This window comes from Corvus cornix, chromosome 2, assembly GCF_000738735.6.
Source record: "Corvus cornix cornix isolate S_Up_H32 chromosome 2, ASM73873v5, whole genome shotgun sequence".
Taxonomy (NCBI): domain Eukaryota; kingdom Metazoa; phylum Chordata; class Aves; order Passeriformes; family Corvidae; genus Corvus; species Corvus cornix.
This window is the reverse complement of record NC_046333.1, coordinates 150,840,598-150,892,452: the sequence shown is the minus strand read 5'-3', so window position 1 is coordinate 150,892,452 and position 51,855 is coordinate 150,840,598. Positions and strand designations below refer to the sequence as shown.

The following is a 51,855-nucleotide window of genomic DNA, read 5'->3' as shown; positions in this document are numbered from 1 at the left end:
CAAGCAGGCCGACAGAGCCCGGGGAGGAAAAAAGGAACCTGAAAGTCACAGGTAAGGGGCTCAAAGTGGGACATGTTACAGCAGAAGCTGTTTCAGAAAAGGAGAACATGCAGAGAAAAAAACCCAGGCAATTATTCTTTACAGCACACAAAGAGGATGCAAGTCAGTGCTAAAATCATCATTTTTCAGTATTGCATTACACAGGAAAAAGAACAAGGTACAGAGGCCAGAGTATCAATATAGTGTTTAATATTCTTAAATTGATACAAAAGCTAAAAAAGTAAAATTTCTGTTACCATAATACGATAAAAACTTTTATCAGCAGAAATATTGCACAGAGTCATAAAATTTCTAGTCATAATATTTTCCAGTTGTTTATACCCTTCGTTTTAGCCCTACACTGGCTTATATTTATTAAGAAAAGTAGCAGCCCATTTTGTCCTTCTATTTACAGTCTTTTAGACACTGCTTTCCACTCTGCACTGATGCAGATAAAACCATTCTGCATAGATTTATTGTTTTACTTGTAGATAAATGTGACCAGTGGAAAAACCACTATGCATCAGGCACCAATCAGGGAATGCTGCTCTGGAGACTCCTCCAGGCTGCAGCCCCTGATGCTCGCTCCAGAGACTGAGGAGGAGTTTCAGGACTGTACAGAACTTAAAAATGGAGCAGGTTCTACCCAAAATAACAGCAGTTCCTCTGATTGCAGAAACAGGAACTGAAGGGAGATGGGGCAGAGGTTGGTCTGCACAGGGGGTGAGAGGTGCTTCCAAAAGCAAGAATAATATATACAGGAATTAAATAAATTAATGCTTCAGATAAAAAAATCATCAATTTCACAAACTGTTCAAAATGCCAAGTATTGTGCATTGTTTTCAAAGAAAAAATAAATTTAAAACCTAAAACATTCATTTAAAATACCTTGTTTCAGCTGGAGGAGCTTTCAGTGCCATCGGGGAGAGCCTGTCTGTGCCTGCATTTTAAACAAAACGGCCCCAGAAATCCCACCCAGGGTAAGGGACACTGCTACAGCTCCGAGCTCAGAAAGATGATCACAGTGACAACTCCATAAGTCCAAGTGCACTTGTTTTTTTCCTTTTAGTGTCCTCTTCCACCTATTACAGGCTGTAAAGACATTATCAAATCCTATTTTTAAGCAACCTTGCACTGCTAAGAGAGAGCTCCCATGGAATTATTGAGCCAGCTCTGGCATTCCAACACGACCTGCCCCAGGCAGCCAGGTAACCCCAACCCTCCACACCACCTCGTGTCCAGTTTGAAGACAGTGACCTGTCTTCTCCCATTTCTGTTCCTTTACCAAATGTACAGGAGCAGGACAAGGTGTGTGGGAGATTTGCTTTGATTTCCATTTTCTACAACATAGGGATGGAAACCAAATAAATACAAGACAATAACACTGGCAGGTGGTTGAAATAGATGCAAAATGCTGAAGTAAACACAGCCCAAAGTCTTTGCCTTTCCCCAGAGGAGGCAGACACACTCAGAATAGCTTGGCTATCCGGCCTTCCAAATGGCAATCTTCCCTTCTTCCTTCCCAGAGCCGCTGAGGACGTACCTGTCCTCCGCTGAGCACAGCGCCTTCACCACATCGGCGTGGCCAACCAGCTCCTTCTCCACACTCTTGCTCTCAGCACTGATCACATAGATCTTCCCTCTGCTCTTGCCCTGCAGCCACCCACTGCTGCCAACCCACAGCTGGGGGAACAAAACAAACCCACAGTCATTTTCACTATCAGTCCAGGACACAGTTGAGGAGGTTTATATGGCACATTGGTACAGTCTCACGCTTGACTGGAAAAGGGAAACACTGAAAATTTCCTCTTCAGTATAAATAAGGGGCTTGGCTACTATTGCTCCTGGCCTCCTCCAGGCCTCCTCAGCTGCTGTGGCGTGAGCTGAGGGCACCTGGTGGGTGTCTCTGCTCCCCTCTGGTTCCCTCAGTTCAGGAAACCCCCTGTGCCCCATGCTGGAATGTTCAGCTGCAGATCATGCCAGCACTGGGGCTGCTCTCCCTTATCCCTGTGAGAAGCACAGTGTGCTCTTGCAGTGCAAGAGCAGAGAAAATCCAGGGAAGAGCAACTAGAACTGCAAAGAGGAAGAAACAGCTGTCATATGAGCAAAGATCAGAGAATGGTTTGGGTTGAAAGGGACTTTAAAGATGTCATTTCAACCCCCTGCCATGGTCAGGGACAGCTTCCACTATCCCAGGTTGCTCAGAGCTCCATCCAGCCTGGCCTTGAATGGGATGGTGCAGCCACAGCTTCTCTGGGCAATCTGTGCCAGGGCCTCACCACCCTCACATGGAAGATGGAAAAGCCAAGACTCCTTAGGTTGGAGAGAAGGCAGCTAAGGAGCCTTTACAAAAGGTTTACAAACTAACAGAAGTGCAGATAAGCTGAATGTAGAACCACTGTTCTACCCTGAAATTAAGGAAGTCAGGGACACGTGGGAACCAGTAATAGTTCCGTTTCACTGAGAAGAAAGTACTTCTCTGTACAGGGCTGGCAGTGAAATTCATGAACCTGCTGCTCTCCAGGGAACTGTGGCACCAGCAAGATCAGAGCCACAGAGACTGGGTCAAAAAACAGGTAATAAAAGACATAGACCGAGGTACCAGACAGAACACATCCTATTTCAGATAGACACAGTATGCAGCTGGGTTTCTCTTCGGTTTCTTAAAGAAAAACAATGGTTTGTTTTTAATTAAAGCCTGTGACTGACAGCCCTATCAATGTTGTTGTCAGCCTTTATCAGGCTGCAAGCTCACTCTCCGTAACTCATTGCTGTGTAAAGGGAACAGGAGTGTGAGTGGTGGTTGGAGGGGCAGGGCCTGGTTGGAGCCTGTCACTAGTGGTGTCCCCAAAGGGTCAGTACTGGGCTCAGTATTGTTTAACTTATTCATAAATTACTTAAAGAAGTGAAGAGAAAGGAACAAAGTTCTTCTGTAGAATAAAAGAGAGCTTAATGCCTTGGGGGTTCCAAACAATCCTCTCACTCCCTTGAAACAGAGGTTATTAAATGTATCAATCTCTGCCTTGGGGAAGAATATCTTAAAATGATTTCCCATTTTAGTACGAAAGTCTAACCAGAAGCTGAATACAGAGAAAACTTCCCTATTCCACTAAAAAAAATTTTTTGAAGAAGGAAGGAGGGAAAATCTGAGAAAAAGATTCCGAAAGTTGCTTTCCCAGTAGATATACATTAGCTATTTATTTGCAAAGTAACCTTGAATGGGCCCCTGTGGTAGCGCAACTCCAATCATTTGCACAGCTACTGATACGACATAAAAGCAGGTACACAGAGGCCAACAGTGACATGGACACAAGATGCCAAGGTAGGAATCCACTGCCTCCTTTGGTCTGTCCTGAATTAGGAATGTGGTAACTAATCAAGGAAAAGGTCATCTACAAAAACAGGCCAATTAATTGGCATTTGTTGGTTGTCTGGTAACCATTTTTCAAGGCTTAGTCTGAGGAGTCCTGAGATAAAATATCAAAGGACCTAAACTTTCAGTTTCTGCAGTTCCCTGGAAATGTCAATAGCTAATAAATGTCACCACACATTTAATTACTGATGAGAGTTTTGGCTTGCCATGCATTTTGGGGTACACCTGTAACAGCCATTTGTGTTGGGCAGTCTTTAGCTTCTCTGATTTCGAAGAGGAATCAACATTCCAAACCAGTATTTATGCACACACCAAGTGAGGAAGCAATGAGAGCCCATGACAGCTGCAAACAAACAAAACTTCAGTAAAGAAATCCACACGAGGCAAAATAAGCCCAAATGTCTCTCACCTGATTTTTAACTCTTATCATACAAGTAATCTCAGAGCAATCCTGAAGATGAATCTTTTGAGGTGTACTTGAAAGGTCTTTGGTGTTCCAAATGTACAGGTCGCTACTCCTTGAGGAAGACGCCCACACTTCATCTCTCTAAAGCACAGAAAGATACATTTGAGCACTGCTGACAGAAAATGTATCACAATAACCAGGGCTTGAAGGAGGCACAGGGCCCTGCCTCCTTCAAACTCTATCGAACAGAGTAAGTGCAATACCTCGGGCAAGAGCTGGAATCCAAGAAAAGAGGAACACACATCCTTCAGGTGGTGCTCGATTTTCATCTGTGGTCGAAACTCGTGAGTTGACACTACAAGAATGCAACTTCTGGTACCTTCAAATATTAAAAATACAGAGTTAGTAACAGAGGTGCCCACTTCTTCCATCTCTACAAAATATGGAGGAAAAAAGCAAAATAAAATGGAACATCCAATAACTGTCTTGCTTCTTTATGTGAAGATGATTTTTGAAATTATTATTATTTGAGGAAGGGACTTACAGCACCATAGTTGACCATTATGAAGCTTTATAGAGGTGAGATTTTGGCAGGGCAGCTGAAAGACACGGTTCACTTTCAGAGTACTGATGTTCCAAGCAATCACTGTTCCATCTAAACTGCTGGAATAGGCTTCACTGTTGGCACAGATTAAAAAATAAAGAAGTATAGTGTGCATTCATGTTCAGAAAAGAGAACACACACAGAAGATACTTACTTGCAAAATAACCAATTTTACAGTAAGCCAAATTCATGTTCATTTTTTAATTATCTTCAAGATTATCCTTTACAAACTCTGTATCACTGGAAACACTCCAGGCTAACTCAGACCTCTCCGTGAACGAGAGCACAAATTACATCATGCATGAGGAGTAGAGCACAAAACATTCCCTATAATTCTTCTGAACAACATTTCCTGACGGATTTTCCCTTGAGTTAGAAAAAAAACCTCAAATTGTTTTTCTTTGTTACTGCACCTGAGAAAACAAATTATACTATCCCTTTTCTTTTTACCTTTAACATTTGTTGTCTTAGAATGAGAAAACCTTTTTCAGAAGGTTCCAACAACACTTAAACAAATTCTTCCTGAAACCCAGTTACACCTGGTGCACCACTGGCAGACCTATTGACCTTGGAGTTGCCTTTCCCATGGGAAGACAGCAGGTTAAGACATTCAGCCAACACTCTTCCCAGTGCTACCAGAAGATCAAAAGCATTTTGCCTGAACAGAACAATAAATGTATTATTTCTTTTACAAACAGGCAGGAAAAATCCAGAAGCTTGCTGTAAACATTTAGTCGACGACGTGCTCAAAGCGAAAGTGAAGCAGCCTTTAAGCTTCATCTGTATCAGCTCTTCACGGGGTGCTGCCAATTCCTGGCTGTTCTCATCCTCATCCAAAAGAGCATTCCTTTATCCTCTTTGTTCCAAACTACACAGTGCTCTTTACTTAAAAAGCAAATTCTTAGTTGACCATACACAATATGGGAGCTACAAAAATGGGCTAAATGAAGATTTTATTAGCAGGATAAACCCTTCCATTTAAAACAATAAATTCTTTCAACATGTAGGAAAATCAAATTAGATATACCTGGGTGTTCCATTCGTCTTCTCCACAATGATGTCTGTAACATCAGAGCGATGATCATTCAGTTGCTTATTACAAGACATACTGTGGGTGTTGATTATATAAATAATGGAGTCCTGAGAACCAATCCACACTTGACTCTGTTCCACCATGACCATGCAAGTCTGGGGAGAAAAAGCTGGGTTAAATAAAGCCTAGAAGAAAAATCACTCTTTAATGTAACATGGAAAATGCTGTATTCAGAAGCTACAGTTTGCTGGTGATCATTGTAGGAGACAAGACTTGGCTCTCCAGTGTTCTGTCCTTTGCTCTGCTCCATAAAAAATGAGAGGACAGATCTCTTTGCAGCAAATAGGATTAATACTTTACCTTAGGGACTGACTAAAGGTGTGCTTCCTGGCCCAAACAAAGTAAAAGTTACAGAGGGCATCAGGGGGAACCACAGAAGTTAGTGTGCTCCTTTCCTCTGGATTGGAAACCAACCTAACTGTCCAATATATCCACACTTCCAACTTCAGCTAAAAGTAGTGTTTAAGAAAATACTGTCTCCTCTACTGTCTCTGGAATGTCCTTCCCCTTAATCAAACATTCTTCATTTATCTCCCTCCAGAGTCCCATCAGTTGCCAACTTTTTTTGTCTTCTTTTAGGTCAATATCTGACTCTCCTGGAATTCCATCTTTCCTCCACCCAGCTCTTCACCATCAGCTTTACGCCTCCCTTTCTGAGTCTCTCCCACACTCATCCACAGTGATGTATCTTATCTTGCACAGAAGTGACATGTCCAAACCCTTTTCCTGTGTGTTCTCTCTACTGTGTGTTTTTCACTCAGGTTCAGATTCCCCTTTCACAGAGAGAGTGACTCTTTCAGGTGGTCTTTGACAAGCAACTCTCACCTGCTGGTTGAGACACTTTCTTTTAGAGCTCTATCTCTCTTTCAATAGCATCTACCTGGTTTCCTTACACCTTTTCCCAATCTCCAGTTCTTCAGCATGGATGAATTTTCATCTATTCGTAGGATTCCCCTCCTCATCTTCTCTTTGGGTTAATTATCTTCTATTCTATTCTTTCTCCTCAATTGTTTCAACCCTGCTTTCCTGCCCCAAGAACCCATCAGGCCCTCCCAAATCCAATCCATCATTTTTCACCAGTTGACTTGTTTTATTATTAATCCATTTAGCCTCCTTTCCCCTTTTCTCAAAAATCTCCATTTTTTCAGGTTAACTGAAGCCCAAACAACTCAACAACTTTTAAGGAATGATGTGATTCAGGGTCAGACTACAGCAACAAAAGCACCCAGCTGAAGCAGGAACTGTGATCCTGTGCCACTCTTACCAGTTTAGAGCGGCCCATTTTGAAGCAGTGTTGTTGGATAGACCAGGTGGAGGCATCAAAGACCACTACCTTCCCCTCATTTAAAGCACACCAGAGTTTTGGATGAGCATTATCCAGTCTTTCTGAAGGGTCAAGATGCCCTTGAAATAAAGCAGAGAAGATGAGAGAGGTGAAAGAAAACAAATTACTTTTGGAGACCTATGGGAAAGCCATTATTAGGCAGAGCAGGTTTGTAATGAAATACATCTGTGTTCTGGAATTTACATCACCAGTTACTTACTGACACAGTTCTCACAATGAATTTGTGCTCATTCTAATCTGTTTGTTGAGTTCACCCAATGATTTCATCTTAAACTCCAAAGAGAGCAGAGATAATCTCTTCCATTGATGACTAAGAGCTGAGCTCACTGGGATTGCAGGAAGGCTTTTAAGCCCTATGAAATACAACTAATAAATCCACTCACTCTTGTCTACTCCATTAGAGCCTCTTTTAAAAGCATACTATGAATAAAGAAAAGCACCACTGAATCCAACACACTCCACACTACTCCTTGCACTGGGGTTCAACCAAACACCCCAACAGGACTACTGAAAAATAAAAATATAACAATGAATATTGATCAATGGGGGAGCATCATCCATCCACCCACCCCACTCAGTAAGTGAGCCAGAAATCTTAATGAGAAATCAGCCCATTAACACAGAATTGAAGTCTGTGATAAGGCACAAATGTAGAGGAAGGCAAAATAAGACTGTGGAACACTATGCCTTGGAGTATCTTAATATGCAACATTACTGTTCTTTTTTAATGATTTTTCTGGTTTAATATTCAACACACAACCAATCCATGTCAGAATGTGAACACATCAGGCAGGCATAATAATACCAGGTGTTACAAGACAATGTGCTTTATAGGCTAATTAAAGCTGGGCTAACCTGAAGAGAGCAATACATCACCTTACCTGGTGTGTAAAGCAAGACATCTATTGCCTGTGGAAACGTCTCACCAGCTGAGGGGTTGATCTTGTGCTTTAGTGTCTCTGCAGTTGTTTTGGGGACCATCATAGGCACTAAAATAGATTTTTAGAAGGTTAGGAAGTGCACATTTAAGCCTGAAATAGAACTACAATACTAATGAGATACCAATTCTACACCATTCATTCGCATTTCTCACTTTTCTTTCCCTCTAGCTTTAGCTGAGGGCCCAAACACCATTTGCATGAATTCTGGTAGCAGAGACATCCACCACCCAAGGAGTCTAAAAAGCAAGACAAAAACACAGCATCCAAGATGGAGACAGAAGCAAAAACCAAAACCAAACCAAACAAAAAAAAGGGGGGGGGAAAAAGGGAGGAAAAAAAAGAAAAGACAAACCCTAAACTTTCTATTTACTATTAAATAAACTACATTTGTGAAAGTGCAATCAGGCTAATGTCTTTTTGTATTTCTACACATAACCAGTTTGAAAAACAGAATATATACTGAAAGAGCAGAAAGAGATGATGCAAACACCAGCAGGCTTTGTAGCATTGCTGTGACTGACCTTCATTTTTCATCCTGTCAAAATAAGACAGTTTAGAGGCTGCATAGATGCTTTTGGAGGACTGCAGGGCACCAACCACAGCATCCATCAGGAGAACATTTGTCAGTGCTTGCTGGATATACTGAGGATCCTAAAGACAGAAGTCTTACTGTAGTTTATCTATTGCTCATTATTCTTACAAGACACCATGTTCAAAATTACAACATGTGTCATGCTTAGCACAAGCACCAGCCAGTTGCTGCCCTGCAGCATAATTCCTGCCACCTGCTGTCAGACCCCACTCCCACATCCATGTTCCAAGCCAGGTCTTGGAGCAGGAAGCCAGAAGCCAGTGTTATTTCATTACAGGAATACTTCAGATCTAGCACAACCTTGATACAGGATGTGCAAACAAAACCATATGTAAAGATACAGCAGGCACAGGGTGGATACCCATTTCCAAGCTGGATCTTTCTTCACGGGAGAGAAGCACCATGAAATTCTAAGATTAGTGCATGAATTATTTAGAACAGAGATAGAAAGCACTTTCTTCATACTTATTTGGTTACAAATTCCCGATTTATACCTTGTGATCATATGCCATTTTCTTTCCAGCCCACATTTCTTTCACTATCAGGTACCAGAGATCACACTCAGTTTTAAGGTTGGCTTCAAAGACTTCTTTTTTAGATAATGTTTTAATCCTCAGAGTAGGTATTCTCAAAAGAAGGAAAGCTACAGCTGTGCTCTTAACATCCTGGAAAGTTACAGGAAAGAGAAAATGAGGAGAATGTATCAAAATGACAGATAAGGTTCAGCACTCAGCCCACAGGGCAGCTTTCTCTAATTACAGCTAATTATTTCAGTTGTCCATACACACCATTAAGGAGAGCTGGATTCATGGAAATAAGTTTAAACATCATCATACAGCCTTGGCTCCACAGTGGGTAGAGGCTGACCCACTGATACCTCAGTCACATGAGCACATTTAATGCTCATGTTACTAAACTTCTCTACTCCATATCCTATGTGCTGCACTCTGCACATTTCTCTGAGGTTATAACCTCTTGATTTTCAGTCACGAAATTTTTGGTCCAAACCCCCAGAATTTTACCTAATCACTCATATAGTGACTTCAGCAGTGTTTCCTACTCTCCTTACTGAAACTTTACCTTGAGAGCCAGCTTATTCTGGAGAATGGAACACAACCTATATCCACAGGCATGCCAGAGGACAGAAGTTGATGCTCACCTCTATATCCCTGAAAGCAGCAATCGGGACATAGCCAGGATGGCCTCCTTCAGTCAACAGGAACAAGCGCTTCTGGGTCAGAGCTATTTTCCCTACACCATAGTTGGTCTTAACTGAGCAGGATAACTTGTAGACACATTCATTTTTATCTAGATGCTCAATTACTGCTGGTGGCAGATTCACCTCTTGAGCTTCTGCTTCAGTTTCCTTCCAGTAGTTGTAGAAATCTCTGAATGTTTCAGGATCAATTTGTTTCTGCTGTCCTAAAAATATTTTAAAGCCCCTTTAATGGGAGAAAGTATTACACAAATTTGCACAGGAAGATGGGTTTAAAAAGCTAGTAACTGTCAAACTGTGCCTCTTTATTGTGCACACAAGTATAGACATTCTAGGCACATGTTCCCATCCAAAGGTTATTTCAGGCACTATCCTGAAATACCCACCCCCAAGGTACAACCACCCCTCACTGAGTAAGATGTGTGACAAAAGTCACTTCAGCTCCATCTAAACATAAAGGAATAGTACAAAAGTGAGCTAAGAATGAGGAAAAGTCAGAGAAGACTCCATATAAATTCTGGGATCAGTCAAGAGGCTGAACCTGTCTTCTCCCCCATAGGATCACCTACTGGGTAAGAACCATACTCTAGGCACACTGATTCATTATCTCAAGCTGGCTCTTATTGGGGATTAGAGCTTGTCCATATATTGATGTGAATTAATATATTGCTTTAAACATATCTTTTGCAGTCAGATACTACAACCAGCAATTCTCAAATTTTAACCTCTGACAATTTTACTAATAAACAGTGTTCTTCTTTAAGCTGTTAATGTGAGTCCTGCAAGGGTGGTGGCAGTGGGCAAAGGACACCCAGGAGGGGTCTCTCTGTTTGGCAGGTGACCCTGGACAAGTCAGTGGAGCCTCCCTCCATTCAGCAGCTGCACAGTGAAGGGTCCCCACAATGGAACACTGACAGACTGGTCAGGCACAAGGGGCTCAGCTTTCCCAGGGCACTGACAGACCAATCAACACTAAGGGATTGAGTAAATCTCCCTTTTTCATGTGACAGTGCTAAATAATAAACAAAAAGGAAAACAAACGTCTTACACTCACCTACTGTCAGTGCATCAAATAACCGGTGGATAGTGTCTATATCCCTGACAATCCCAGACTCCTGAATTCTCTTCACAAAATCATCCAGCTGCATGTGTGTTTTTGGCAATTCGAAATTTTTTACGTGGTCATCTACTTTTAGAACTTCTCTTTGTTTTTCCATCACTCGACTTATCAGCCTCTTGAGCTCAGGTTTGCGGTCTGCCTGCAAGCGCTCCGAGCGAGGCAGGGTCTCCACTATTTTTCTTACAAGATCAGTAGGGAAAATTCTTAAGTCTGTTTTTTCTAGGTTCTGAAAGTCAGAAAGTGCATTTAGTAGTTTTCCTTGCATCAAGCTAACAAGGCCCCGGAGGTAGAAGTACCTTGCCAGCATCGCAGAGTTCTCAGGGGGTAAGGTACTGATAGCTTTGCTGAGGTGGTTGAAGAAGTCTGTGTAGTAGGAGTGAACACACTGGAACATCAGAGGAAAGTGAATTTCAGGGATTTTGAATGTGGTGATGGATTTGGAGGGCATTCTCACAGCTAGAAACAAACACCAAGAGAGTACATTGATCAGGGAAAGGAGTAAAAGTCTAAGTATCTTCACAACCAGCAATACTACAAACAACAAACAGAATCCCCATCACAGCAACAAGCAATTACAAGAAACAAGAAGGATTACATCCATGCTAGGGACACACATACATTTCTATGCCCATTGTCTTTATTATCAGAATATTCCCTAATCAGATAATATCAATTCTGGAAAAGGAAAAAAAAAAAAAGAAAAAAATCCCTCATGTAATTATTTCTAAACAGTGGTAAGCTTAAGCCTGTGTTAACAATCACTCTTTTGTGGTCCAGCAAAACTTACAGCAGGCTACAGACTGACTTCACAAGCAAGGGGAAGCACAGACAGGCCCCAGCTCAAAGCGACTCAGCCCATCATTTCCTCCCAGCAACTGACACTGTTTCTGTGACAACTGCTCAGTGATGTCACCCCAAAAGACAACAGAAGAGTATTTGTCCATCACAATCTTCCCTTACCAACACTTGTTTCTACTTTTCGAAGTGAGGAGTTCCTGATGGGGCCCTCTGGCAGTTTGATGTCCTGCAGGTTGGGCATGCTGATCACCATGCGCCGGCTGGCCTTGCGCTCTGCACTGACTCGCTTGGAAGCCATTTTCTCTATCATCAGCCTTCTGGGGGTGAGAAACATCAAATCAAACCTGAGAAAAATAAAAATAACACATAACTAGTTTCAGAAATCCGTACACATACACTATAAATAACTGCTTGTTTTTATTTTTTTTTGTATAATAGTATTACATCTACAATTTCAACAGCCATGTGTTCATGTAGCCCTTTTACAATAATCTTAATTGAGTTAAGAATTAATCATAATCTTGTTTATAGATGGCCTGATCTCATACTAATAGAGTCAAAAGGACTTTTATCACTGATACTAACAGAAGATTCAAAACCAGGATAAGAAATGAGAAAACTCTACCTGTCCTCTTCAGACTGGGTACTCAAGTCAAGCTGAGCAAAAGCATCCATCTTTCTGTTCAGACGAGCTTTAAGGAAAGAGTGAAACATGTAGGTCTCCAAAACCTGTGAGACACAAAGGGGTTAACGGTGGATGATTTATAAATTTACATTAGTATGTTTTCCTCATTTTTATTATCTTTACATATGCATAACTGAGACCTTCCAATTTAGCAATCACAAAAATAAAAAGATTGAAAGCGTCAACAGAAAACTAATTAAGATTCCATTCACCTTCTGGACTTTGATGATATTTGCTTAGTAGGAAACAGTAATCTCAGACTGCCCCCCAAGAGGTGAAACCAAACAAAAATGAGAAATACTGAGCAACAGAGCTACAAGTTTAGTATTATCTTTCCTACTTAAACCAAATGCTGATAATGCTGTCTATGGTTTGGAATAAGAATTTTGGGGCCCTCTAAATTAACATTATGTCATCATACTGAAAAGACAAGTGAATCTTCTCTTCTTCTGGTAACCCACAAAACTGCTCCCTGATCAGGTAATTATTGTAGTGTCATCCAGAAATAACTTCTAAAAGGTCAAATTGCTCCTTTTAGGATAGAGGACACCACAAAAACTGCCAGGTGTGAACTAAAAAGAGGGAAAGCCACCATCTCTCATCACTGCGCAGTAAAACAAGGTGGAATCTGGGATTTGAGGCAATACAACATGTCTGTTATATAAATGTTCAAATGCCTCTAACTAATGCACTTGCAATGTACTATGTGAAACAGCATCTCCAAAAGCATTAGGATTCCCAATTTCCAGTATTCCTCCAGTAGGTGGCATATTTTGCTAGCAATTTTATGTCCAGGAGATTCCAAATTTCAGTCCTTTCTAATGGATGTTTTTGAGTTTTCTTAATATAATTCCAGACACCACTAGTAACTGCTCCATATTGTGTTATTTTTCAAGATTCATCTGAAAGCAAACCTGCCACTTTGCTCTTCCTGGTATTTAAGTGAGTCAGCTGCTCAAAGTTCTTCTTAAATACATACAACTGAGTTTTAAACTACTATTAAATTTCAATTCATAAAATTGCCACCATTTAATTTATAGCATTAGAAACTGCTACTGAAAATATTTTCATTCTTTCTGTTCATCTGAAATCCTGGTCAGAAGATTTCCAATCAATTTCTCTCCTGCAGACATATTAATAGGTTCCTTTTAGTCTGTTTGTTTTTAAGAATGTGTGCATATATTGGAAGCTTTATCCAACAAACACTATTTCTCATATAGGATTCATTACTTTGTTGCCTTTAAATTGCCAGGTATTGGCATTAATCCTAAAATACAGATTTATTAATAACAGAATCACAGCACTGAATTTACCTTTTTGTAGAATAGCTGGTCACCGATTGCCCTTGTTTTCAGAAATTCTTCACTGTTAAACACTCTGTGTTCATAATTTAGGTGGTCTTTTACCTCCCTGGAGACAAAAATAAATAAATAGGTAAATCTGCTTGGAGATTTGTAAGCAAGTTGTATTTTTGCAATAGCAGAAGCCCACTGGAACTACTAGAAACATGCTGCAGCATCAGAAAATGGAATAGCAATGTGCTGCAGTATCAGAAGGCAAATTCAGTTTTAATGAACAAGTCTGAGTTACTGAATCATAGAAAAAGAATTCAAATTCTTAGAAGTAATGTGGGCTATCTGCTGACAAACTCACATACACTCTGTGAGATTTAGTAAACCATGAAAGAGAATCTGTGTAAATCATGCCTTAGGCTCCAATCCTGGAATTAAATTTACATACACAGTTCCTGAGTCACACACAATCCATTGGAGCACAAAAGACAAGTGCATTTATCACGGGCAATTTGAAAGATGTGACCTGAGCTCACACTGTCCCATCACATTGCATCTGTAACAGGCACACGAAGAACAGGACTCAATTTATTATTACATCTTATTAATAGTTTATGCAACCATATGGGGTCAGGAAAAATTACAATCAATAAAAGGACATAGTTCTACATAATTCCATATAATTTAGCACTGTTTGCTTTAAACCTGGAACCTCCATGCAGACAAAATCACTACAATGCTTTGCTGAAAACAGAACAACTGGCAGCATAACTGCATCAGAGTTACTTTCCTTCACTCCTGGATGCTGGCAGACTTAGAAGATAGAAGAAACAAGGCTGAAAAAAAGAACAGAGAAAGTTTGAAGGTGTCATAGGTTAGCAAGCATAGCCCCAGAAGGGATGTCCTTGCTAAGGGGTGCTCACAGTTTCCTCTGGGACCTGACAGAACCTATCAGCTGGCCAGTTTGAATATGGACAATTCTTTAAGCCACTTAAAGTTGTGATCACCTCTGTGATCCACACTTAAGAATAGACAAACTCCCCCCCAAGCTCTCTCTCGTTTCTGGTGCTGGGACAGGTGGCTGCGGGCCCCGTGTGGGGGCCAGCGGGCCCGGCCAGGCCCTGCTTGGGCCAGGCCGGGCCAGGCCACGGCCATCCTGGAGCCATGGACCTGTTCCAGCCGTGGAACCCCCCCCACTGCCTTGCCATGGGCAGCCGGAGCAGCTCGGCTCTCCCCCCTCTCCACTGCGATAAGAAACATTCAACATTCCAGCTGCAAAGCTGCAAGGCCGAGGTGAGATTAACCCTTTTATTGCTGTGAAGAGCTGAAACCCTGAGGGAAGAGAGAGCAGAGATGCTTAAAGCTGAAATTCTGCTGTGAAGCTATGATATATCAGAGTATCCTGTTGTAATTTCATGAAGATATGGGGGGTGGAGTGTTCAGCTCGTGAGCAAAAGCACCTGCGCTGAGATAGGCAGATGCTGACGCAGCTGTAATTTCATGAGAAGTTTGGACAGGGAGAGATGAACCAGATGAGGACTTTTGCTCCAAACGGGAAAGGAGAAAACCTCAGTCCCTAGAGATGCTCCCAGAGATAGTCCTAACGATGAAGATGATGAAGACCCTTTGCTCCCAGGGAAGGAGAAGGGCCTCTGGTTTTGTTTCTGAACGGCTCAACCTTAAAACTGTACCCCAAAAAAACTCCAAGAGTGGACCCTCGAAAGCAGTTGCGGGAAAAGCTGCAAGTCGGGGGAAGGGACTCGCATCGTGAGCAGAGAGACTCCTCTTCCTAAATGGACTGAACAATATTTGGAAGTGGGCGGCTGTCTCGTTGTGATAATGGTTTCATAGCACGAACAAGAAGAGACTTCTCTTCCTAAATGGACTGAACAAGGTTATTACGGAAGTGGTAAACAGACTGAACATCTTAAGGGTTGTCTTTTTACATTGTTAGTGGGAGAAGGGAGGAAGGTGGGGGGAGGAGAAGAGTTCTGAAGGTGGTATAATTTTTTTTCTTCTTTTAGGTCTGTTAATAAACTTCTTTATATTCTTTCAAGTTTGGTGCCTGCTTTACGTTTCTCCTAATTCTTATCTCACAGAAGATACACAGTAATGAGTATTTTGGACCAAACCACTACACTAAATTGGTGTTTCTGCCCGGTTACAAACCCAACCCGCTACAGAAGGGAAAGAGAAAGAAAGCAAGAGAAGAATCAACCCCTTTGTGACACACATTATCTCTTAGAGAGCAAAGCATCTGTTCATTTTTTTTGCAGCATTTAGTGCATTAAAGAGTTCAAGCTGTTATGAGCAAAAATACATTTCTCCTCATCTTTGTCTGCAATTATTGTTGCCAAACACTGAAATCCACAAAATCCCACTCTGGAAATAAATGCATTTCAGTTTCCATAACTAGCTATCTGTAAAGGCTGTTCTATTCCCCACACCCAGCAGCTACTCTCCTTGGAGGGTCCAGGCACTTGTAGGAACACTCCTTAAGATGATCCAATAACAGACACCTGACATCTGGACTCTGTATATTAACCCAGCACCTTCTGACTGAAAGTGCCAAGGAGAATTCCCATGAGCAATTCAGTAGCTGATCCAAAGAGAGGAACCACCTCCAGCAAGAGGCCACATCAGCATTAAAATGCCAGTCCCAAACACACCCAATACCCCACATTTCTTACCAAAGAATTACAGAATACCCCGAGTAGGAAGGGACCTACAAGGATCATTGAGTCCAGCTCCTGGCCCAGCTGTCCCTTCTTGTGCCAGCACTTTGTCCTTGAGTTTCAACAGCTCCTGTCCCTGCTTCATTCTCAGGTGGTTGCACTCTCCAGGTATCTCATCCATTCTCAGCCCAAACACTCCCAGGTGTTCTGAGCTCTTGTTCCTGCTTTCAGCTCTTCTACCCTGTCCTGGTTTAAATTCAGGTTCCTCTAACAAGAGTGACCAAAATTTGACTGATATCCCTGCTGGGCCCTAAGCTTTTCCAAGGACTGCACTTCTCTTCCTGAAATCTTCATACAAAAGACAAGGTCAAAATTTTGTCAAAGTTTTATCTAAGATGTTCTAGCAATGTATATGTACATCAAAACATCAATGACTCATATTCCAGCAGGCTACAGGATCTCCTTCTCATAATCCCTAACAAAACCTAATCTCTACAAAATATCTATAAAGTAAGACGAAATGAGAATATTTTCACAGATGCTTAAAGTACTTAACCAGTACCACATGCTCTTGTAATAGAAAATACTACATCCACTTACCTGAAGATATTAACAATTAACTGCAACATGGTTTGCTGCACATCCATGTTCAGTTTCTGTTGCCAAGCCCTTCTGCGGGTTTGGAGCTCACCAAGGTCTGTGCTGGCCCGAAGATGGCAGAGCTCCAGATCAAAGTGCAGCTGCAGACCCTCCACTCTACACACAAAAGAAAACTATTAACTTACATCCTAACATCAACAATTTTTTTTCATACTTTTAAAAAAAATAAAAGTCATTTAGGCCTGTGCATCTTACAGCTGAAGAAGTGCAAGATTGATTTACAAGTGCTGACAAGCTAACAAGATTTCAGGGAGCCCCACTCAATTAAATCACAGTGCACTCAGTCTTCCTTGTAAAGTTCAGACTATAACCGTATCAATAATAAAAAAGAAACAAGCATTCCAGTTGTTACAGAATTATTTGGTGATTATGACTGCTTAATACTAATTAGTATTAATTAGTATTAATTAATACTAATAACTGAAATTTTCAATTTGCCCTTTTAAAATACAGTGGGGTTTATATGAATGAAATAATATAATAATAATAATAATGAATAATACAAAATAAAAAACTTGGAGCATCATGCATGATTTATGCACTAAGATAAACACATCTTCAAGATCTTGTCACCTTTTTATGAAAGTTTCTGCTGCTTGTGCTGGAACATCTGGAATCTCAAGCTCCTCTTCAACCATTTTTGAATGTGTAATATCTCCATTATCTATATTAATTAGAATTAAATCTTCACCTTCCTTTTAACAAAAGAAAATAGAATGACTGTACATATATTTACATTGTAAAAATATTTACTTCTCATTTACATACTCCTCAGACAATTAATTTCATCAAGGAGGTAAACCAGAAAAGGATTGAAATTTTTTCCACAAGTAGAGAATTGTATGGATAACTAAACAATTACATTCAAAACAAATAAATACAATTGCCTTAATAGATGCTAATCTCAATACATAAACACTTAGTAATCTAATATGCTCTAATATGGAAGGGGACAAATGCACTGCAAGTAAAAATCAAGAGTGGTAATGGTGTAAAACATACCGTGCTCACTTCACCAAAATGATCAATATGACATCCCATGAGAAAAGATGTTGGAGCCATCACAAAATCCAGCATTTGCCGAGACAGAATAGGCACAAAAGTGTGCTGCCACTGCAGAGGATGAAGGTACAACATAAAGCATTCAGCAACAAGTGTCAGGAGAGCCCAGTCAGAAGAGAAGAAAACGATTCTCTGCTCAGTCAAAATGCAAGTCATAATCTGGAAAACAAACCCAGAATGTTAAGTATTTGTAATGAGGTATCTAGAACACACTAGAAATGCAAGTATTTCATCTGCATGTGAGACTCAGCTTCATGAGCTCTCATTTTTAGTAGCTACCTTACAGATTTATAAAATTAAATAATGTCCATTTCAAGATGCTCCAGCTACACAGGACCATTTAGGATTTGAGGTACTTTTATTCATAACATGCACATGTGGGCAAAGCCCAAAAAAAATAAGGCAGTACTGCCAACTCTCAGGACTGAGGAGGTTTCTTGGAGGAAGTGGCTCAGATGCTACTGGTGACCTTAAATAACCTAATTTAACTTCACAGGTGGCCTTTGAGCAGGCAACTGAATTAGGTAACCTCCAAAGGACACTCCAGCCAATATTATTGTGAGATTCTGTGAAGCATTGAAAAAATTCAAACAGCCTTTTGGATTTCTTGTCTTTCTACACCATTTACACTTTATTTGTATGAGAGTGCCAACTGTCACCAATCCTTCCTTCTGTCCCCTTCTTAAACGTGAAAAAAACTCTTATAAATCTTGTAGTGAATGTAGTTTCATGTAGTGAAAATTCAAAATAAAATATGTCAATTGGCTTGGATATTTACATTTTAAAATACATTCTTAAGAAATTTAGCACCTATTTCTAAACCACAGGAGGAAGAAATGCAATATGCCTTAATCTAATTGGGTCTATAAATAACAAAATATCTTAAGAATAAGTATATTTTATTGTGCCAGATCTCTAACATTCAGAACTAATACTATTCTGAATTGTTGGTCTTTTAAAGTTTTTTTAGTAAATAAACATCTTGATTTTTTCCTAAACTACAAATTACCAGTACTTTCAATCCCTAAAACATTTTAAAGTATGAGTTAGTTTTACCTGCAGCACCTTCTCTGGCTTGAAACACAGCAATGGAAGATGGAGATCCAAGTCAATAATTGGACTGTCTGGATCCTCTCGTGAAGGAATTATTATTTGAAGAGGTTTCATATTAAATACCTGTAATAACAGATGGTTTCTGTTTACTCCTTAATGAAAATGTTATCACATGACATTTAATTCAGGATTTTAGTTCCAACTACAAAATATTAATTTAAATTGAGAGCAAGAAGACAGGTGTTTGCATACTGCAGAACAGTAAAATTAAAAGAGAAGGAAATATTAAAAGACATAATAACTAGTTTGAAAAATTAATATGGACTTGTTTCCTCTCATTCTCATAGGGTGATTGGCTGGCAAATTTTTTTTAAAAACATCTTTTAACAGAATTAAACTTGCTTTGTTATAAGCATAACAAAATAATTGAATTAAATATGTAGATACAACTGGGAAACTAAATCGATTGAAAAAATTCATATAGGAAATAGAAAAAATACCAACGAAGTAAGTGAGCATGGGTTGTCATGCTAAGAAAATAAAACAAGCCAAAAGGAACGAGGTCTCTCAGCATTTCAGATACTTCAGCTCAAATCTCTGGGGGTCAGATCCTGCATGTGCTGCATATTTCAGCACTCACAGCTGGTTTAGCCAATCACCCAGTTGTTTTCCAGCTATGCTATTTTTCCTCCACTCCTAACCCCACATCCCAGAGTCAAGGAAAGCAGCTAAGGAGAAGTCCATGGCTGAAACTCTGCTTCCCTGGAAGCCACTGCAGTAGATAACAACAGAGTGTGTGCTGAAATCACTGACCCAGCTCACATCTGGCTTGACTTGGGAAGGGTCAGAATGGAACAAATATACAGCACTAAATACAAATGTTGATGTGAGTTTCCCCTCTCAGTTTGGTCTTATCCAGGCAGCAGCCAACTGAACATTTCATCCACATCACACTGTTCTGCTGCTCCCAGACCTGCCCAGGCATCATCTCAGACCATAAATAATTGGCATGAGCCAAATCCTTCCCAGAGGAGTACTGAAAACTAAAGAACATGACTGGCTAGCACTCCAGCCTGAATGCTGGCCACACTGTTATTTTCGCCACTAACAATGCATAACCTTATTTTCAAAGCACAGGTAGTGACATCAGTCCCACACCACCAAGTACAATCTCTGACCTGACACTCATGAATGTCACCCAGTTTACTGAACACAGCATTTTAGTATCTTAAAAGAAATAATGTAAAAGTGATTATAGAATTCAGGAGGAGTAATTACCAAGTGGAGTGGTCCTGGTGGCGGGCTGGGGATTAAAAACAGCTTTGCTGCAAATTCTTTTATGTACTCCTCGACATCTAAATCCCTGAAAGGTCGTAGCTGCACTAGTAAGCTGTAATTAAATGATAGGAAATTACTTATCAATAGTAACATGCAAACACAGAAAACTCTTTCTGCTGATAATCTTGAAAAAATTATTAGGAGTAATGAAGCTATTATTTCAGCTAATTAATTTCTAATTTATTAGATGCTTCAGCAGCTTCATTAAATTTTAATGATGCTGCTGCGTCAGAAGCAGAGTTTTTCGTACTCCCATGTATAAAACACTACTGCATTATATCCGAGGAGACAGCACAGTGGTTTGATGGCCAAAGGAAACCACGTGTGAGGCGAGATGGTGAGATGTAGCTACAGTGTCTTATAGAGACTGCTTGAGGAACCAAACCCACAGCTGCAACACAGTGCCTTGGCGTTCCTCCCATCCCAAGCATCAGACACCAGCTCTGAGATGGAAAACAGCACCAGAGGAAAAGAGGGGTTGCAGACCTGGGTTTGACTGCAGAGGAATGTGAAGCAAGAACCATATTTAGCATAAGGCTTAGGCCTGTATGGACACTGCCCTTTGCTGTCATTCCTGCCCACACAAAAATAAGAACATTTGTGCAAACCTGACATATGTTTTTGGCTTAAAACTTATTACCCTAACAAAGGTCACGTGGTTTTTATTATACTCCAAATAAATTACTGAACATTTAAACATACACACCACAGAATTTCTGAAATGCAACAATTACCAAGTTAGATATTTGTGGTCACAAAGGGCATCTTGTTCAACAGAAGATTCTCCTGCACATTTATAGCAAAGCCCCCAAATCTTTACAAATTCAGAAATCTAGGCCAGCAAATCTATATATACAGAAACTAGGAACTGAATATGGTTTTCTTCTCCCTGAGGGTTTTACTTCAGTTTGCAGCTTTACTGGTTTCCTGCAGAAGATTACTCGCTGTTCAGGAAGAAAGCAACTGAATAGGTCAAGAGATACATAAGAATTCAGGACACCGTATTTGTGTATAGCATTTAGATTCCAGAAAAAAACATATTCTGTCATATATCACTGCACTTTTTAATGAGGTATTTAAATTCACTATACTCCCATATGAAGAAAGACCTGGGCTGTTATAAGTATACTCACAAAAAGTCCATCAGCTCTTCAGGGGCTCAAAGAAAGGAGAATTTAAGAATTATCAAAGTAAACCAGACAGTAGAACCATCAATTTAAACAAATACCCTGTCACACTTAGTAATGCCTCAGATTTGGCCTAACAGATTAAGCAGACCTATCTTTTTTTTTTCTTTGAGACAATACACTCTTATCATGACATCCAGTAAATGTCACAACAGAAACAACGTGACTGAGAAAGCAGCAGATGTAAAGAGAGGACAGTAAGAGCTCCCTAATCAGGACATGGTGCCCATTAATGCAGCCTAACAGCAGCTGACAGCTCTGCACTGCAAATGTCTGCAGAAATAAATGAAGTAATCTCTGAAATACTCAAGTGGAGAGCTAAGGAGTTTATGAACCTTTCATTACTGCTATTAACTGTCCACAGACAGGTGTTTCAGAGAGCAAGAGCAGCTCAGAATAGGCCCTTTGTACTGCCTCAGTGCTGGGAGCTATTTGCACACTCCCACCTTTTCCCAAGGCAGCTGAAAGGACGAATGCATAGGTTGGAAGATTTACTGTTTGAATGGAGCGTATTCATCCATCCAACACAGAAGTTCATCCAGGAGATTACTGCCAGGAATATTTCACTTTTCATGCAGTCTAACAGACTGAGGTAATACTACATGTGCAAAGTGCCAAAACCTCTCAAGTTAAAACTGAACCCTTTCAAAAAATGTAGAGTAATTCAACAGCCACCGTGCTGTGGAACAGTTTAGGTGCACACCTGCCTGCTTTGGAGAGAGGCAAGACATACTCCACACAAAATGTTCTGGATTCGGAAGCACTGTGTGCCAGCAATACGGAAATTAGTTATAAAATTAATGACATGGAACACAAAGACCTTCATTACTATGCTGACAATTTGCAAATCCCCTTGCAGTTCAAAGCATCTACATGGATTTATGGCTTGATGCTGCCTGTGCATCTCAGCTTGGTTGTTTTCAGTTGTGATTTCTACTCTGCCACTTGAAAAAGTTTAGGAACCTGGATTTTATCTAGGAATACTTATGAAAAAAAATACCTTTGATGATTGCTCTGACTGAAAACCAGTACCACCTCACCTACAGACAATTCTGCACACTTAGGTACTGAAGAAAATAATCTATGCACAGAATTCTGGAGAAAAAGGAAACCTTCTGCTGCAAAAAAACCCATCCTGAATGGAAGCAGAGCCCCTTTAGATGCTACTTCAACATCAGGTCTTCAGGAACAACAGCATTCTTGCACTAGTTCTCACAATGAAAGGGCTACACACTAGAAATAGGTGGTTTGAGGTCCACTAACAAGTGCTTTCAAATCTCCTGACTGGAAAATAATTAATCAGTTGAAGCATCCTGCAAAACACATCTGCTGCATACCAAGGATACAAGTGTACTGTTGAAGGTGTTATTATTTGTTATGTATAAGAGGCACTGCTACTTGAGTACATCCAAACAATGAAAACACTTAATTAGCTGTTTAACTCATTGGTCACCTGATTACACACAGTAACTCCCTTTCTGGTTTATAGAAATACAATGTCAATGCTTTGTAATGTCACAAAGTCAGAACATCTCCAGCTGTATGGGGCACTACATTTAAAATATATCATAGAGGTCTTGGCTGTAATTGTTTATGTTGCATTCAGAACAGCCACACACCCCAGCAGCTGTTTCATGCCACATGGAAACATTTCAGTAGTACAACCTAAATAAGGAAAACCGGTACCTCTCCACCCCTTCCCTTCCCTCCACCCTAGTGTACTCTGGCACAGTGAAATAGTTTTCCTAAAAAAAACCAAGACACAAAAACCAGAAGGGCAGACATTCTGAAACAATCCATTAAATAGTATCAAGATAAAGGAAATTAAAAAAAAAAAAACAGAGTAAAATTTAATGGAAACGTGATCAGTTGAGTTTCCAGTACAGTGGGAAATGCAAACACCAAATTCAGCTCTGTCACTGGCATTCCCCTCCTCTCCTTCCAGTCACACACACTCCCATCTCACAGATGCAGCAGCAAAAAGGAGAAGAGCTGTGCAGCTGTGTGAAAAATTCCCCTGTTAAAGCACCAGGACAACATACAAGACTAACATGGAAGGTTATTGTCCTGCTGAACTTCCCTATAAATATTCACATGTTTACAAATCACTTTAAGCTCAGATGGTAGGGTACTGATCAATCTAAACTCCTCTCAGAAACCAGTACAGACTCAAAAGAGAAAAGTCACATGTGGTAGTTGGCTTTGGACATTAATGCTTTAAACAGGTGCTAAACCCTACTATATATGATCAAGGCAGAGGTGTTTAATTATAATGTTTAAATAATTATAAAGTTTAAAATACCCACCCAGAGGCAGAAGCAGCTCTAGAGGGTTAACTCTACCTGGTTACTGTCTCCTCTAAACAGATACGAGAACTAGAAACACTTTTGCAACATCTGGAATTTTCCATGGTTGTTCTGAAGATTTTCCCACTTCTCCCTCAGCAGGCTCTTTTAAAATCCATTTGCCAATTGACTGCTTCTCCCAGCTCAGAGATGTCTCACTTCAGAGAAGAAATTACTTATGAATACTCTACATAAACCACTGATGAGTACTGTAACTGTCAAGCTGAATCCATATTATTTCTCACTCAGTGGAAAGCTGGTGTGAGGTGAGCCCTCTCACAGGCTGAGTTCACAGTATAAAAGAAGCAGGAATCCCACTATAAAGGCTTGATAGAAACAGTAGCCAGAGCTGTAGTCACAGCTGGAAGAGTTCCATATGCAGATTAGCATTGACTTGAGATTTGAGATTTATAAAAGGCAGCAATGAATCAGTTCCTGCAATACCAAGGGCTGATGTAATTGACTGAAATATAAGAAGCGGGGGTGGGAGTGGTCTGGGCAAGAAAAGAGAAAGGAAAATAAACATTTGCTTTTTATTTCACTGAACATTTTGATTTCACACTGACCTGTGCACAGTGAGTTTCCATCATGTTGAAGTCCCTTGTCCACATTAAACCCCTTTACTAATGCTTTAAAAATGACAGAGCAGAGGTACATGCCCTTAAGGGCTGCTAGAGTGATTCATTTCTGATCTCACAGCCTTTTTGAGCCAACGTCTCAAATGCCCAAGTGGAAGGCACTGCTTTGCTCCTCCAGGGCTCTCCTCATGTAAACCAGGGAAAGCCAGTCAGTGCTCCAAGATGATCCAAATCCACAGCATGGGGAAAAAGAGCTGCATGGGCTGGGGAAATCAATGCTCAAGTCTCATTTGGTCTGGAGCCAGGTTGGGAGTTGGTGATGCACCTCAGTTGGTATCCAGAGAGTGCTCCCTTGCTCATCTGCTCGAGACACGAGCACCAGCAGAACAAAGGGGAAGAGTCAAGCTCCAACCTAAAACACCAAAATCTTTCAACTTATGTACAAGAAGCAAATACCTGCAACTGGCTTCAAATTTGACTCTAGAAAGCTTGACTGAAATTTAGTGAAGAAAACCTCTTCTACCTTTGGACCACAGGTCTGCAAGTGAAGACACACAGTAATGTCCAATCTACACAGACAGGTTCCCTGATATGAAGAAATTTAAATTCATAAAAGATGCAAATAGATCCTAACAATTTAACAATAAAGTAACCTCAAAATAAGTGAAATTACTTAATTACAACATATATCCACGTTCACTTACCTTTTCAATCATCCACACTGCAGACTGATTGTCTCTAACCAGTGTATCCTAAGAATTTCTCTGCTAGTTCTACAACAGCCAAGCAACAACTGTACTTCCTCAAGTGACTTGGATTATTTCCCTGAAGTGTCATTAACTGCTTATTAATACATATATATTCATGTTCTTATGACATTTATTTGGTGCATTATAAAAACCTCTTTGTGCTTTGAAAGTGATTTTTCTAAGAGTGGCAAAATTACAGTTAACCACCTTCCAAAACAACCAATAATATCTGTGAAAAATCTGTTCCCTACACATCAGCAAAAACCCCAAAGAAAATGAAGACAACATCATAACTAATTCCCTTGGTATTCAGAATTTGCACTTACTGTCTGGGCAACATTGACATAGCATTTCTTCTTTTCCTCTCCTGCACACCTCACACTACCTTAACATAAAACTAACCACTGTTTCACCCCCATGCAGCTCTCCTGACCACATCAAGCAAATTCAGGTGTTAAAAACCTGCAGTCATTTCCAGCAGAAACACACAGGGGAGCAAATCTTACCAAGAGAGACAATCCTTGAGGGCATTAAAATATGGGTATCTGGATATAACACAAACAGCAAAGGGTACAAAACAGACAGGCACCTTCCCAGTCTGCGCAGACTCCCAATGGCCCCACCCATTCGAGGAGCTGGAACCATCCTGCAAGGAAACTGCATATTAATGTCTTTATATTAATCACGAATTTATGGCTGATATTTTCTTGAGAACCTTAGAGATGTGATACCCAATTCCCCCTAAATTTCAAAGGGATTTGGATGTCTATCTCCCTTTAGGTCTTCAGAAAAATGTCAGCCTGTAAGACTTAAACAATATGTATTAAAAAGAATTTCAGCACAAAATGTATCTAGAAAGAACATGTTTCATTGTTTGGAAAGAACAATCTTTACCAAAAAAAATCCAAGGGATAAAATCTGCTCCTAAATATCTAAATCTCCTAAATGAAATCCCTAACAATTTTTCCTAATGCAATGTGTTCCAAAGTACTTAATTTAAAATGGCAATATAAAAGTATGATTTGTCCTGTACTACTTCTAACATAGAAACACACCTGTTAACTAATTTCATAAATTAAATCTCACAGTATTTTCAAAGTGCTTTGTTTTTATACATTTTAATATGTTCTAATAGACGAATGAGTTAAATAACATACTTGCATAGACCGGTAGTACTGTGCAACAACACCATATGTTCTGTTACCACAGACGTCAGTGAAGACCAGGAAATGGATGTGGTCTTCTTTTGATTCAGAACTTATATAAAGTCCTCCTGAAATGAACGCAGCAACAATATTTTTAATTACATATTTAACTACTGCTGTGTGAAAGGCAATTCATGACAAATACTGCACATTGCCACTTCATTTCAAGAGAAATGTTTCATTTTAAGGGATTAAAATGTAATACACAGTCCACTTGAACTAAAGGTTGTTACAGAGGCTATAAGATGCACATTACTGAAGAAGCAAAAATGGAATTATTCTGCATTTTCAGAGACAAAATACAGTAAATGGGTTTAATTCACTTTTTTTCCCCCAAGATATTAAAAAGGTCTGCAATAATGACACACATATTAAAATTTCTCCCATTAAACCCGGAGGAAATATTCACTACTTCAGATATATCAAAATGCCAAATGAAAAGCAAGAGAGTACTCAGCCATTTTGGGGGGAAAAATAATTTTTCAAGTGTATCCATGTGTGCACTTCACTCAAACCAAGATCTACCAACAAGGACTAAAAAATAAGGGCTGTAGTATAGGTCAACAAATATATACATTAAAACAGTTCTCAACAATAAGTGTGAACTCTCATGTACCTGGGAAGCAGAGCTGTGGCAAAGCAATAAGATCAATGTCCTTTGGAATTGTCACATCTTCTGTGTCAGGTGCTTTCTGCTCCCCGTTGAGGCTCTTGGCATTTTCAATCTTGGGTCTCTCTTTTTTCTTTCGGAAGGACCGGCGTTTGCTTTTATTCAAGTTATTGCCAGCATTAATCACTTGAAGATCATCTCTGCTGATAAATGGAGGCACAAATACAGAAAGAACTTCTGGATCAAGGGGTGGAAGACTTTTGAGTCTTCTTTGAGTGCCCTATAGAAAAACAACAACAAACAAAACAAACACTAAGTTGACACTCATCCTGATACGTGTTTTTTTTAATAATTTTTAACTCTGTTTTTTCTCTCCCCCTAAAATTGTGGGTTTAGAATACATTTTTTCTTCTTCCTAAATAATTCATTTCTCCTTCTTTTTTTTTTTTTTTTTTTTTGTTTTATGCATGTTAATGCAAGGAGAATGAGAATTTTTAGCAGGCAAGGAATCCTTCATCATTAAAAATGCACCATATCAATATTACGCCTTTGCCAAAAGAAAATAGCAAGTATCAAATACCATATTTCCTCCTTTTCACTGTTAAGATACACTTAAGCTATACTTAAAATAAACACTGGGAATAGGAGAAACCAGGCAACAAATAAATTAAAAGAAAGAAAAACAGCTGAGCCTCTTAGATAAGTCTTCATTCAACTTCAGGAAGAACTTCCTTTTAACTCAGAATAACATGTACCAAGAAAAACCCCAAACAACAAACACAGACTTTCACAAGACAACACTCAACTTTATAAGGCAATTAACAAAGCACAATTAAAAACTACAATCACTGTTACAATAAATACAACTTTAAGACACTGTAAAGCATGAAGCCGTGAGAATTCCTCCATATACCGATGACTAAGTGGAACAGGCATCCCAAGAGCACATATGAAATTACAACATTTTTCGCAGGCAGCTTTGCAAAGTACAACTGGCCTGAAAGCCCTCACTGCCCTGCAATGAAAACCTGCGGAGGAAGTGATCAGAGAGATTTCCTTGAACTTGGGAGCACTTTTTGTATTCTTGACCATATAGTCGAGCCAAGTAGCTGCATTTCCAATTACTTCATCGCAATTTTAATTCTTCCTGCAAGGTTAAAAAAACAAATAAAAGCTTTGTTTAACCAACGGATATTTGGAAACAGGAAAGGCGAGCCCCACTGTGGTAAAAAGTTGTTTCGTTTTCAACTTTTTGCAAACAGCTTCAAAGTCAGATGAGGTGAAGTATACATGCTGCTTTTATCACCAGACATGATGCAAGATGCTCCTTGAGAACCAGTGCTGGCCTCACCCATCATTTCCCTATTGTTTTTTAAACAGCTACAACATAGAAAACTCTGAAGACAATCTTCCACTGTCCGAATTTTGAGACAGAAGTCTCAGCACTTACGTCCCAGAAGGAAGTCCACAAATAGGTTTTTTTTCCACATTTGAGCATCATAGGAAAAATGGGAAGGAATGCTTCATGATATATTAATTATGGTATCTTAAATTCCATAAACTGCACCATATTTATAATAGGGTACTCTAAAGAAACTACTTCACTAAAAATAAGAAGCAAAAAACCACTTTTAATGAACAAAGAGCCTGAACTAGAAATAAATTGGAGTGGAAAAGAAAAGGTCAGGTAAGTATCCACTGGGATAGTCAAAAGACAGCAATGACTTTAAAAAGCACATCATGGATTGGGGTACTGAGTGCCACATCCTCCCCATGCTAAGAACTTTCAAGTGTCATTTCCTTAGTTGGCAGCTGACAAAGGCAGTGAAGAAAGTGGAAACACAGATAAATTCACCATGATCACCCTCAAACTAACATGCAGCTAAGCATTTCAGGAGGAAATTAAGAATTAAGGCTCAGCCCTGAGGCTGTTACGCAAGAAAAACACAGATGTAGTCCAACAGCAGCCAACTCAACTCAGCAGATTTGTCCCACTGAGCTTTTCATACAGAGTTGCTTTGACAGGGCAATCCCTGACTTACACTAAGGCATCTCTGTGCTCTGAAGTGCTGGATGGCAGCCAGCAATTTAACGGCCTCACAACCTAACAGCTCCTGAAATGGCAGATCCTTGATGTCTTGAACTACATGAGAAGCATTAAACACCATTTTTTCCCCACAGAACAGCACTGTCAGCACTGTCGCTGACCCACTGACTCAGTCCCCAGCATTCGAGTCAGCTCATATTAATGTCTTGGCCAAAGTCACATCTTCTTACTCCTTGAGTTCAGGGATAGTGAATAGGCAGCAACAGAACAAACAATATTCACTTGTTTCTGCTATTCTTTGAATACTTTATCTTTTCTGCTGCTACTGTTACTTCTTCACTTTGAAATACTTCTCTTTTGTAGCTTTTTACTACCAAATGTCCTTGCATCATACATATTTTCTTACAAACAGAAGTGGGGGACTTTATTCCATCCCCATTTGCTGAGAGTGTTCCTGTAACAGCGGTGCTGTAAAGGACACCGATGCAAGACAGACTTTTACAATGACTGCATTATTCAAACACAAAGAGCAGTGTGTTGAAACCACAAATCAGAGCATGACCTCAGTCGTCTGGTGTTTCCTTGACCTCATTCTCCTCTTCCCATCACTGAAGAAGTTAATTTCACTTTGAATGTCATGAAAGAACTGGCTTCTTTAACAAATAATCAGGCAGGGAAAGTATGAAGCCTCAGAAAAATTAGATTGGGCAGGACAATTAGGTTGCAGTAATAGGACAAGAGGGAATGGTTTTAAACCAACAGAGGGCAGGTTTAGACTAGATATTAGAAGAAATTCTTTATTGTGAGGGTGGTGAGGCACTGGAACAGGCTGCCCAGAGAAGCTGTGGATGCTCCATCTCTGGAAATGTCCAGAGTCAGGCTGAATGGAGCTCTGAGCAACCTGGTGTAGTGGAAGATGTCCCTGCCCCACAGCGAGGATGTTGGAACTGTGTGATCTTTAAGGTCTCTTCCAACCTAAACAACTGTAGGATGATCTCTGGAGATTCTTGTACAACTCTTTGCTCAAAGCAATTATAAGGTTGATGTTAGGTCTGGCTGCATTGGGTTTCACTCAGTCAAGTTTCAGAAGTCCCTTAGGAAGGAGATTCTTCCGCCCTTATGCCCCAGCCCTCAGATAGCTCAGCTTCTTCTGGACTCACTCTTGTTTGCCAGCAGTTGTCCAGTAGAAAGGTACCCAAATGTGGGACAGTATCCCAGATGGGAACTCAAGGGTGTTGAGTAATAACAACAATAGTAGTAATCCCTTCCCTTCGCCTGTGAGCCACAGTCCTGATGATGCAGGCCATTACACAGTTACTTTTCAATCATACAGTGGCTTGGGTTGGGAGGGACTTTAAATTATCATCTCATTTGAATCCTCCTGCCACAGGCAGGGCATCTTCCACTAGACCAAGCTGCCCAAAGCCCCACCCAATTTGACCTTGAACACTTCCAGGGATGGTGCATCCACAACTTCCCTGAGCAACCTGCGTCAGTGCCTCACCACACTCACAGTAAAATTCTCCCTAATATCTAATCTAACCCTGCCCTCTGTCAGTTGAAGCCATTCCCCCCTGTTCTATCACTCCATGCCCTTGTCAGAAGTCCCCCTCCAGCTTTCTTGGAGCCCCTTCAGGTACTGAACAGGTGACCCCAGAGCTTTCTCTTCTTCAAGCTGAACAGCCTCAAGTCTCTCAGCCTTTCCTCATACTCATCTGCTCATCTAATAGTCTTTGTGGCCCTCCTCTGGACCCAATCCCAAGAGGTCCATGTCTTTCTTGTGCTTAGGACCCCAGAGTTGGATGCAGCACTCCAGGTACAGCAGAGGGGTCAAATCCCCTCCCTCAGCTGCTGCCCACACTGCTTTGGAGGCAGCCCAGGACATGGCTGGCTTTCTGGGCTGCAAGTGCACATGGCTAGGGCATGTCCCACCTCCCATCCACCAGCACCCCCAAGTCCTTCTTGGCAGGGCTGCTCTTGATCCCCTCATCACCCAATCTGTACAAAGAGTAGGCACTGCCCTGACTCAGGTGTAGCACCTTGCACTCAGCTTTGCTGATTGTCCCAAGGTTCCCACGGATTCACTTTTCGAGCTTGTCCAGGTGCTTTTCACTGCAACAAGCACACACTGATAACTGATGCTCAATCTGATCACACATAATTTCTTTCAGCCAAGGAGGCATAACAGAAGCAGAAAAAATTGTTTTGGTGGTTATGTCTGCATCAGCAGGGCCAGCAAGCACGAGACAAGCTCTGTACCACTAACTGTGGTGGGTAGATACAGAACCCGAGGATGGAACCTGTAGGAAGATCTGAGACATGTCACGGACAGCTTGCATACACTTGACAAATCAAAACTCAGCTTTATAGATACAGATAACGTAGGGAAAAGAAGCATCACTACTGTACATTTCATTCTTACAAAATACATGCTTCCAGTGCTAAAAAAGAAATCTCTAGCTGAAAATAGCAGCCTTTGATCTTTTCAAATTGAAATCTCAGTGACAATTTTCTTGGCAATAAGGATAAGCAATGGATGACAGCCCAGAAACTTCTGTTTCATGAGCTTCAGTGGGAAACTGTATGTTTTTTCCTGGAGTCCCCATGAACAACAGGTCAGTCATATAAAAATTTTCTTACTTTGTGGGTGGGTTATATCACAGTCCCATTGACCTCATTTGCTTTATCACTCCATGTGATAGAATGCACCAACGCACTGTAAAGACCAAGATTTGAAGCACTATCAGGATTTTTACCCACTGTTTCATCTGTAAATACCATCAGAGATACACTACTTTCCATTGGAATGGTATCTTCTGTCGATAAAGTCTTTTCTTTCTACAGCCACTAAAATTAGCCATAAAACATATTCCATTCTCCTCATGTAGATGTAAATCTCTAAACTTGCCCTAAGACAGTGACTGAAATTCCTGTGGTGCAACAGCTTGCAGGGACTTTACTGAAGTTCATATTCACAAAAGAAGGGACTACTTTTTTTTCTGATACCTTTTTGTATCTTGAGCAAAGAAACAATTCAGAACCTGCAGTGTGATCGGAATATCAGAATGGCTTCTGCTTTCTGTAGCCAATTTCTTATTTGTTGTTCCACAGGGTTTTTTTCAGAAAGCAGTGAGATCAAACTAAGCAAACTGGAATGAATAAGAAATTCCCCTTCCTTTGGGTTCACTTCTCATGCTTCTGATAAAACACCATGCACATACTGATTTCAAAAGTCTGGTGCTAACATTTAGGAACTATTTTCCCATTCTGAAGGTACACATGAATGAGATCCTGGAATGTGAACCTGCGCTTGGCTGTTATCACTTAAGAAGCTGACATCAGCAAAAGCTGTCTCCTGAGCGAGTGAACAAGCAAGAAGCCCAACAAAGACTTCTTTATCTAATGCTATTAGAGCACTATCAAATTCAAGTTCAAGCAAAGCAATTGAGATCCCTGGGAGCTGTTTGGCTTTTTTTGCACGTGCTGGCACCACAGCTCTTCCCATTGCGGGGCACCTCGTAGGTATGGAACAAACCCGTCAGCACACTTGAACCAAGCAGAACCGGGAGGAGGGCTATAATTGTGAGCCCACATGTGAATAAATACAAACAAATTATAAATCATATATTAAAAGCAGTAACCAACCCATCGGCTCCCGCCGTATCCAAGTGGTTCAGATTATGCCAAACTCAGTGCACTTGAGCACAGGGATTTAGATCTCGTGTTTTCCTGAGGATACAGATTGCTTTTCTCTCCACAGGACGTGGAGTAACACCCAGAAAGAACACGCATCCTTAAGCGTTTTGCTGTTCCTATTTATATAAACCTACAGTGAGTTCTCCATCTAAACTCAGACCTTTGGAAAAGTGCAGCCACCTCACACCGCTACCAAACTCTCCCTGCTCTGCTGACGTTCGCCTGTCAAAACAACTTTCTGTTGGGGTATATCAGCTCCATGCGCTGACAAACCCTACCCCACGCACTGGCACCGCCCGCCCGAACCCGCTCACCTGGAGCAGCGCCCGCACCCGCTCCCCGGGCGCACCGACCACCAGACAAATCTCCAGCAGGCCCGAGGGCAGCACGTCCTCCATGGCACAGCGGGGACAGGGCGGCTCCTTCCCTGCGAGCAGCGGCTCCTGCCCTCGGGACAGCGGCGCCTTCCCGCCCTCAGCGCCGCCCGGTCCCTCCCCGCGGGGGTGGTCCTGGGGGGAGTTCCCGACGCCACACACGGGAGCCCTACCCGCCCGTCACGACTCTGAGCTCTTTGATTGGCTGTCTCTCCTGTCACTCGAAGGAGATACAACCAGTCAGAGCGGCAGGAGGTGTGGCGGGCCGGGCGGGGGTGGGGCTTTGGGCGCGAGCGCGCTGTGTGTGGGGCAGAGGCGCTGGCAGCTGAGGGGCTCCGGTGCGAGATGTTGAGGTCTCAGGATTGAGGGATAAAAGATGAGGGGCTGAGAGTTGAAAGGATGAGGTGCTGGAGGATGATGGGCTCTGGGGTGAGGGGCTCAGGGTTGAGGAACTGAGAGCTGAGGGATTGAAGGGCTCAGGGCTGAAGGCTGAGGGTGCAGGGCTAAGGGGCTGAGATACCATTGGCCCCTTTAAAGACTAGTGATGAGGTTTGTGATTTACAGTCACGTGATTCCACGTTGACATGACGAAGGGCTATATTATCTGCTACTTCTAAGCAACAAGTTGAGGACCTAACTTGATCGAGAGGAGTCCGCAGTTGTTGCTCCATCCCTGGAAGTGTTCAAGACCAGGCTGGATGGGATTCTGAGCAGCCTGGCATAGTGGAAGGTGTCCCTGCCCATGGCAGGGAGTTGCAAGTGGATGATCTTTAAGTTCTCTTCCAACCCAAACCACTCTGTGATTCTTTCCTCACCTCGTTTCTCTGTCTCACTGAGACATCCACTGGGAAAGACACTTCCCGACTCAAGGTCGAGTTAATTTTTCTCCACGGGCTGTTTTCCTCGTGGGGCTGTTGGCCCGGAGGGGCTGAGGTGCCTCAGGGCTGCTTGTCACCCTGTCAGACATGGGTGATGTCATGGTCTGGCGCCTTCTTAAGCACAGCCATTCCCTGCTGTTTGCTCCAGGTGATTCAGCACGACTGTGTCACTTCAGCACGACTGTGTCACTGCCACTACACGAGAGTTTTCTATTTACGTTACCACAGGTCACAGTTTCAATGAACTGTAAGCACAGAGCTGGTGCAGGCTGTGTGGTGCTTTCCCCTCTGGAGCAGCAGAGACACAGCACAGGGAACTCCGAGGTTTCTTCTTGAGCTGTTTAATCTAAATACACCATGAGTCACTCTGTATGTATTGGCTCTGTACAGATCTTCACTGAGAGAATGTAATTCCTCTGGGACCGGAGCATAAAGTACCCGAAACTAGAGATTGGTTTCTCTGAAACTGGATGTATGAGATAAAGTTTCATCACAACCACAAACATTTTTTTGTGGACTAGTGTTCAGGTATTTTAAGTGCAAAAAAAATCCCAGTCTAAGTGGTTCCAGGAGTTCATGAACTTCTTGTCAGTTCAGGGGTCAAAACAGGCTTCCTCAAATGTATGAAGAACATAGTGAGTTTTATTATTTCGTGGGGGTTTTCTTATCTGAATTTTTGTGGTGTTAAAGCTCAGGATTATACAGCCTCTGGTTGTCTCAAATTTTGAGGAAGACACACATCCAGGATATAGGAAACTCTGTTCATATAGCAGTGACTAAAAGACGAAAATTCTTGAACACCTGGAAGTTCAGGGATCACTTCTGCAAAGTGGTAGAAGATCCAAAGCTCAAAGATTTTTGTTCATGAACTTTGAGGTCATAACGGTTTGTTAAAATGATCTTGTTTAGCCTGTGTAGCCCAGGTCACAGAATCAGAGTGAGTCCTGTATTAATGCTGTATCTTCTGGCTGAGGCCATCCAATAGGAATTGTTAACAGTCCCTATTAAATGTTGGGCATCTCATTTTTAGTTTCACTTTTTAGCTTAGCTCTTTGTCACTGGATCATGTTACACTGGCTGCTGCTTGAACAGACATTTTACTATGAAAAGATTTCTCTCTGCAGAGTTCAAGATTATTAATCTCTATTTCTAAAAGATTGTACAACTCATACTGTTAAAACTCCTTTCCTAATCACTTGTGTGCATCTTTTCTCAAATATTTCAAATTTTTCCAGTATTATTTTTGAATTATGAACACCAAAACCAAAGCTTTATTACTGCTGAATGTTCAGTGATAAATCACATTGCTGTTTCTGACTGATATCCCCACCTAATTAAAACACAGACAGATACATGAATCATTCAGAAAGGATGTAGTGTTTAAATTAGTTATCCCCTGCAACTCAGTACAGTTTTCTTAGGGTTATTACTTCCAACATGACAATCCTACATCATACATTGCTTGACCTGTGACTGTGACCAAGCATTTGACCATATTAAAAGAAAATTACAAATGAACCAAGGCTATTAAGCAATTCAGGTCACCCATAATTAATTAATCTATATCATGATTATTTTCTGATTTCTCTGCTATCTGCAATGATAAATACTGGATGATTCTTGTTCATAATTAATGTAGCCCTCAAAGCAAAGATACGGTGAAGTTATTATCAAAACAGAACTACAAGATGAAAGGTACTAATGTTAATCTGGTAAAATCTCAAGAACCCTGGAAGGAGAAAACCTGCTATATGGGGTCCCTGGTAAGAGACAAAATCATTCACATAAGAAGAATACAAAAAGATTCATGTAGTTGAGTAATTTTCTTCCTAAGAAAAATTGTCAGCTGAGGAAGAAATGCCACCTTTTAATATGTGTTTTCTTTTTGTAAGATCACAAATACAGTAAATGTTTGTTTGTTTGTTAACTCCCTGAGGTGGTACTAGGCTGCTGAATGCAGAAAAAACTGCTGTTCTTGATATGTCCTCAACATGGGAAAGGCTTTCTCAGACCTACAGGGCCATATCTGAATAATTAAAGATTCTCTTGGCATAGAATCTAATTTACCTTCCAAATACAGTGTTTCTGTTTTAGACAGACTGCCTCTGTTAAAGGGAGAAAATAATTTCACAAGTTGTATTCTTTTGATGTGATCTTGTTTATAAAATAACTGAGTGACTTGTTGAGTTGTAGATGCCTACACTGCAAACACCTCAGTCCTGAGGGATGTGGGCCAGGTGAAGAGTCAGGATTCTGAATTTCAGGAGAGCAAATTTTCAGCTCTTTAAGGAATTAGTGAATGGCACCCCCTGGGAAACTACTCTTAAGGAACTGAGAAGAGCTGGCAGCTCTCTGAGGACAATATTCTTTGAGTGCAAGAGCACCTAATTCCCATGTGTAAGAAATTAAGCAAGGAAGGCAGGAGACTGGCATGGGTCAGTCAGGACCTCCTGGTCCACCTGAAGTGTAAAAAGGAAATGCTCAAGCAGTAGAACAAGAGACAGGTATCCTGGGAAGAATATAGGGACACTGCCCAGATGTGTAGGGATGGGATCAGGGCAGCCAAGGGCACAACTGAAGCTGAATTTGTTGAGGGATTTTACAAGTGTGTTGGTCAAAACTGGAAGATTGAAGAAAGAGTCCACACCCACACACACAGATAAATAAGACAGGAGAACTGCAGAAAACCAACATGGAGAAGGCCAATTTTCACTCATGCTTGTGCCCCTTTCCAAACAGTGCTGGAAACTACACATTGACTAACTCAGGGCTTGTGCATCCTGCAGAATTTCACCATGATAGGTGTAAGGACTGCAGGAGTTTTCATTTTGAAACTGAATACAGACATCACTCATGTTCTGCAGGTTTAATGATAGTTAAATACCCTTTCTTTGGCATATAATTAAGCTTGTGGCACAGCAGTATCTGCAGGTGAGAACTGAAACTCAGACCACTGCTTCCTTCCACTGCTTGGCTCACAGGAAGATATATTGCCCAGAGAGGTGATGGATGCCCCATCCATGGAAACATTCAGGTCAGGTTGGACAGGGCTCTGAGCAACCTGATCAAGTTGAAGATGTCCCTGCTCATTGCAGGGGGATTGGACTTGGTGACCTTTAAAGGTCACTTCCCACCCAAACTCTTCCATTATTCTGATTTCTGTGTCTATGCTGAGCATGACTGCATAAATAAGAAATCTTTATTCTGTCCAGTAAGAACTGTGTGTTCTACCCAAAGAGAAGACAGGACACACAGCCTGACGTGTGCTGCCCTGATACATATCAGACAACTCTTTGCAATCTGGAAGTCCGTTTAAAAACACCACATCTCAGGATTTTAAATTCCTTGTCTCTAAACATAGTTCTTATGCTCTTATCATCAAGGTCATTTATAGGGCAAGGGATTTATTTTGAACAAAACTCAGGGAGTCAGGTTGACATATTCTCTCCAACTTAAGCATTTCTCATTTTATATTCCTTCTTCCAGAATAATGAAGCAGCAGATTTCCATGAATCTGCAGTGAAAGATATTTACTGACAGACATAACATTTCTTTCATTCAGGACAATTCACTTTCTAAATTTACACTGAAATTAGCAACCAAGCAACCACTGACTATGCAAATCAAATGAGGATTTTAAAATTATGGCCCTGCACAGACTTAAAATTTCTCTCTTGATGCCTCAGAGACTTATTCCCATTTTTAATAATGCTACGAAAACCTATAATGAAACTTCTTTGTTGTTGCAGGTATCATCCAACTGAGTGCAATGACTTTGGCCTCAAAATTATTCTGTAAAAGATCACTAAGTTCAGCACAAACATGTCAGAGAGGAAGGAGGAAAGTTCAGAGATCTCTGCACCTATTAACAGTTTCATTTGCATCTTCTTTCTTTTTTACTTGGCTTGTCTGGTTTGTGCTCTCACCATTTATGGTATTACAGGATACAAATTTTCTGCAACATTAACTGTCATTTATTGTGCATCTCTTTCAGAATACATGGATGTATTTCACTGGCATAACAGAAGAATGCCAGCATGGAGCAGGTTTTACAATGTGTCAGCATGTGGGATTTGTGTTCTCAGCTTGAACCTGCCTGTGTGTTGGAGAAGCCACCTACTGCCTCCTATTTCCTCAGCTCTTGATGTATGGAAATGTACCCCCAGTTCAACCTTTTGCAGGGAAACACGCCCCTTAAAGCTCAGATCCTTGTGACTGATCCACATATGCCAAACGATTTTGTTGTGTTTCTCTGTCACCTCTGAGAAAGGCTGACCATGTACTAAAATCAGGCAGCAGAGGCCTGGAGCTGTGCTGTCTCCATCCTCAGAGGTTTTCAAGAAGAGACCAATAAAGCTGTGAGCAAACTGGGCTGACTTGACAGCTGACCCTGCTTCATGCAGGAGGTTGGACCACAGATCTCCTGAGGTTCTCTCTGACATGGATGATTCTGTCATTCTTGGGGTCTCTGTGTACTAACACAGCAGGAGGGCTAAAAATTTGTATATGAAGGAAAAATTTGTATATGAAGGAAACAAGATGTTAGAATTATAGCAAACAAAATAGGGACAATGCTCAGCCAGTTGTACAGTCAATGACCTTTTAAATGAACACAATTTTTCTGTGATGGGAAAACTGAGTCCCAAGGATACAGCTTTGGGTGTCAATGCAGCACTTACTCCTCATCATCTCTATATTTCTGATAAGAAGGCTGGCTGTAGTTTTATTTTTTAGAGAAAAAAATTGTGAAAGTCCTAGGAGGGAAAAAAAGGGAGATTAGCTTTATCACAACCCCTGCATCTAGAGAGATGTAGCAACGCTGAGCTGTCAGGCCTTGGCAAAGAACCAGACTAATCTGAGTGCTCTGAATATTAGAAACACTTTGCATTGTAGATACCATGGGATACTCCTGAGGCTACAGAAAAGCTTATTCCTGAATCTCATCACTCCAGGGGCAGTTTTAGCAGTGTTTTATTTATGTGGGATGTATAACGTGTCCCTCAAATCTGACTGGCTTAATATGACACTTACTATACTTCCAGTTCTTTACCATCTGGTACAATCTTGGGCAGCCAAGGAGATTTTGCAGCTGCTTTTTATAGTAACATTAAGATTTCATAACATTTGTTCTTTTACAGCATTGCTGTAAGAGAAATGCAGACTCAGAATACCTGAAGTAGTAGGACAAGAGAGAGAAGAGGTCAGTTAGTGTACAAAGATTGTCAGTCAGATACAGAAAATAAAATGTCGAATTTAACAGGTTTAGTGTAATAGCTTCTTGTATACATCACTGTAAGAAACCTTAAAATACATCAGCATAGATATCATCATTCATAACTATGAACTGCTTTTTGCTTTTTTTAATTTAATAAAGTGTGCTTGCTTTTTCTCTCTGGAATCTGGGGAATCTCTTGGGATACTCCACTGTGTTCAGAAAAGATCAGCAATTCATAGCTTGACAAAAGCACCATATAGTAAACATCACCCTTATTTAATTTTAGCTTAGTTAAATGCATATTAAAAGCCAAACACTTTCGCTCTTGATTTTTTTGTAGCAGCCCTTACATCACTCTCTTTATGAAAAAACAGCATATGTAAACAAAACGACCTTTGTTATATAAGAAACAATCTTCTCTAAGCTGGTGAACTGTTTGTATATGAAAAGGTTTTTAATTTTTAAATGATCACATAACAAAGCTGTTGAAGAAGATTAATCCAGGCTTGGATCCAACCAGAATAGCCATCGTATTTTCCATGTAAAATAGCCAGCTTCCAAGTGACCTCTGCTTATCTCCAGGCAAAAAATGCTTTAAGAAGAACCCCAAAAGCAGCACAGACAAAGTATCCTTTAGAGCAGCCTAAGACAGAGAATTCACAGGTATTAGCCAGTATGGCTATGGATAATGTGAGACCATTCTAACTTGTCAGCATTCCATGCTGCTGCTCCTCATTCCTAGCAGACAGTGCTGCATTGTGGAGCAAAACCTCATGAAAATCTTTTGTAAGCACAGAAGGGACAGAACAATCTCCCATCCTTGTACCCAAAGCTAGGAAGATATGGACTAGACAGATGGACCACAAGGTGGCTGAAAACTGGCTGGACCATCAGTTTCAAAGGGGAGGGGTGAACAGCTTGAAATCTGACAGCTGGTCATGAGTGGCATTCCTCAGTGTTTGATACAGGGCTAAAAGTACTTGGCATCTTCACCATGGATGTGGACCATGCGGTGGAAGTCGTCCTCAGCAAGGCTGTGGATGGCACCATGGGTGAGGGCTGAAGGGCAGAGCGGCCATAAGAAATCCAGTGCCATCCATCTGAAGAGGGGTCATAAAGAAGAGCAACACAAACTCAGATGCACACAGTGGGAGCACAAGAGACAACAGTTGAAAGGTGCAGCAAGGGATTTCTGATTGAATACAATGAAAAAGGTTTTCACCATGAGAATGATTAAGCACTTCAGCAGGTTCTCCAAGGAGCCAGTGTGACCTCCTTCTTTAGAGATTTTTGAAACTGGAGGAAGAGCAGGGCAACTGGATCTAACTTTGAAGTTGTTGCTGCTTTGAGCAAAGAGTTGGGCTAGCGACCTCCAAAGGTCCCTTCTAAACAACATTTGTCTTTGTATTTAATTAAGCCCATATTGCTTTATTTGCATCCAAGGTTCCTTAGAGATTTAACAGTGCAGTAAGCAGAGAACAAAGTTCAACCATTTGCATGGCTAAACATATAGTCTACTTTTAGGTGTACTGCTATAGCATTATAAAAGGAGTGTATTTAAATATTGCCTGACATATCAAATATAGCAATTAGGCACATGTTGCTGTGTCATGTAGGACTGAAACTGGGCAGAACATAACCTCATAAATAATTAACTCCTAGTTAATCATGTGTCAGCTTCTACAGTGAGACCAAGGAGGATTCTGCACAACTTACTATATAGAGAAAAGGGCGTTTGTACACACACCACCCAATAGTCTGTGCTTGTTTTCCATGTTGCACTTCTAATGTTAAAAGAAACAAACAAATTTTGGGTTTGAAACCTTAACTGACAGTGTGTCCCCACTGTCTTGTTTTCTGTGATTCTTGTTTGTTCCTCTATAATGGCTACTTCAGTTTTCTCTGAAGAGCAGAGAGAATATCTCACCTACCAGGGTGAATTATTCATCAAAGATATTTTAAGAAATAATTTTTAGAACAATTTAGGCTTCCTTTTCTGGCACAGCTGAATCTAATGTTTTCCTTGATTCAATTTATTGTTCTTTGGCATTCAGAGAATTTTTCAGCGTTGATTCACCTGTAATCTTCTATAAGGGAAACCCACCAAAATATAACATTTCTACATGAGGAAGGAACATAACCTGACATAAATGGAAATGACTGAAAATTATAAAAGTGGGTTCATATTCCACAAAGACTAACCTTATGTCCAATTTTCAAGTGTCAGAAAGAGCAAACCATTTAGAACATCTGGCCTTCCTAGTGCAGGGTGATCCTCCTGAAGGGTGGCTCTTAGTTTTCTGTGTTTGCAGAGTACACACAACACCAGGAGCCCAGCTTGGTTAGCTGCCAAGTTACAATATGTTACAGGAGTGTTCATGGTGACTGTGAAAAAAAAAAAAGAGTTCTTTTATTTTACCAAGAGTTGTTGTGGAGGCAAAGGCAAGTACTGGAGTGAAAAAGGACTTTGTCATATGATTTGGGAAAGCTTCCTCCTAGGAGAAGCAGTGACTCAGAAAACACTGCTCATAGTTCCTGTAATATTGTCACCAATGCTGCTCACCTACTGAGAGTAAAAATGATGTAATATAAAAACATATAGAATTACAGCTTGTATTAAGTAAATTTGTATGAAAAACTAAAACCAGATATAGCCCAAGCTACAGTTAGAAATAAATTTAGTTGTACTTCTACAGAGAATGGTACTTACTTTTAAGTCCTGGCTAAAAAACCCCAGATTGTTTTGAATTCTCATGTTATATAGACTGAAGGCATAAACAACAACATTTTCTTATTAGTTCTGTTCCCAACTACTTTTTTTGTATTGGCAAGTTCACTTGCTGCATCTTTTCTAAAATTAAGCCTTCAGCCCTCTTTTTTTTTTTTTTTTTTTTTTTCTTCAGGATCAATCCCACTGAACTCATTATCGCGTTGCTACCTGAGACTGGAAATGCCTGAGGGCGGGAGGAGTTTCTCCGGGTGGAGCTCAGTCATCCTGCAGAGCAGGGCACCGGTCCAAGGCTGCGGAAACAGCACAACAATAACCAACTGCTTTCTGGTATCTCTGTTAAAGTTCTCCATTGTTTTAAAGGAAAGCTGGTTTACATCTGTCAGCAAATTGCATTTTGGTCCCTTCACTGAACATGGCTGGAAGGGACATTAATATAATAATTGTGAAATACATCATTCTGCATTGTCCCTATTGTACCAAAGGAGAGGTGATTTTTTAGAGCATGTTAGGAATGTGCAGTTTGGCACAGCCATGTGAGGCATTCCCTTTCAGGCCTTTCTTCAGGCACTGCAAATTGTTCATAGGTCAAAAAGCCAATCGTACACTAATAGATTACATGTGTCTTTGATAACCATAGTACATGCTGGTCATCAAAGCTGGTTCAACAAAATTTCTAGTGTCTTTCCTGTCTTTCCCTGGCTATAATTACAAGAAAGCAGCATTGTTTAATTGAGAAAGCACGTTAGTGGAGTTCATAAATGAATCTACAAACAGATTTTCCTGAAAAGTCTCTTCTTTAGTTCATATTTCCCTGGGTTTTCTCCCAGATTTAACAAGATTTTTCATGGAAGCTTTCTAACAGAGATTTGCTGCTAATATATTGCAGCACCACTAGAGAGCTGACTGACTTGAACAAGATATGATCACCCCTTCATAATGACATGCATGATTACCCCTGCAAATCATGCAATTATGATAAAGATTTCAAAGGAAAGAAGGTAATTTATTTATGCACTGTCCAGAAACATTCAGTCTCTTGTGGAGCAAAACCTGAATCTCAATATGGAAGTCTTCAGAGTAACTGTAACAAGACCAATCAGCTAACCAGGAAGGAATCAAAGACATTATCATTAAAGCAGTGCCAAGAAAAGTCCTACAGGGCACTGTGCTGCAGTATGTAGTTACAATATGATAAAAAGGCTGCATTTATTTCAATACTAACATCTTTAAAAGCAGCAAATTTTGTTTGGGAGACAGCAACCCTCGAGTTTCCAAGTGATCTGGACCTTTCTAATTCTTGTCAAATAACAACAGCCAAGCCTTCTGTTTTTCAGCACAGCCAAAAAGCAAGCCTTAAATATAAACAGCACTAAAGCTTTGGCACAAAGCGGAATTTGTAATTCAGCACTAAGCCAACTACTGAATTTATTTTTCCTAGCACCTAAATACCCCATGGGGTTTGTAACACCACTGATGCTTGGTGCCCTACAGCCCCATGGCACAATCTTTTCTCTGAAGAGCTTACAGAACCCACAGCCAAGCAACATGGGCTTGTTTTGTCTTTATTCTCTAAGTACAGATGGCATTCAGTACTGCTAAGTTAAAATAAATATCAGAATTTAAATATAACAGCCACATCCTCCAGACAAGTGATTGCATAAATATGCAAAGTCTGTGGCCTTGCTTTCATATTAATTTTAACTGCATCTCACATCATCAGGCAAGGTTTTCTCCTTATTATCTTTCACTACCTGTCTCATTTCAGACAGCAAAGCCAACTCCAACACATTCCAACTCTATGATAACAGAACATCCATGGCTACCTCTGTAGTCAATAGCAGAGCTCTGAAAATGTGTGCTTACCCCTCCAGCTGCCAGCAAGGAAAAGGAGAAGGTGCATGAGATGAAGATTGAAAGGTTGCCAGTGCATAAGCAACAGCTACTGACTTCTGCTTTCCCATTCTGTTCAAGGTAGAAAGAGCATGCTCTTCACAGTTTTCCCATGAGATTTCTGGCTCAGGTCATCTCATGTATCCTGTTTCCTGTGCCAGGGAGTGCTTAGTCTCAGCCAGGCATCTGCTATCACTCCCTAGGATGACAGGGGTCAGATTGCCTGTGATCACAGTAACCCTGAACTATGCACACTTGAAAAATAGGGGCTTTTTAAATATCCTCTTGTTTCAGTGCTCAACATTTGTTAAGGTTGTTTTCACCCTGTAGCTAAAGCACCACTGAAAAGCATAATGGAAATACCCAGTGAATAATTTTGTCCTTTGTCATGTACAAGACCTTTTCTGATTTGCCACAGGGGAACATGCAATGTTTCTGTGAAAGCAGAGGGTCAGGATGGAGGCTGAGGACATCAGGTTTTTCAGCTGTACAGAGTTTACAGAGTTTATAGACTGCCTGACCCTTACCTTTGGAAATGGAACTCACAAATGGTTCCTACGGAAGTCATTAGAACTTAGAAATTAATTAGAAAGTCATTGTACTCCAGTGGTATCTACAGCCATCAGGATCCAGATTTTGTTAAATGCAGTATAAACTCCAAGTCTTTCCCCTAGGGAACGTTTTCGCTCCATCTTTCCTCACCCTTACTGCATATTCTGCCCCAAGACAGAATGGAAGCAGTTAGTGGTAGCTGTAACATGACTGCTGTCATGTGAACACTTCTCACTGCAAACTGTGGGGATGCCAACACTGATTTCTCTTCACATCTAGTTTCTTGACATTCAGCCACCCTCAGAAATGGTTAAGTCCGAGTTGCAAATTAGTCTTTAGTGTCCCCTTCTGCAAATCATCTACCCATCCAGTTTTAATTCCTTCAAATTGATAAAGAGAGGCAAAATTCCCATTCCTGGGCACCCTATCGAATTTCCTTGTTATCCTTGCTTCAAGCAGGGGATTAAGCTAGACACCTCCAGCGTTCCCTTCCAGCTTGAGTTTTTCTTTGATCCTACATTTTATAAGAGATGGTATATTGAGTGTCCATGTCCAGGTGTTGTCAGTGGAGGAGCTGCAGGGGTGGTCTCTGTGAGAAGAGGCCAAGGACTCCCCTGTGTCAGAGCCAGCTCCCGCCTGCTCCAAAAGGGACCCACCACAGGACACAACTGGAACAATCAGCTACAGTGGTGGCACCTCTGGGAAAACAGTTAAGAAAGGACAAAAAATCTGCACATCAGCTGAGAGAAGTGAGAAAAATGTGACAGAAGCAATGCTGTAGACACCAAGGTCAGTGAAGAAAGAGGGGAGGAGGTGGTCCAGGCACCAGAGCAGATTCCCTTCTAGCCCATGGAGAAGACTGTGCAGGTCATCTCCCTGGACCCCATGGAAGACCCCTCAAGAGCAGGTGGATGTACCCCGAAGGAAGCTGCAGCCTGTGAAGAATCCAACTCTGCAGCCTGAGGAGAGGAGCCCATACAGGAGCAGTTTTCTGGCAGGACCTGTGGCCCATGGGGGACCTGTGCTGGAGCAGTCTGTTCCTTAAGGTCTGTATCCCATGAAAAGGACACACACTGGAGCAGTTCTTGAAGAGCTACAGCCCATGGGAAGGACTGTCCCTAGAGAAGTTCATAAAGGACTCTATCCTGTTAGAGGGACTCCCCACTGCAGCAAGGGAAGAGTGTGAGGGGGAAGGAGCAGCACAGAGGAAGTGTCATGGACTGACCACAAACCCAATTCTGCGTCCCCCTTCACTGAACAGAGAGAGGCAAGGGTGTAGAAGAGTTGGGAAGGAAGAAGTGAAGTTGAGCCTAGGAAATAGGAGAGAGTGGCAGCAAACTGTTTTCAGCTGTATCTTTTCTTCTCACTATCCTGCTTTATTTTTAATTTGCAATAAATTAAAAGTTTTCCCCAGGTCTGTCTTGCCTGTGATGGTAACTGGTAAGGGACCTGTCTGTCTTTATCTTGTCCTGTGAGCTTTTCCATCCCATTCCTGCCCCCATCCCGTTGAGGAGAGGGAGGGACAGCAACTGGGTGTGGTCTGTCAGCCAGCCAAGGTCAAATCCACCACCGCAGAGACTGAAACAATAAAACTGTTGTCCATTTAAATTCTTTCAGTTGTCAGTTTAAGTTCTTTGCGTTCATTGCTGTCCTTTTGGGTGAATAAATACAAGCTTGATACATAAATGTAACACGGATGATTTCTCAACAGGTTCTGAAAAACAAGAACCCACTAGCAAGGCAGTACTAAAGGATGGAAAACCAGAGTTACTGCGAACTGAAGGACTGATTGGTTTCACATCCAAAGGTGAGCAGGAGTCATTGCTATCTCCCTTCCTCCACTGCAGTTATTTTCTTTTTAAGTTTTAATCCTCTGCTCTCCCTAGTGTTCACTTTTTTCCAGAAGGGGGGAAAAAAATTATTCTGGTAGCACTCAAGATGGAAGGAATAAGGAAAAGTACAAGCTTGGAAAAAGGCTGCTCACATTTACTGGTGAGTACTGTGCAGCGTTTATCTTGCACGTGTTGATGAAACCTGCTTTGAATGTTTGAAACTGGGTTCTTGCAGATCAAACAGAAACAAAACTCCCAAACCTCAGCAGCTACAGAACAGTTACAGCCCCAATGACAGCTAAGGAATTAGCAATGCCAAGTGAAGAATGTCACAGTGGATTTGCAATTAGATATTAGGAAGAAATTCTTTATGGTGAGGGTGGTGAGGCCCTAGCACAGGTTGCGCAGAGAAGCTGTGGCTGCCCCATCCCTGGAAGTGTTCAAGGCCACGTTGGATGCGGCTCTGAGCAACCTGGTCTAGTGGAAGATGTTCCTGCCCCTGGCAGGAGTTGGAATGAGATGATCTTTACAGTCCCTTTCAACCCAAACTCTTCTGTGATTCTATGATGATTCTATGATTTTCCTGGGAAAGAGAGGGGAAATGCTGTATTACTATTGATGCATTTATATGACAGGTATGACAGCTGTTTGTGGCACACTGTAAACATACAGGCTGTTAGTGGAAGGAGCCTGCCTTTGTAAGGGTGTGCAAACATCCTGGATGCAGATTGTGGAACTTTATGCAAATGTCCACTTTTGACTAGTGGTGTGGGCCAATGTGGTGCAAGAAAATAGTCTTACTCTGTAACCAGATAATACCTATCTTCCAAGACTACCCACAAGTAACCAACTATGCAAAAGCATGTGACAGGTAAGGACGTTCCACAGCATTTGAATTTCTGAGCATCATTGCCACTAGTTTTTTATGTTTGCAGACCAAAGTAAGTCTTCCCTCCAGCCTGCCATGCTTCAGACCTGTAGATACTGCTTACACCCAGCAGGATATAAAGAGGATTGGTAGGTTTTGAAAGTGTACTTCCTGCTTTTAACAACCGTGGAGCAACTTAGACCAGCATTCAAACTGACATTGAGATGAGACCACTGAGAACAGAAGGAGCTTGGACTGGATTTCAGTTTAGATACTTCAGATGGTACCTAAAGATTGATGTGATAAACCTCAGATTAATTGTTCTAATAAAGGTACAGAGACACCAGAACAACTAATACATACATACGGGAAAGTTGCAAGTTTCTCAAGAAACATTTGCATGTCTGCATCTTTCCAGCTACAACTGATGAGGAAAAAATCCCACGCTTGAAGTCATCTGCACATTCAGTGCTTAGTCTGTCGTTGGAATGACTAAGAAGATGATTATGGAGGATTTTTTCACCTTTTTGTTTTGACTGCTAACAATTACTAAGACTGGCAAATGACTCTGCCTGAGAGGTTAGGTCAAAGTTTATAGTTCAAATGAACAAAAACTAACAAGCTGGATTTTCCTTCACTGCCAGCCCACTCGTGTTGAGTTGTATGAGCAGCATTTTCTGTATGATGCACAGTAATGCTGTTATTTGGTTCCTCTGGTTTAGAAATAAAATAATTCTATCTGCACCTCTCTTCACCATGACTCACGTCTGTAAGATCACAAGGGAAAAATCAGTGTGCAGCTTTCTTCTCTGTCAGACAAACAGTGTTGGTTGCCATCATGCCTTGACATTCAGGACCTGAGCTGCCTTCTTCTTGAGTGTTTCACATCTGTGCAGATAAAGCAGGTACAGTAGCTCCACAGGATTTATTTTATCCAGTTTATTTACCTTGCTCCATCTGTTCAAAGTAAACAAACACTGTGAACAGGGCAGGTAAGAGGCTGAACTGGATGTACAGAGGTAATTAACTGTCTTATCTTTTATTCAGCTAGTGCTCTTCAAATTTAATAAACAAGTTCTTTCAGGCACAGATGAAGAGCATACTTTCTTCTTTTATTCTTTCTTTGGAGTGTAAGCACATCCTAAATGGAGGCAAGGAATTTCAAAAGTACCTACTGATTTTGACTGTGTTTTTATATATTGAATTTGAAGTAGCTTAATAGAAATTTTCAGAAAGGCTGCCTCTGTGACTGTGGTTGCAGTCAATATAAATTGGATATATATGGCCATCATGGCTTCTGGGCAGCCGATGACATCTCTGAGAAAACGTCAGGGAAAATTATTTACCCTTTCTCTAAAAACCAGAAATCATATAAAATGCAGTTGAACTGTGGACTTTCCATCCCTTCTCTTCTGCTGCTGATAACAGAGGAGGAAAAGCTACAATTATTTGTTCCTGTGTGCAAAATCAAAGTTCTGTCTTCTCCGAAGGACCTTCTTGGAGTGAACTGTTTCCTGTAACTGAGGTCTTGGGGTTTCCCCCACCACATAGTACTCCTTTTATCTTCCTTTTTATGTGCAGTGTCTTCCAGCTGAGAAAATCCCAGGTCCCTTTTGTCATTTTGTCCACAGTCACTTAACTCTTGGTAGGCCTAGTCTCAGATTCTCCCGGTAAACTGTCTGTTTGATTTTCACTGAGACTCAGCAATCCTGTTTTAGGTTTCACAGAAACTTCAAAAAAAATTGACTTGATTAAATACCCCAGCATATGTGTCCACAGCCACAGAGTGAGCTCCTGTCTGAGCTTGCCTGAAGCTAGAGCTCAGGACTTGTTAAATTAATTTAACATCAGCCTACACAGATCATCTAGCCCACCACTTCCCTTCAAGGACAGGGAAGTACTTCCCATGTCATAAACTTCCATTTTGGCATAGAGTGATCAGACACATAATTGTCTGGAAGAGGAAGAATGCTGTTCTTCTATGGGCTCCAGCTCTGAAGGTCATGAGGAGAAGGCAGGAGTAATTTCAATTGGTAATGACAGAAAATATTCATTCAAATACATTCAGTGTGTCAAGTGGCACTTTAAAAATCCTTTGAGGGCAAGATGGACACAGCTGCAGGCAACTGCTTCTGTCTAGGCAGGAACAGGGCACAGAGGGATCACATTTGCTCAGGCCTGAATTATCTTGCACAAATCACATTAGAAAGATTTTTCTAAAGGGTTCTTGAAAGATCAGATTTGACAACCTCAAAATCAGCTCTTTAAACTAGGACAGAGAAAACCTCGTATGTTTAAAAAATAGTAATAGACAAAACTTTGCAGTAATTCAAATTGATATAAAACCTGGAGGATCTGTTTTCTGGGAAATGTATTCAAGCTGCTGTTACGTGTCACAAATAACTGTAACTTCATACAAAGCCTTTTTCAGAGTGGTTCTCCCAGTTGTCTTCACTACAGACAGCAGACAAAGAGTGTTCAGGGTCAGTGGGCTATGTCAGGAATTGCCTCTGAGGAGCTTTGTGAGATTAAAAGTTGGAGTTTTTTGACAGCTACTTTCTGTTCCAAATAATGGTTTCAAAACCAAATTTTATGTGGGTTTAGCTATGATGCTTTCTTCATTACAGTTCTCACTTGTGCTGAGCTTACTGCTTTGACAGGAACACACTGGCTCTAAGTCTTGCTGTGTATTTTAGTTCTTCCATGCCAACACACATAAGTAGTTCTCTCACCCCCAGTGAGATGTCTTTTACCTCCTGAAATCAACACACACTGTACTGAGGTCAGAGCAGCCACCAGTATTTTAGGCACTGAAAATGAAAATAAAATGCAATCTGATACAGCAGAGGCTGCAATTGCTAAAAAATCCCTTTGGAAATTTTCATCTTAATGATCTCCTTTGCTGATATCAAAAGGTTATGGCCTAACAGCTTCCAATTTCTGCACTCATTGCCTGTGTAAAATCATGCTGCCTTTTTAAAAAATGATTCTGAAAAACTTTTCCCTGGACTGATTCATTTAACAATACTCTTCGATATTTAAACACACTTAGACATGGTCATGAATTAACCTTCATAACCTCCATTATGAATTCATGGGTAGCATACTTACTACACAAATTAGTTACTGTTAGATGTTCAAACAATCAATTTCATGCTTTCTCTCATGCTTTGGGCTTACAAAAATATTTACAGAGCTCTCTCGTTAGCTTTTCTCAAATCCTTCATTAAAATTTCTTCTGCAACAATAGAGAAGCCTTGGCAACAGCTCATACCCTGTGCTGGCTGCCTATCACACCCATCAGGATTGCTTCACCGTTGCCTTAAATTCCCCTCCGTGACTGTACCCATCTGTTGTTTCATGTCTTACACCTCAAAAGCGATTTGGGGCAGGATTAGCTTTTCATTTCAGATTTTTATTGCTTCAGTCACAATGGGATCATTTTCTGTGACAGAAATTCCAACATGCAACATGCACAGTAGTGAACAAATGGGGAAGACAGATAGGGAAAGGCAAAATGACTTGCTTAAAATATCCTGTGAAAGCTGGGAGTCAGAGCACTGTTCATCTTTCTGTGTTTGCATCCTTTTTCTCACAGCTGTCATCCTTCTCATTACAGAGGAAGTCCAGGCATTCTAGCAAGGATGAAAAATCAAATTTGAAAAAAAAAAAAAAAAAGGAAGATTACAATGGATAATTCTAGGGAAAGGGAAGAGTTACTCATCCCATTTCCCAAGGGCTCATAAATACGAGCAAAGCTCATATAAAACATGTCATGGGTGCCTTTAACCACTAGGAGCCGTATTCAGACCATCTCCCGCCTGTAACGGATCTGGCAAATTTTAGCGTTTAGGTCAGAGGAATAGAACAATACAATTGTTTAGATTGGAAAAGACCTCCAAGATCACGGAGTCCAACCAGTTAAGATCTTCCACCATCCAGGGCTGCAAGATGCTTTGTAATCACCTTGTCTCGGTTTTTGAGACAAAACTTCAGGAGGAAACACTCCGGAGTGTCTCCTCCGAAGGGAAAAGGGCCTCCCCTTTTCCTCCGTCAATGAGACAAATGGGTCACAAGAAGTGGGAAAAAGAAACCAAACTGTTTATTGACACACGAACAAAACAGGGTAGAACAGGTTAAAAAACCCCTCAAAATACAACAAATGCCCAGCGAGGGAACAGACACGTGGGCTCGGACCAGCTGGGGCAACCCCGCAGGCTCCCGGACCTGCGAGGAGGGGACGAAGTGAGGCAAGGGGAAGGAAAGGGAAAAAAGAACAAGAGAAAAACCAACAGAACCTTCTCCCAGCTAGCTGGAACGCAAAGGAAACCCAGCAAAACAGCACTGCGCTCCCAGCGCGCTCCCTCCCGAGCCCTGCCCAGAGCCCCCAGAGCCCCCCGAGCCGCTGGGCTCAGCTGTTAAACTGCCCCACGCTCAGGCCCCGGGCCCGGCCCCGGGTCCATCCTAAAGCCACAGCGTCCTTGGGCACTGAGCGGATGGTTAAGGAATAAAGCGGCTTCAGAACATCACCCCAGGACACATCTACACCTCATTCATCCTTTTGTTTGGGATTGCCCAGAAGGCTCAACATGTCCCAGCCTAACCCGAGTCTAGAGCTTAGGCTCTGCTTCCAGTCTAGCTTTCCTCGCTGTCCCAGTGCAATCCCACCACACCCAGCACAGACAGCCAGTATTGGCAGAGCTGGAGGGGAGGGGAATTTGTTCTGCTGAATCTTAAACAAAAACTTTTGGCAATATTTTTAATGAAGGTTGTAGGCTTTTCTGGTTCTGGAGGGGTTTGTAGCTA

The 51,855-nt window shown here is 41.2% G+C and overlaps 1 protein-coding gene and 2 long non-coding RNA genes across 5 annotated transcripts; 1 reads left to right on the top strand and 2 right to left on the bottom strand.

Moving 5' to 3' along the window:
• Positions 1-227: 227 nt before the first annotated feature.
• On the bottom strand, positions 228-33,197 carry DENND3 (DENN domain containing 3). 3 transcript variants are annotated; one of them, XM_039549273.1, is made up of 23 exons: positions 33,024-33,197; positions 26,973-27,246; positions 26,309-26,424; positions 25,658-25,797; positions 20,233-20,344; positions 18,958-19,077; positions 17,842-18,060; positions 17,413-17,534; positions 16,780-16,935; positions 13,526-13,622; positions 12,153-12,256; positions 11,690-11,871; positions 10,664-11,185; positions 9,553-9,815; positions 8,888-9,058; positions 8,323-8,452; positions 7,742-7,849; positions 6,780-6,919; positions 5,450-5,610; positions 4,363-4,496; positions 4,082-4,197; positions 3,822-3,959; positions 228-1,722 (listed from the first exon to the last, which is right to left on the bottom strand). In XM_039549273.1, exons 1-23 carry the CDS (start codon positions 33,105-33,107, stop codon positions 1,522-1,524), a joined length of 3,810 nt encoding a protein of 1,269 aa, XP_039405207.1. In that variant the 5' UTR covers positions 33,108-33,197; the 3' UTR covers positions 228-1,521. The 3 variants fall into 3 exon arrangements, with proteins under 3 accessions (XP_039405207.1, XP_039405208.1, XP_039405209.1); XM_039549274.1 differs by having other exon boundaries at positions 11,690-11,844; XM_039549275.1 differs by lacking the exons at positions 26,973-27,246; positions 33,024-33,197 and having other exon boundaries at positions 25,741-25,797; positions 26,309-26,421.
• Positions 33,198-39,306: 6,109 nt separating this feature from the next.
• Positions 39,307-44,080, bottom strand: LOC109145390. The gene is made up of 4 exons (XR_002046749.3): positions 43,771-44,080; positions 42,115-42,197; positions 41,379-41,561; positions 39,307-40,276 (listed from the first exon to the last, which is right to left on the bottom strand). It is a non-coding gene; the product is annotated as an uncharacterized LOC109145390 (long non-coding RNA).
• A 1,905-nt stretch (positions 44,081-45,985) lies between these two features.
• LOC109145345 lies at positions 45,986-47,803 on the top strand. Its single transcript, XR_002046671.1, has 3 exons — positions 45,986-46,156; positions 46,236-46,341; positions 47,117-47,803. It is a non-coding gene; the product is annotated as an uncharacterized LOC109145345 (long non-coding RNA).
• The last annotated feature ends 4,052 nt before the right edge of the window (positions 47,804-51,855 follow it).

Excerpts from the sequence above, each read along its gene's own strand:
- DENND3 (XM_039549273.1), bottom strand. The coding sequence starts at position 33,107 with ATGGAGGACGTGCTGCCCTCGGGCCTGCTGGAGATTTGTCTGGTGGTC. Across the intron at positions 8,453-8,887 it reads AAATGGCATATGATCACAAG|GATCCTCAGTATATCCAGCA; the intron begins GTATAAATCGGG and ends TTCTGTCTTTAG. Across the intron at positions 1,723-3,821 it reads TGATAAGAGTTAAAAATCAG|CTGTGGGTTGGCAGCAGTGG; the intron begins GTGAGAGACATT and ends TTGTTCCCCCAG.